This window comes from Argiope bruennichi, chromosome 10, assembly GCF_947563725.1.
Source record: "Argiope bruennichi chromosome 10, qqArgBrue1.1, whole genome shotgun sequence".
In the NCBI taxonomy this organism is placed as follows: Eukaryota; Metazoa; Arthropoda; class Arachnida; order Araneae; family Araneidae; genus Argiope; species Argiope bruennichi.
In genome coordinates, this window is record NC_079160.1 from 29,743,437 (window position 1) to 29,815,525 (window position 72,089).

At 30.2% G+C, this 72,089-nt stretch overlaps 1 protein-coding gene across 1 annotated transcript; it reads left to right on the forward strand.

Annotated features, from left to right (window-relative positions):
- The first annotated feature begins 35,782 nt into the window (after positions 1–35,782).
- Positions 35,783–47,538, forward strand: LOC129988785 (uncharacterized). The gene is made up of 2 exons (XM_056097057.1): positions 35,783–37,073; positions 47,027–47,538. The coding sequence occupies exons 1-2, from the start codon at positions 36,253–36,255 to the stop codon at positions 47,475–47,477; spliced, it is 1,272 nt and encodes a 423-aa protein (XP_055953032.1). The 5' UTR covers positions 35,783–36,252; the 3' UTR covers positions 47,478–47,538.
- Positions 47,539–72,089: the final 24,551 nt, after the last annotated feature.

Genomic DNA, 72,089 nt, shown 5'->3' on the forward strand with positions numbered 1-72,089 from the left:
TATAGATTTCTGTAACTGAATTTATTAATTTCTTTTCATTCCCGCCTCCTTTCTTTTTTAAATATCTCAATTATTGTCCATTTCTTGCATATGGCTTTTAACAGATTTCGCCTCAAGTAAAAAAAATTACTAGAGTATAGTTATTCCAGTGTGAAATAACAATACATATAAATATACAAATAGGTTATATATAATGAATACTAAATATAAAGATAATATTGAATGTTAAAAAAATAAATTGAAATAAAAATTGGTTGCGAAGGGTTTGAAATGCATACTGAATTAGGTACATTTTTACTTGGAAAAAAATTATGAAAATTTAAAGTAGATACGAGCAGATATTTTATGTCCTCAGAATCGTTTTTTTTTAACTCGAATGCATGGCGTCTGTTTGATTTTGGGCTTCAGATGGCGAGGACGACATCTGAGCTGGCACCCCCACTCCAAACTTCCAAACCACACCAGCGGGAGGACGTTTGGCCCCATTAAAGTTCGTTGAGAAATAGTTGAAAACTTTAGATTCCTTTGCTTGTATTTTTATTTTTTATCATAATAATTATTTAATTAACAAAAGATTAATTTCTAATGTAAAAGATTAATTTCTAATGTTTGATTTGAATTATATCTCTCAACCAACGGACTCATTCTTACTTTATTATATTTCAGTATTTAGAATCGAATTATCATTTTCATCTTAATAACTCACTGAATATTATATTTATTTATTTGATAGTTATAATATAAGTAATTTGGTAGAAATAATGTTATTTCGGTTATATTTATATAAGATAATTGCGGATATAGATTTTGTAAATTCATCTTCTTATTTCAAAATATAATTATTAAACAAGATTAATTAAAGTAATCAAATAGATAATTAAAATAAAACAATAGAACGATTAAAATACTTCATAAAAATAATTATTACGAATCAAAATATGCAAAATTAATTTAAAACACTAAAGAGGGGCCGACATTTACACATTCATATATGCGATTCTAGTTTAGTTTAGTTTAGTTATATTAACGACCAATTTTAAAGCAACACCAGGGCTATTTCGGGACGGACCTCGTGATTTTGAACCGCGGTCAGATGACGAGGATCATCCCTCAGCTGGCAATAACTCTCTCCAAACTTCCACACAACACCAGTGGGAGAACACGACATGTCAAAGTGTATTTTGTTCCCTTTTTCGGAATCGCAGAGCATTTCGGTTCACTTCAACTGACTTTTGGCTGGTAGTGCGAGTGTCAATTTTCTGTCTTTCAGGCAAAACCGTTTAGATTTCATTATAAAGTTAATTGAAAACAAAACTGTAATAGCTGCCGGAAGTGTAACCAATTTACCATAATATCAGATGGGTCAATGATAGCAATGTAGTTATCAGAAGATTCCTTTTGTTGTTGTTTCTGTTCAAATATTTTCATGTTCTCTTGCGTATAATGTAGCCATAAAATAACTTGTCCTGTTTCGCGGCATTTGGCGGCATCTGCAGCTAAAACGAATGACCGAAATAAAACTACATTTCATATGCAGACTGTAGAAAGCATGGGCAAATGAATTCAGCAGAAAAAGAATTAGAACCAAAAGTCGGAGATAAGTGAAATATTGGCGCTGTAAGAGTACAGTTATGAATGAATTCATGAAACTCACAGAAAAAAATATTTTATTCATCAACATTAGGGTCCCCTGGACGCCGTGACACATTTTCAATATTCTGACCTTCCCTGTGTACAACGTATTGATTACGGTCCACTGCTGCACCAGTTTGGATGTTCATAACTTCATAACAGTCCATCTTATGTTCTGTTTAAGGACATCCTGTTTGCATGCGCTCATGTAGAAGATTTTTACCAGTAAAGCATGCTGATATAAGGAAGATCCCATATTAACACACATCAACAATCAATCACACACAGTCAAGAACGAGCTGCTATAGTTCGTCAACGGATTCTGAGACGATCGCTTTTCGATGACTCCATCTCATTACTGGGTGAAACGCGGAACGATGAGTGCATTTCCGGTGTTCCCTTTGACCTTGGATTTTAACTATTAGATATATATACTTTTATAGTAAATGTAAACCTGTCCTCCTTTCATCTTTCCTTTCACCCCTATATTGACGAATTAAACCCATCCTAACGCATGCGCAAAAGCGCGGAGGGTTCTACAATCCGTTGCTGAACTATAACAGGTCGTCTTCCCCTATTACAAGGAATTAATGTATGGCTCCACTGCCATGCACGCATTTGGAATTTTATATAATCCATCCCGATATGCAACTATCCTCGTTCGTACGTGACAGTAGCACCAATATTTCCCCTATCGGCAACTTTTAGTACAATTTTTTTTTTTTCTGTGGAATTCATCTTTCCATGCTTCCCTCCGTCTGTATATGAAATTTAATTACATTTTGTTCATTCGTTTCAGCTGTAGAAGCTTCTAAACGGGGAAAGTATTTTATGGCCACCCTGTATTTCAAAAGTAACATTTATAGAGACTTTTTCAGTCATTCAAATCCCTCACTATGGAGCTCTTGGTACTTATCTATAGCTTTCCCTTGTATTTCCTTACTCCACGGTTCCAAAACGGGATTTCAAAGAAGCGAATTATAAAGAAAATGAAAAAATAATTAGCCAAAAATAAAAAATTAAAAAATTATTGGGAATAAGCAAATTGAAATTTTCCTAAATTGTTTTTATCAACTCTCCAATAATTTATTTTTGCACAAATATACTATGTCTATTATGATTTTAAATTCCATTCTTTGCTTAGTTTAATTACCTTTCTGTTCTGAAACTGTAGAATTCTATTTTGGAACTGTTTGTATAATTTTGTTATTAGGTAATGATGACAGCATTTGAGTTGGAATCTCTTCTCGAAAGTTACATCAAACCAATGAGAGGATGAGTGTTCTGACTGAATTATACGTTTAGTTTAGTTTCAGTGATATTAACGTCACGTTTTAAAGCAACACTACGGCTCCTTTGAGACCGTTGTAGCAGTTCTGAACTGCAGACAGATGACACATAGGCCGGCAACCCCCTCTCCAAGTTTCCACACCACATCAGCGTGAGGGCGTTTGGTCTGACACCGTTTGCACGACGGCTCTTCGGTGGAGTCGAGTCTCGTACCTCAGGCCATACGGTTCCGAGGCCGGGACTTGACAACCAGGCCTCCGCGACACTAATAAATTATACGAACAGTCAGCCTAAATAAGAAAAGGATCATTGCTAAAAACACATTCCAAAATCAAAATTCTACCCCAATGTTCTGTCAGATGAGAAGTAACAAGTATGTTTTTTTTTTAATTTTTTATTTATTTCACATATTTTGGATTTTATTGTCTAAAATATTTCAAAAACAAACAAAATATCGCTACATTTCTTATACTTTTTGAAAACAAGATTTCGCTCATTCGCGGAAGTTTTATTAATATATTGCACTTTCAAACAATATCGTATATTAAATGAAGTTCGGTTGTCAAATTTAAATTAATAGAGCAGGAGAAAATTACGAAGGCAGAGTAAGGGCACGCAACTTTTCGCAAGATGTAGTGTTATGTGCAAAAAGCGGGGATATGAGAATGTAATATTGTAAAACCAGTACACACACACACACACACACACACACACACACACATATATATATATATATATATATATATATATATATATATATATATATATATATATATATATATATATATATATATATATATATATATATATATATATATATATATATATATATATATATATATATATATTGCATTTTCGTAGGTTTTTAATGTTATTTCCAGTTTTTTTTTTTGCATTTTAAATGGGAATACTTTCTCAGTTAGCAAAAGAGCTGAAACCGTATATGCATTTTGTACCACTTTCAGCTGACCGTTTCGACCGTTGAAAACCCAAATCTTTCAAAGAATTAAAAATGCCGCCACATCAAAAAGCAAATATACATACCAAATTTCATGAATTTGTTATAGCTGTTTGCAATTATTGTGTTTGCATGCATGCAAAAGTGTACACCAATAAAACGTCAAATCTCTAGACGGAATTTGTACCAAATTTGAAACAGGTATTCATTTTAGATGCTAAACCAGTACAAAAATTGTCATTTATCTAGATCTCTTTTTCTGGTAATTGTATTCACTTGTAATCGAACATACAAATTTCTTTCGAATGGATTTTATTTAAAATTTGATAATAAATCAAAAATTTGGTTTCAAATCCATATACATTAATCACCCCTTCTCCCAATGCCGCAACTACAATCTGGTTGAATCTAAGCTAATACTTCAGAACATTTTTGAAGTAAAAATACTTGTGCTTTCCCTCCAAAGTGTTTATTGTGCCATTTACACAGAAATATTACTATTAAAATATTTGAATATCTTTTCATGCATGTATGCTCAGATGAGATTTTAAAATACAAACTTTCTGAATTTTATGCCTCATAAAAAAGGTTAAATTGTTTTGAATACTGCATTAAACAGCGAGGAAAAATTTCTCTACTCGTCCATCAGCAAAATTAATCTTTGTAAATCTTCATTTGATTTTTATATTTATAAATCAATTTCGTATGACTGACATTAAACTAAAATCAATTTAAATTCCACTCCAAGCCTCCACACCAAAGAAGTGTGTGGGGGGGGGATGTTTGCGCCCGACGAATTTAACTTGCAGCAGGTCCGTTTACACGACGGTTTTTCGGTGGAATCGGGTCTCGAAAATGAAACCTTAACCACCAGGACATCGCGACTTTAAAGAGTGAGAGAATATACTTATTCGATATTGTAAAATTTCTTAAGTAATTTTTAAACACAAACTATTGCGTCTTTCTAGATATTATTAGAATGATAATATTTCATACCCACATGTAAATATTAGGAAAAATTAATATATAGCGCTTATGAGATTCTTTTTAATATTAAAGCCGCCTGTCAAGTCATGATACTATGTGTTTTATAAATATATATATATGTGTGTGTGTGTGTATGTGTGTGTGTGTGTGTATGTGTGTGTGTGTGTGTGTGTGTGTGTGTGTGTGTGTGTGTGTGTGTGTGTGTGTGTGTGTGTGTGTGTGTGTGTGTGTGTGTGTGTGTGTGTGTGTATAAGTATACGACACAAGAGCAGAAGAAACTGAAATTCTTCCCTTCAGTGGTTTTACTATGAGATTTTGATAAGGATTTCTTTGCCACTTCTCTACTTAGGAAAGGAAATCGGTATCTCTAAAAGAATGTTGTAAGCATTCGGGATTTTTATCTCTTCACTGGAAGCATGAATAAATGCTGAGGTCCGCAGTTTTATAGAGCAAGTGTAGAATTAATTAAACCAAAAAAAATAGGAATTGGGTCAGGAAATACGGAAACATTTTAGAATGAAGTTAATATTGGCTAATTGAAGATAAAAATTAAGAATTTAATTATGATCTAAATTAGACTTTAATATTTCATTACATATATATCGATTTTCTATTCCTTATCTAAAAAAAGAATTTTAAAAAACATTTTCATTTTTTGTTTCCATGAAGAGGAGAATTCCTAATATAAGATTTCATCAAAAAAAAAAAAAAAAAGAAAGAAAGAAAGCTTTTTTAACTGAAAATTCGATTTCTTTAATGCTTTTCAAAAACGTTTGGCATAATCTACAAAAAATCTAAGTATAGTTCACACAAGAGTCTTTCTGACAGTTATAATCTAAGGAAATATGACAGAAAAGTTTGCTACTTCGAAACTACTGTGGTTGAATTTATAATAAAAATAATTTTTATAGTTAATTTAAAGAGTTCATAAAAAATAATTGATTAAATTTCAAAAAATAGTTATAAAGTCATAAATGGTGGGGGGAGGGGAGATAGGTACAACAAGAATTTAAGATCCATTAAAAATTTCAAAAGCAAGCACTTAAAAAAATGGAAGTAGTTGCTAAATGTGAAGATTTTGTTTGGCCTTCTGATCTGACCTTGAGAATATTGGTGAAGTTTGAGTGATTGTCCACTTCCCTTTCCTTGCTTTTATTTGAGCTCCGAATCCCCCTGAGCCCTGAAGAGGGGGGACGCAGGTGTCTGAGTACCCAAATAATAGGAACATACCATTTCCTTCTGAAAGAAGAGAATTAGAATTATTGCTTCTCCATGTGATCAACATTTTTTCCCCTATTCTTCTGAAATACCTAAAATTTCTTGAAGTGACCGTAACTGATAAAAGATCTCTGTAATATCAAGAATCTTATTTTACTACACGTGTTCATGCAAGATGGTTGTTAATAATGTATCTTCTGCAAAGTTCAGCATATAATACTATTCTTCATGACGTCGATAATTATCTAATAGGTTTACTGATTGTATCGAAGATTCTTTAGTTATTATTCAGTAATAAGTCTGACTTGAGGAAGTTAGTGCGTAGATACATCTGAAGCACCCAAAAACTGCAAATTCTATACTTTTTGTCTTGTTTAAAGGATATCTAAAGGATTTGGTCTGCTTAAAGAATCTATGAAGGCTTTGGTAAGTGCTTAAAGAATATATGAAGGATTTGTTGCATATAAAGAAAGTTTATTTCGCAGTGCCTTTTATTGGATTTTCATTTTTGCAACCATTTAAGTTCTGAACTAATATTAATAACAAAAATTCTCTCAAATATCTTATAACGTATTATCTTATATTATCGTATATTATATTGTATTCTCTTAAATATCTTATATTCATCTTATATTATCTAATGAAAACCAAGATTCGTTACAAAATTTCATATACATGTGTCCTGTAAATTAAAATGAGTGTCTATAAAGCTGATTTCACATGATTATTAAATTATATCATAAAATAATTGACCAAAATAATTATTTAAATCAGCCCTATAGTAAGGCAAGTGCAATATAATTCCATTAAAGTTCTCTTTCTCCCACATATAATTAAAATATTCTTTCTTTACTAATAATTTGATCATAAAAAATAAAGAAAATAATTATTCTAATTCCATGATGTTAGAGCTTTATGTGCTAGTCTAAATTAGAACAATGAAATTTAATCTTTTCCTTAAGTTTACAAATTATAATTGTTATTCCAAATTATGATGTGGATTCGTTCGTGACCATTTTCTCACACTGTGGATATCCGAAACATCACGACATTGTCGTTGCCTTCTATCATGAGAGCCACAAAAATTCAAATATGTAATATTTTTGTCTTAAATAAATTTTATTATTTAATCAAATATTGGATTAAACTGTTTTTATTTATCGTTTTTCATGCACATCTGAGTTCTACATTTAATGTTTTCTCTAACGAAATAGTTACTTTCATTTTATTGAAACATTTTTAATTGTTCAGATAATTCTTTCTATATTAGTCCTAACCTTATCCATTCACAATTATGAAAAAATAATCGTTCCTAATTTTATTTGCTTTCAAAATTTTGATGCGGGGACTTTTTAATTATATTCTACTATATGAAAAAATTAATTATTGGGAAATAACGGATCGAATTTTGAAAGCGAAATAAATATTAATTAAATGTATTGGTCTACAAAGAAAATAGTTATTGAAAATTGTTATTTCTGATAACTGATTTTATAATTATTTTCAAATAAATAAATATTTATTTATTTCAATTTTTTTATTTTATAATTATTTTTTATTATTTTCATATTATTTTCAATTTTCAGTACTGATTCAAAAAATGAGATATATTTTTTGCCCTCACTTAATGCTTTTTCCCCCATTAAAAACAGTAGACTTCATAGAGAAAATTCTCAAATTAAAATATTTTGACATTTTTATTTGTTTCTCTCCCTTAATCAATATTTTATACTTATATTCTTGCTCTGCCATGTTTTAAATGATGTATGAGTTGAACGATGCAAACTTTTACAATCGCATTTTCTGTTTAATTCAAAAAAAATATATATATAATGCTTTCTGAAGCATGCGTACAATCGCGGAAGGTTCGAGAATCTGAATGAACGGTGAAATGTTAAGGCCTTTATGCTAATGTCTAATGCTAATGCTAATGTCTTTATGCCTCTAAATATTAGAGGCATAAATAGATGTCCTAAAATTGCTGATTATATGAATATCCTTGTAAATTTTAACAATATTAGTTCAAAGTTTTTGCACAGTTAATATCAGCATTCACAATAATAGGTCATAAATAACAGTAGATAATGGATGATTTTTTTTTGTGTGTGTGTAGTGCGTATTTAAAGTATAGAGTAACTATTTCTACTCTATGAAGTATAGAATTGATAACAAACCAGAATTTAAGGTGTACGTACACACTTGAAGATTTTTTTTTAAATTTTAACTTTAAAAATCCAGTTTTTTTACAGTAGGTTATTAATATATGTTTAAACTCATTTCAGTGAGAAAAAACCATATTACACAAATTATTAATTAATTAAATAATATTTAATGAGATAATTAGCCTATTTTTTGAAACATGATATCTTAAATTCTAATTTGTACAGACACACAATTCTAGTTGGAAATGATGCCTAATATTAGTCTTCATGTTGCCTGCCTCAAACAAGTTATAAACATGTATAGTTTTTTTAAACAATTTTTTCATCAACTATGAATAGAAAAAGCTAGATTTTTCTGTAATTTTAACTTTTAAACAGCTATTAAAAATTTATTTCTATAAATATAACTTTGATTGAGGCACTATTTCATACAGATCCGCTATTTCATACAGATTATTTTGATATATAAATAACTGTATTTAGTGAATTTCTTGTTGAGTTTTAATTGTTTGAATGAAGCAACATAGTGGTAAAAAATCATCCTTCATAAAATGAGTTTTGAAAACACCGTAACTAGAGATTTTAATGAAAGCACCTCAAGAAAAATAATTATAACTCGAGAAATATTTCTAAAATTAACAACATCTTGGTATCGTTTGAAAGCTAAAGGATCAGAGAACATTATTAAGCAATTAAAAAAAAATAAATTCGATACTTTGAACGATTTTCAAAGTTTCAAGTGTGTACATACACCGTAACATAAATCAATGAGAACTCTGTTTAGCAAGTGGACCAAATAGATTCGTAATTTTACGTAATGGCAGCAACTCTGAATTAATTTAGTTATAACTGTTTCCATGACATTTCATCATAAAACGTATTTAATAATTTCTCTGGCTTTAAAATCTTTTTAACAAAAAAAAAAAAAAAAAAAATAGCTCAGTCATTATGCACCCAATTCTTTTTTATGAGATTCAAAAGTGATTAGAGGGAAACAAAACAAAAGTCTTTGGTCTCTTACATTGAACCATCCCTCCAATATATCAAACGTGCTGGCATTTCAGCTTAAAGAAAATTATATGAGTGTTTTGTGCCTTTCCTTCAAATAAATATGTATTCGATAACATAAAAATCATAAAAGTACTTTCTTAAGATTGTTTTCTTGATTTTTGAAATTATGGATCTTTTTTCCTCCTATTTTTTATTTCTCGTCAAAAAATTATTCAGAATTCTGCATTCTCTCTCTCTCTCTCTCTCTCTCTCTCTCTCTCTCTCTCTCTCTCTCTCTCTCTCTCTCTCTCTCTCTCTCTCTCTCTCTCTCTCTCTCTCTCTCTCTCTCTCTCTTTTTCCTTCACCACTATTTCCCCACCTGTCATTATTTTCCACTTCCCTGAGGAAAATAGTAAAACAATTTAAAAATATTTTTACTTTCACGTGTACATAGTAATGAGAAAGTAATCGTCAAAAAATTCGAACTCCAGAATTTGATAAATCTCCACACTTTAAACCACCATGAATTCAAGAAATACATTTTTAGAAAATATGCCTCACTTTCTGTGACAAAGATAACTCAAAAACATTTCGAGCTATGCGGGTGAAATTTGGTATACGGTCTTTATGCTAAATTTGTAGATTTTTTTTTTTTTTCAAATTTTGAACGAAATTCGTTCAGATGAAATCTGTCCCGTTATTCGAATATAATTTACCATGGTAACTACAAAACGAAGAGAGCAAGATGGATAGGACTCAGTGCACAGATTTAACATCTTTAATATAGGCGCCTACCAAAATTTAAGCGAAATCCAACGACAAACCATTGTCTGTCGGTCTGTACTTTCAGAAATATGTAAATATAATAACTCAAAAACGTAGTGACAAATATATGAAATTTGGTGTGCGGCTTTAAATGCATTTTTATATCAAATTTTTGTTTTAGTCGATTGGAAAGAATTGGTCTGAAATCCGAATTCGATTTTTTGGGATACTTTTGACCTCATGCCAAGAATTAATCGCCTAAAGACACGCTAAGGGGGACATGATAGATTTAGTAATTATGTTAAATTCAAGCCAAAGGTTAATATTTCGCATATATTATATGCGATGGGGCGTTTTGTACACCAATGGTGTGCAAATCTTTTACTGAGATAACATCTTTGTTACAGTTCATGCGAGAAATTTTTGGGAAGAATACACCCACTGGTTCTTTATTATATTAACATTTCATTTTATTTTCTGAGGATACCGAATTATTGCTCATCTTGTTTTCTCTCCTTAGGAAGACGAGCACAGGAACGTGCACGGTGACTCATGGCTCAAGATGTATCAATTATTATTGTGAGAAAAATTTTCTGTTTGGCGATTGGATAGTAAGATTACAATGATATCTTCGGCACTCCCCTAAGCGAATAGTTTCTATTGAACTCAAAATTTTCCAGCCTTCTTCCCCCAAATTTTTCAAGGTCAACCTTTAAGGGTTCATCTTGACAGAAAACTTTACATCATTTTAACCAGTGCGGCCAAAGCAAAAGGTTGTTATTGAATTTCTCGGAAATTTGAGAGTGAAACATTGTCATTTTTGTTTTGAACTCATTTCCAAATATTTCTATGCGATGGATCGTTTTGTAGCAACGTTAGAATACAGATCAGTGCTACTCACCAGTGTAGCCGACATTGTACAGTTCAGCAATATTGTTCAAAAGTCTATTTCGCATTTAGATTTGAAATTATATCAGCACTGTGCAGTTGAAGATAGTACGCGAACTCTCAGCTATAGTTGCATGAGGAGCTCTGTAAATGACTTTATAAGTACAGAAGAAAAATACAGGAAAATTCTAACTCCAAGTAGAAGTCTTCTCTATACTTTGCATCTTGACTTACCTAAAGGAAGAGAGCATTACTTGAAGGAGGCTGCAGGTTCGTTCAGCACTAATTTCCGTATCCCTCATATAGGCAAAATACACTTCGGCAGTGGATTTTATTTTGGAATAATATCTGGTTTGATCTATCATGCCGTGAACTTCGCAGGTCAAAGATGTAAAACTTTCAACTGGTTGTCGAAGTTCAAAGTAATTAAAGAATCCGAATTCCATCGACTGCATCCTATCATAGTAAATGATTTTTTAAACGACTTGCCTTTTTTCAATATGGATCCCACAGAGTTAAAGGAATTTTTTACAAAGTTTTGTTTTAAACCTTGGATGTTCCAGTATGAAAACGCAGTGGTCTTGGAATATTTTTTGCATCATGCTTCCTTTTTTGGAAGAGATTTCGAAAAAGATCGCCCGTCTAATTATGACTTGACAGATGCTTGCATCAGTAAAGGCTTTTTCTTAAATATTGCTCCTATATTGAAATGTATTGATACGCCAAGGCTTTCGAGTTCATATGGTGCATATCTGTTTATACCTGAGTATATAAGGTAAGCGAGAATTCATTTTCTATATTGCTGTGATTTATATTACATTATGGTTTTATATATTAACGACATTTTAAATTTTCTTAGATTCATTTGATTTTGAGAAATATAAATCTTTGATAATTAATAATATATGATAAAACAATTGATAAATGAAAGAATTTAATCAATCACTGGTTCAGTATCCTATATTCACAATATATATATATATATATATATATATATATATATATATATATATATATATATATATATATATATATATATATATATATATATAATTGCTCTTATTTTCCATTAAAACGTTGATAACATATTGTGTAATTACATTTTCTTGAAATCAAAAGTAACAAAATCAAAGTTGTAAAAAAACAGTTCTTATCTTATAAGTGAAATAGTCCAGATTCTGTATCCAAAATGCCTGTTTTATTCAAGTGGCAATTAAACCAATTAAGTGTAAATTAAATAAATTAATTTCAAAAAAGGTTTTCTCAAAAAACTTTGAATGTATTAAATGTAAATTGTACAGATAGTTAAATTTTTATTTAGATTAATGGAAGAATATAATCAATTGCTGTTTCAGCATCCTATATTCACAAAAACAATATGACTATTTTAAAATGTTTAACTTCTTGTTATCTTACGCTTTTCTTTTCCAATCACTTTAAAACTTTTCTCTTAGTTCCTATAATTTTCTAATAAAATAATGCTAACATATGTCTGCAATTACATTTTCACAAAATCAAAAGTAAAGAAATCAAAGTTGTAAAAAAGAATTGCTTAATCTTATTAATGAAATAGTCCAGATTTTGTATCCAAAATGCCTGTTTCATTCAAGGGGCAATTGAATGAATTAATTAGAGATTAAATTAATTAATTCAAAAATATGTATATTTTTTCAAAAAACTTTCAATGTATTAAATGTAGTATCATTGGTTAAATTTTTATCTCAATGCTGGTAAATTCAACACGTTAAATACTGTTTAATAATATGAACTCTAAGCTTATTTATTAAGTTTGTTTACATGTAATGCATATAAAGAAATTTGCATGTTACCATGGCATGTAATGTTATGTGTGGCATATGAATGTGCCCAGTTTGAAATGCACTCTTTCCATTTTTTTTTTTTTTTAATTCTTATATTCTGTTTTAAACTTTTCTCATTATTTGATATATGAAGCAAGTAAAAAATTATACATCATATTAAAAAGTCTTTCCGACGTTATTGTTGTAATATTAAAGTGCAATTATTTTTAAAATAAATTCTGAAATCGCAATCCATTTTTTACATGTTTTATTTAACTTGACCTGTTTCTTGTTTGTTAAAATTGAGCTGTTTTAATGACTTTTTGGCACGCCACTTGATATGCAAATCGTTTTGTAATTATTAATGTATTGTGTATCGCTCTATACACGTTTATCATTTTGAAAAATTATAATTTAATCTAACATCATTATAATTCATTTAAGAAAATTTATGTTCTATTTTTGCTAATATACAACATGTCTAGTCTTTTCGTGTCCAGTTGTTAGCTTCTAAGTGTGAATGCGCATAGTTTACTCGAAAAAAAAATACTTTAGATGACATAAGGATTTATATTTTATGTTATTATAGCTAATAAAAGCATTTTCAAATAAATTATGAATTTAAAATTTTTGTACATTTTTCGTTCAATCATATTAAATAAAATACATTTGGTATTCCCAATCTTCCGCAATCAAACACGCAATCATCTGCAACCAAAACTGATTGAATTATGAGGTTTGAATTTGATCATTTTAAACAATTAATCCCTTGAGGAAAGATAATCCATTATTTGATACTTAGAAATTATTTGTTGGACTACAATTATAGTCTGTGTATTTTCTGTAGGCGGTTCAAGTGCTAGAAGAAATTATTTTATGGCTTCTAGTCTATTTCAAAAGCATGATACATTAAACATGTTTTTTATTTAAATAATTATTTTAATATGATACGGTTTATAGCTTACATATCTACAAATTTCATGATGCAAGTATCGTTCAAACAGTTTATAGGAAAGGACATCAATTTAGCATGTAGTTGAATTATATTGTGACGAGTGCTAACCATATTTTTTTTCTCATTTGATCAATCAGATTAAAAATTAATTTTGATTTAATTTTTTTTCTCACAATTATTTTAGAATGTATTATTGAGCAAATGCTTTTTTTACATCAATATAATTTATTTTTTTTAATTTTCAGTTATATGAATTTTATTTTGATATTTTAATAAACTTTTTAACTTTATCCCTTTTAACTAGATATAATCTGTAAATTGCATGATACAAATATCGTTCAAAAAATCCATATCAAAGGACCTAGAGTTATCAATTTTGGCATGCAGTTTAATTGTAACGGGTGCTTATGATATTTTTTTCTTTGTTTAATCAGGTTAAAAATTTATTTTAATTTCAGTGTTTTTTCTCTCAATTGTTTTATAGTATATTATTTTGCAAAGGCTGTTTTTACACCACTATATATATATTTTTTAATTTTCAGTGATATAAATTTTATTTTATTATTTTAATAAATTTCTAAACTATTTCAAATATATTTTAGACTAATACCTTCATTATTTTAATTTATTTATTTATATGTGCTCATACTGTAACAATGTGAATCCATTTTTTATTTGCACGTCATCTTTGACGTAATTAATATGAAATCTAATATATAAAAGTGAATTTTTGTTCGTATTTTACATGCTGTCGTACCATTCGTCCGATTTTGATAGAACTTTGCCAACTTATTGCTTGCACTTAGACAAAGGCTATAGGCATAGTGCAATTATAATATCTAATATATAAAAATGAATTTTTGTTTAATCTATTTTATGTACTGCCACACTATAATTCATCCGATGCCGATAAAACTTTGACAACTTATTCCTTGCACTTGCGCAAAGGCTATAGGCATAGTACAATTATAATATCTAATAAATAAAAATGAATTTTTGTTTGTTCGTGTTTCATACGCTGCCATACTATTATTCGTCCGATGCCGATAAAACTTTGCCAATCTATTGCTTTGAACCAAGAAAATCCATGTTTTTCATATGGTCAGTTACCTGGTCTAGGCTCATGAGTTTGGGCAGCCAAGAAGTTTATTTGATTTTGCTGAAGACAGAAAAACAAATAAAACATTGTCTACCATAAAATATACTTGAATAATAAAGTAAAAATAATAGAATAAATATTATTTATACTACTCCTTTATATATCATTCAATTTCAATGAATGTATTCATTGTCGACAAGAAAATAAATGTCATTCTCTCTATCTTTCCTTATTAAACAAAATAACTATTTCAAATTTCAAACGATATTTCCAAAATTAGTTCTTCTGCTGCAGCAACGCGCCGAGTACCAGCTAGATTTTTTTTTTTTAATAAAATTATGTTATGAGAAGTATTCAAATGAAATATTTTCATGCTGTAATATTTCAGAGTAGAGGTTGGCATTTTCTTTAATTTTTTTTTCTTTTCTTTTTTAGACGAGGTTTAACTGAAGAAGCGTTGACTCAAGCAGGAAGCTGGATGACCAAAGAGAGAAAGAAACTGATACTACAACTTCTTGTGATCTATCTTAAAGCCTTATCGGATGGCAGATGCGTCGCATCCGCATTTCAAGCCCTGCATCTACTCTGGAATTCCCTTCCAGCTCCTTTCATATCTTACAATGAAATCTCTATGATTTTCGGTGAATTGCTCGATCCTGTGGAAATTCAGGATATGTATTGGTTTTATTCACAAGCTGTTGGTGAATTCAATGAATCTCTTCAACCACGATCCCTCAAACATTCATGTAGAACTATCATACGCAAAGCAATATATAATCAAAGACAGTGGATTGCATACGGAGTTGATAAATTGTTGATTCCAAGAGAACTTAAATCGTTTTTAAAACTTGATATGAGATTTTGAACCAAATATTTACATGATGTATCATAAATCAATTCACTACCGGTGAAAAGACTTATATGAACTATTTTCAAATATTTATATAATGTATGCGCAAAAAAGACATGATATCCAAGCACACTTGGGTACCATGGCAAGAAAGAAATTCTTGTGGCAATACTAATACGATGTTAGATTTAAGCGAGCATATTTTCATTATATATTTTTTATCAGTTTATATCATCTCCTTATATAAACTCTTATTGGAAGTTTCGTCATATCAATAAATATCAGCTTTTGTGAAAATCTCTCTCTCTTTTTTTCCCCCAATCATTTTTTAAATCCTTATTTGCAAATTTTGAAAAACTGTATTTTATTACAAACATGCCCATGGCATACCCTCCAATAGCTACGGAATTTCTGTAATTGCTACGGAAATTGGATGAAAACGACGGAGTTATTTAGGGAAAAATTACGGAAAACGCCAAACATACCATCTTCTCGAATCCTCGCTCACAGCAATGCTGAGGGTCAGTTTTTTAAAAAATGGAATCTTGTTCCTGTATGAATGCAAAGCATTGGAGTCGCCCTCATTACGAAGTGCATTATGGGAGTTTGCTATGATGTTAAATTGAGCAATGGTGACTTTAAAAAAGTACAAATGCTTGCTATTTAATAGAAAACATTGTAATTGTCTAACAGATAGTGTTAATTTATTTGATCAACAAAATCATGGTCTGTTTTTTTTAAGTAAAATTATTTCACTTATATATATAGTCAACAATAAATGTCTGTAAAATAAATTTGAGTAATATTTTAATTAATTAAAATTCTTTGGAAACATCTATTATTCAATGAGTTGTGGATATTCGTTGCATGTAATATATCTGTAAGAAGTTCTATGAAAGATTGCATAACCGATGTTGTAGGGTATGCCATGAAAAATTTATTCTTATCTTTTTTTTACCCTTTATACGCAAATTTGACAAATGTGTATTCTATCAGTAATGTCACTATGACAAGACTAAAGATGGGTTCAAACGATGCTAACAATTGCGCGCAATTGTTGTCTCTCTGCTGTTGTTCCTGTATTGTCCCCGTGTGAACAGTTGAGAAAACGTCGATGGGACAACAGGACAAATGGTTGTCCCGACAGGACAACCATTTTCCATTGTCCAGTTGCAGTTTTCCTGAAATAGGTGTGACCTTCTACTGCGCGCAATAGTTGGCCCCTTGTGAACCCACATTTTTTCTATTCATTTTTAATCCTCCGAGCTTCTAATTATTCTGCGTATGACTTCTCAAAAGTTTATTTCTCTTCGTCAAAAGATTACCTCAAAAATATCAGCTTCACATGAGAAAGTGTTCGAAAAAGTAACGGCAATAACGAGCATTTTTTAGTCCCCTTTCTTCCCAGCCGCGGGAATTCAATTACCCAAGTGGGGAGACTGAATTGTAATCTATTGGGCTATCTTATCTTACTGATTGACGACTTTCATCTCCAACTTTTTTTTTCCCGTATTAGCAATATGTAGTTTCAAACTAAACTGTGATCCAAATTCGTTTTTTGAAAAACTACCACATCTTGGAAAGAGAAAAAATATTTTCCATTAGAGGTCTTAAATTTTTTCTATAATTAAATTGATTATTACATATCCTTCTTTATTCCGACATATGCTACAAGTTGACTTTTCACTAAAATTATTATATGGAAGCGAAGAAAAGTATTTAGAAATATATAGTCGCTAAAATCATACTGCACATTTACACTTTTTATGTAAATAATAAAAATAATATTTAATGCAAATAATAATTTTTTTTTCGAACGCATATCAATTTTCAAAATCTGTGCATCGTACACTTCATTTTTTTTCTACAGACTTAATTTAAGATATCTTTTACACTGAAAGGTGAAAATTTTACATCCTAATTATGACACCTCATCAATTAATGTCGTTGATATTTTGTAGGGGAGTAATTCGATCATTCTTTCAACACTTTTTAAAGCTGTATATCTAAACTTTCGGAATAAAAACATTTATATAAAAGCTTGAAAATATCATTTAAGGACGTTCCTACATTTAATAACAGTAGGGTCTTTCAATTTTGAGTTCAAAATTGAAAGGAATTTTTCACTAAGTTTTTTGAAAATTTCAAACTGATAAAATCAGTTATTGAGATATGAAGCGATATTAACTGTATTTCGCCCACAGCAATTTTCGTTATCAATTTTATATTATAGGGCCTAAGTCAGCTAAATATTGCCAGGAAATAAAGCAAAATGCTTTTGCAAAAATAATACATTCTCTCTCTCTCTCTCTCTCTTTTTAATATAGTTTTGTTTTTTCAAAGATTTTGTCTTAATATCTTTATGTCTGTTTTGAATCAAAAAGTGATTTGTCACTTTTATTATAGTTTAGTTTTTGAATCAAAAGTCATTTTTGTCAAGAAAACATTTTTCAGTGCTTGAACAGAATCTATCTTTGTAAATATCAGAGTTAACAGACAGGTACATTTTTTTATTTAAATTATGAAAGCCAAAAAGTGTAAGTGCATGAATCGAATGTTCCAAATTAAACGGTTTCATATTTGCCATATTTCCCAATGAAACCAAGGTGAAACAGGATATAAATCGAAATGAATGCTATTGGGAAAGATAACAAGAACATGTTTGTATCAACTAAGCAACCTTCAAAATTGATTTTACTAACTTTCATCCAAAATTTTTGAGTTGATTCTTTATAAAAAATTTTTTAGTGGTTTCCTAATTCAAAGAAACTTATCTTGAAGAAGTTGAGCCTAAGTTGAAGAAGTTGAAGTACCTATTTTAGAATAATTTCCTTATATTTAAATACTATTTGTTCAATTTATATTTTGTTAAAAATACTACAGTTTATTTATTATTACAGTTAATCTACAGTGACTCATTAATCATGTACTGAATACAAAATTAGTACAATAATTAATGTATAGAATATAATACATTAATCACGAACAGAATCTGGTATAAATCCGAAATTAAATTTAAAAAAGTAGTCAACATGGAATTTGCGTTTAGCATTTTGTTCCAATTTGCAAGACAGTATTCATTTTATTATAAACATTACGCTCACGATCCCTATTTTATCATGTTCCTTGAGACTCAGTCGCTAAAACGTAAGACATTTTTTTCTTTTTCAAATTTAATTTTCACAACTATTTTGAAGCTGTTAGTATGGCACCACTTAAAATTGTAGAAATATTTTTAAAAAATCGATTTGTGTTTCTTTTCTCGCATTCCTACTCATAAAAAAGTATTTAAAGCCATTTTTCGATACCTTTGTTTTTTTATTCCGAACAGTTTCAGAAAATAATGCAAACATCTATCTAAAACTTTTACTAGTTATTTCCTTCCATATAATACGTACTTAAATGGAATTTCAAAAATTTATGTCATAGGATAAAAATGCTTTTTCCAAATTTTCATACATTACTTATTCATTTTCCATTTATTTACTCATGACCTCATTACTTTATCATTACATTTTATAGCTCAGTTTATAGGACTTTATAATACAGATTCATTTTAAAGGGCTGTTATATACTTTCCCTCTTAGCGTTAGTGTATTAGCGTTTTATTTAAATTCGAAAACAATCGTTTATGTATATTGATAAGACTCATTTGCCAAGAACGTTCTCACAAATGCCTGTTTGGTATCAGATACTTTATACTTTACTGTAGATGTATTTCTACAAATTTTAAACATATCTTTCACGGAACGCTAGGTTTTTCGGAACAAACTCATGTGTTGGAAAAATCTGAAATATCCTAAAAATATCCTGTATCAGCTATCGCATTTTTCAAATAACTTCGAAAACTTTTAGCCTTTTATATATTTTACGTTTGATTAATATCATTATGATTTGGTTATTATAATAAAAAGAAATTATTATCAATTAAAAGAAAGAAAATGAAATATTTTCGATGGTTCAAAATTTCACTTAATTTTATTTAAATAAAAATTTAAGTTTTGAAAAACTTTCCTCTTATCGAACATTTACTATGTAAGTAGTAACTACAAAACAAATTTGGCAGCTCCAGGTTCAAATGTCTTATAGGGAGCATTTTTCACCGATTCACTGAAAACATTCATATTTCGCTGTTCACAGAAAATATGTCAACTTCAAAACATTAAAATATTTAGGAGTTCTTAAACAAAATTTTCATCTACACATCGTTAACTTTTGTAATATGTATCAATAAAGTGCCAAATGTTTGCGAAAATTTATTTAGTGATGTTTACAAACAATACAAATATATTATGCAATGCCGTACCTTGTTACCTTGTTTTATTTCATTGAAAAGTATGCAAAAAGCTCATAAATTATTTTTTAATTATTTTATTTATTTAATTGTAATTACGAATAATCTGTTAACGCTTATATGTAATTTTTTATGGAGTAATTATAACCCCACTTCTTTAATTACAGATTCATTTATGACTTTTCTTTTATTCCTGAGTGTTTCAGAACGAATAAGTGAATCATAAGCATTATTAAAAAATAATATGAATGCTGTTCTATAAAAAAACATATAAGAATAGATTTCTACATCTCTTCCTAAAATATTGCATTGAATATTTATTATTTATTCTTCATAAAATATTATGGCTCTACAGAGAGGGGAAATAAAAAATAAACATTTTCATTTAAGGTTTATTGGAAATGAATTTCTTCTCAAATGCAATTCTGAAACGCATTGATATTTCAAAGAGTTTTAAATCTGAAACAAACCCCTATTTCTTAATTAATGAAGCAGTAATTTTTTTCAAAACTTCATTTAGCATTTGGAGAGAAAAGGATAATTTATAAATAGTGAATCTCTTGCCATCCTTATGTCAAAATATAAATATAGCAAAACTCTCTCGACATCTTCATAGATGCATATTTCTATTTTACGCAATGAAATTCCTATTCCTTTGTTTATTTTATGGATAAACTTTGCTGCAAAGTAGTGTGTGAGCATGTTTTAATGTAAAAGAGGAAAAAACATCTACGTTTCGTTGTTATTTTTATCTTGATACCAATCGACATGTTTTGCGAAAGGTTAATCGTAATTTTTATAATAAGATATTCAGAAATATTTTGTTTTACTTTTGAAAATAAGTACTTATAAAACTTTGTATCCGTAAAAATAATTTAAGAAAGATTTTCTTCCTTTCCGAAAGCAACATAATAACTTTCCCACTTAAATCGTTTTCAAGATAAGAAATTCATTAGTCAGCGCAAATTAGTTCCATACGGATTACCTGCGGTCTTTCTCGTCCATCACTGTCAAAAAGGTCATTAGTGGTGGGAGGGCGGTAAGGGCGAAAAAAAGACGTTTTCGCAGATTACAACGGCAAAAACCGTAATAGGAAGAAAACCGAAGAGGAGAAATAAGACGTTCCCTCCCATTTAGAAGCGGGTTCGATTTGTAGAAAAACACATCTCAGGCGCTTGGAGGGTTAAATCTTTACGGGTAAATTTAATTACAGTAAATCTCAAAAATGTATCTATGGCATGAGATGCCCAATCATTTATAAATTATATTATTTAATTTTAAAAATGATATGTATTAGTGTTAAAAATGTGTACCTTTTAATTTTGAAAATGTTTGTAAAAAATGTAGTTTTCAAATATATTTATCTGCTTCGCTATGATGTTTCATTCTTTGAACTGCAACACAAATCTTCAAGTATTACCAAGTATCTTCAAGTACCTGAGTATTATTGTAACGCACATTTAACTGTAACTTATCTTAAGTATTATTACAATCATTTTGAAATTCTATTTGTAATTTCGACAAAACTGCGCGATAACAAAACTGTTTGAAGATATGTATTATGTATTAATTACATTGATTACATTGAATTAATCATTAGTGGTAATTAATTGATACAATGTATTAATTACATTGAAATCACTGTACGTAACTTTGATAAACCTGTAACGTATTATAAATTATTGCATTTAAAAAAGTTTATTTTCAAATTCTACTTGTAACGTAATTGTATGTCACTTCATGGTTGTTGTTTTTTTAAGCTAGGGATATTCAAATACATTTGAATCTGAATTAAGAAGTATACTATCCACTAGATATTATCTTCTACAGTGAATAAGAGTAATATTCTATTGAAAATATAAAATTTATAAATATACATAAAATTCACTTCAATACAAACTTGCATTTTTTAAAACCTTGCTGCAATATCTTATTCATTTTATCCCTTTGTTAATTACTATGTTATTTCATTCTTATGGTTATTTTAATTAATCTTCATTAATGTCCGAATGATTTGACATCAAATACTCTAAATCTATGTCAGAAATTGAAGGATTTGTTTAATTTTAAGTATTATGTGAACAAAAAGATTCATCACACACAAAAAGTAGCTGACTTTTTTTATGATTTTACTTTCGATATACTATAGAATGCATACATAATTGTGCGGTATTCTGTAAGATGTAAAACTCGAAATGAGAATAAATTTAATTCTTAATTCTTAGAATAATAAATTCATATTATTACAAAAAATGTCTTAAAATGGGATCATTTTGCTATTCAGAAATTTACGTATTTACCGGCCAATATTTCTTTAAAGGAGTAGAATACAGTTTTCACAATACAAAACCAGCATTAATGATAGATAATTTTTTTTGATATGTAAAAACAATGGTAATAATGCATTATAACTCGGTACTGTTCTGATTCAAATTACTTTGCCAATCCATAAACAAAATAACATAGGAAATAGAATTTTTAGAAATAAAATAAGGAATCTTTTATTTTTGCTAACACTTGATATCCTTTATTAATCTAGAATACAAGTCACACTTATTCCCTTTCAACACACGCACAAAATGAAAACTAAAACGAATATATGTTAAAGATATCATTATGGAAGAGTTCCTATTGTAAAAAGAGTAAAAAAGGACTTGATTGCATCAAATTGACGCTTTAGAAGTCCTAGGCTTTACATTAAACAATTATAAATGAAGAAGGTAAATGTAAGAAATGTCATTCATCCTATTAAGAATAAGTATATATATAATTGTCCACCGCCATCTGTAATATTGAACGAAAAATATCCCTCACACATTTAGTCACTAATGTCCTGTTTTGGCTTCAAGAAAGTCTACTAAGGTTTGTTTTTCTTTTACATGTAAATTGACTGATTAATATATGTGAGAATAAAGATAAATTGACTGATTTATATATGTGAGAATAAAGATAATTGACTGATTTATATATGTGAGAATAAAGATAAATTGACTGATTTATATATGTGAGAATAAAGATAAATTGACTGATTTATATATGTGAGAATAAACTTTGTGTACCGGACTCAAAAGGAAAATAAACTAGAGACAGGCTTGAAAATCTCTTAAATTTGCAACATGTTAAAATTCTTAAAAATCAGAAAGATTTGAATTACAACTATTAGAAAAGAAATATCAGGAATTTCAAAATTTTAAAATATATTATGGGTTTAAAATTTTATTTTTACCATTTGCAATAGGACAATCTCCCTAAAATTGTAAGTGCAGTCAGTAAAGATTAATTCCAAATGCTCTACTAATACTTAAAAGAAATTGAATGGCGGTATCAAGAATGATATCAGCATGATAATCAATTACTGTTGACATTTAAAAAAAGGTTGGATGGTTATGGGTTCACCTGTAGAATGTTTGATAGAAAAAGAAAATGCTAATATAAAGTTAGATATTATTTCATCATTTCATTCCTAATCATACATTGGGAGACAATCTAACGAATGTGCTGCCTCCCAAAATTCGTTGAAAATGTGAAAAAAAAAAAAAATGTAATTCGAATGGGGGTTAGAAGGCTGAATAACCAATGTCCCCAAGTGTCCATAATTCCAAACCATATGGATTCGTGTGACCTTTTCGAAGGTCGTGAAAAGGACTTGGAAAGGAAGGTTCTGACGTGAATACGAGTGACCTTGAATTCGCCGGAGAACAAATGGAAGGCGATAGGGGAGGGATATCTCATGAATGCGGAAACCCCTCTCCACTGTCTAAGAAATCGGAAGCCGGGGGAGGGGGGGGGAGTTGATGAACGATGAAAGAAATTAGACGGTTCAATGACACTTCTTATCTTCACGTTTTAGAACTCACTGGTACCGAAAAACTCATTTTATGCCTTTCTGTGAACACGACTCAAAAACGCTTGGAATTAGATGGATGAGATTTAATATATAGTTGTATAGATATTTGTCGCATTTTGAACGAAATCCATTCATAGAGTCTAGTTAACAGTTTGGCTATGGATATATAAATGAATGCGATAAGAACTAAACTAGAGAACTAGATAAGAAAAATATTTAGCATTTAAAATATTTATCAGCATCAAATTTGGAATCAAATCTGATAAGGAATTAGCCATCTGAATGTTTGTGCTTTCTCACGCATGTTTTTCAAAATGAAATAAATGAAATTAGACATCTGATCTTGCGACTGCAATTATATAATCATGCCAAATCTTGGTTTCAATCGGTCCCCCCCCCCCAAAAAAAAAAGTCGCTCAAAAAATGCTAGATTCTGTAAAATAGCTGTTTTACACCAAAGATTTTTCTTTCATAACTATTGGTCGTCAGTGGCATCGGCAATACATAAGTACCGATTTTCTTTACTGTACAACGAAGTACAAATCTCTCAAGTGCAAAAATCTTAATCTGAATCATAATGACATGTGGTACATCATTGTGAAGATCCATAATTTTATTCAAAAAGAGGGCGAGAATGTTTCGGGTGACTACTCCCGCTGATTTCATTATGTTTTCAAATGTCTGAACGAATAACAGTGGAAGGAGGTCTTAAGTTCAATATTTTGCTTTAAGTATTAAAATAGCCCGCTCGTCGCTTGAAAGCGGGGCATAAATTTACTAAACCTGAACGACTCAAACATTTAATTTATTTATTGCAGAGATAGTCTTGTGGTGAATAGCATATAAGCCAGTTAACAACTACACTGCAAGAGCAATTGCTTTTGCATAATGGTTATGTTACTGGACTGCGAACCACAAGGTCCTAGGTTCTAACCTTCGCGCATCGCAAACCGCTAAATTGTTGACCTGGACGTAATTTGAACACCGAACCCTTCTCAAACCTCTAAAGTCTTTATTCAAGAAAAGATTTATTAGGGTTTAACTACAAAGAAAATTGCTTTCTATATGAAAACTTCTAAAATCCTGTAAAAGACACTCTTATTTCTGTTTATTAAGGCAAAAAATAAGTCATACTTTCTTTTTAAAAAATTAATTTAAAAAACTTATTAGTCTAAATTTGATTTTACAGATGTTAATTTGTTCTAATTTGCTTTAAAAAAAAACTGTTCGATTTAATTAAAAATTTCATCAGCTTATTGAATTTTTGCCACCAACATTTTGATTTAATGGTGAATTTTTTTTAATGGTGGTGTTTTTAAGCCTTGGCTATAAAAAAAAATTGGAATTATCAAAATCCAATTATTTCCAATAGTAAAAATATATCTTTGTTGGTACTGTTTCATTCTGTTTCGGCGGGGTGGTCGGCTGTACACAAGAATTAAATGTATATATATTTAAATAACGGAATTTTTATTGTTTCGCATAACAAATTCCGTAGTGTCTTTTGATTTGCAACTCAATTTGTCAAAAAAAAAAAAAAAAAATATCATAAAGGGGATGGCCAAATATTTTTACCTCTACAAGTTCTAAAGTTAGAAGAATTTTTTTTTAATTCGAAATTTATCGTTATGTCCTTTTGGTTTTATTATTTGAATTCCTTGAAATTCACTTACAGAAATCAAAACAAAAGATACATTATCGCAAAAGATTTTTGACAATTGTATTCATGTACAATTGTAATTTTTTTTTTTTTTTGCACCATTTGGAAATTAAAAAAAAATTAATCCACCTCCAAACTTTGTTCTCTTTCATCTCCAAAAATAATTATTCGAGAAATTATTCTAAGACTACTGAATGAATCTGACGGTTATTTTTGAAAGAATAAACACATTTCAGTTATAAAATATATCGGATTTTGGAATAAATGTTGAATTGTCGTTACAAATGAGAATATAAAATAAGAGTTACATTTTATAAAAGATTTATTGTTACAGATAATCTTGCACGTTTTCCACTCTGCCATCATTTGTAAACAATTCGACGAATTAATTGGTGCTGCCAATGGCTTATTAATTTTAATAGCACAATTGCAATAAAATGTTTTTTTTAAATACAATATTATTATGAAGTATTTCCCTGATTACAAAATTTATTACGAAAGAATTGATAAACACAATACTGTACAATTTTTAAATATGGAATGGTTGTGGTTGTTTTTTTAAGGGTCTTAGTTTCTCAAAATTCTTTAGAACTCGTAAGGCGAATTTAAATTATCACTTTATCCCATATTCACAGAAATGCATGCATTTATTAAACAAACATACGTCACTGCTTTCATGAAATATAAAAATCTACAAAGACATAAGAATTTATTGCTGTAAATTCAAATACGAATATATTTGTAATAAAATGATTGATGGTTTTCTCTTTAACAGGAAATTGCAATGAACGACAGAAGAATAAAAATTCAAAAAATGATATAAAAGAAGAAAAGTGGGACAGCATTTAAATATTTATCTTTATAGCTATGAGGATATTTTTTTTAATATCTACATAGCTTCTACATTTTAAATATTTACATAAATATGAAATTCATGTATTTTTTTAAATACTTGAATTTCAAGAAAATTGTCGATATCAATTGAAAGAAATCTCGTATAAGCAATGCATCTTCTTATAGAACTTGATTTAACTACTAAGAATTTATAGAAACAATAGACACATTAATTTTATATAAAACATTTAATTTCAGAATTTAGAATTAATACTTTCTTCTTAATGAAAAGCTTTCTTAAAAAAAGTCTTTATAAATAAAATCATTATAAAGACTAAAAATTTTATTTCTTCCATGACCCAAAATACATGTCTGCTGTTTCCAAATGAAAATGAAATGATATATAATAAAAATTGAGTATAACTAAGTATTTAGTTCTTTACATATTTTTTTTTTTCAAAAAACGACATGGCAATTATTCTTAAGATTTAATAGGAAAAGGATGGCACAAATTGAATTCTTCTATTAAGTACAGAATATATATGGAAAGAATCTCATAATCCTTAAAGTTTCTGCACCACCGTAAATAGAATATAAAAGTGCCATTATGTCTTTAATCATAAAAATATATATATTTTTTTTCTTCCATACTCAGAGGGAAAAATCTACCAACGAGTGGAATCTTCCAAAATTTGAAAATATTCGAGATCAACCTGTGTATTTTTTGCCAACAGATTCTAAAACCCTCCGCTCTTTTGCGCATGCGTAAGGATGGGTTTAATTGGACAGAATAGAGCTGAGATGAAAGATGAAAGAAGACGTTTTTACATTTAACAATAAAGTAAATTCGGATTACTCGCAGTCTAAATTGAAATAAAATAATAAGATCAGAATCGGCACGACACTCACATACACGTGATAAAAAAAAAGAACGAAAAAGTATCTAATAGGGCGGGAATCCAGACCAATGAATGACAAAGTATTCCGGAAATGCGCTCATCCTTCCACGTCTCACCCCTTAGTGAGATAGAATCGTCGAAAAGTCCTCGTCTCAGGATACTAAAACGAACAATACTCTTTGACTTCAGTCCTCCTTTGACTACGTCCCTCAAAATATCACGGAATTCCCATCTTCACTGTCCAGTTCTTTGTCCACCTGTACTTCCAAGGTCATGGTGTCAGATCATTTTTGATAAAACACTTCTTCCAAATGTATTCATGAAAACTGAAGGAAACTGTTAAGTTTTCAGTGGGAAGTACTTATAATTTCTACATACAGATCGGATTTGAAATTGTATTTTATATAAGAGATTTTTAAGAAATCTATCTTTTTTTTTTCTTTAATTTTAAAGTTTAGTCACTTAGCTTTCCAACTCAAAGATTAAGAATATTTTTTTAAGAATTTGAATTGGCTCATTAGTAAATGAAAATAAATAGAAACGTTTAGAGCAGGTATCAATTAATTCGTTGCAAGATATAAATAGTTAAAAAACAGTGGAAAGGATCTCATTTCACTGATTAGGTGTAGAAAATCTGCACATTTCTATCATCATGGAAATGCTCCCCTCTAACCTGAAACAAAGATTAGTAAACTTGCATAGCACAAGTGACACTGCGCAATTCAGTTTCACAGTTCAAAAGTCTGTATCCTATTTGGATTTAGCTTTAAGTGAATTTTTCTCACGTCACGGATATATTTCAGGCCATTTAAGAAAACATGCATTCTATTCAGAGGAAAAGTGTCGTAAAAAATTTACGAGTGATAGGCACCGCTTGCTCTACATTCTACATTTGGATATACCTAAGGGTCCAAAGCCTAAGAATTTAGAACTTTGTCCTTATGAATTTAGTAGTGGCAAAATTTACCTTGGGAAGCATATTTATTTTTTCTTTTTATGCAACTTCCTCGAAAAGGCCTTGAAGAGTATTGATCAGACATCAAATATTATATATTGGATATTAAAATCTGGTATAATTACCCCATCACAGTTTTACCAGCTCCCAAAAAAAATCCTGGATTATATCATTGGCAACATGTACCTTGAACATAGCGATGTGGAAGATGCGAAAGAGTTTTTTAGAAATATTAATTTATTTCAATGGATTTCTGACACTCAAATGCCTGAAGTCATAGAATTTGCTCTTTACCAGGCCCATCGGAGCGGTAGAAATTTAAAAAAAGAATTTGCTGCTGATTCTTATTTCTTAGATCTTTTAATTGTGCAACGAAAATTTTTAAACGCTAGAGCACTTTTTAAATCTTTGGATGCTCCTTACATTCAAGAATCTTTTGATAAATATGAGAAGATTATTCCTTTTTCAGGGTAAGTGAGTTTGATCTTTGTCTCTTTCATATAATAATAATTTTTTTAATGTTTGCCCAAAACTCAAATTCTCGAAGAAAGTGCAAGATTACTTTCACTAATTTCCTGAGTTATTAAAGGTTTAGTAAGGTTTTTTTTTTTTTCATTTTTCGTATATGTATTATAGTTTAGTTTAATTTAGTTATATTAACGTTCCTTTGTAAAGCAACACTACGGCTATTTTGGGATGGACCTTGTAATTTTGAACCTCGCTCAGATGACGGGGACGACACCTGAGCTGGCACCCCCCTCTCCACTCCACTCCACTCCACACTACACCAGCGGGAGGACTTTTGGCATGACGGATTTAACTTACAACAGACCCTCTTACACGACGGTTCTTCGGTTGAATAGGGTCTCGAACCTGAAACCCTACAACTCACAAGCCGAGACCTTACCAACAGGCCACCGCGGCCTGCTATATGTATTATAGAGAAAGTAGAGTAATGATCAAAAAATTCAAACTCGAGATATTGACGAAACACAATGTTTTAAACTTCCCTGAGTTTGAAAACCCCATTTTTGAAAAACGTCCATCTGTCTCTCTGTAACGAAGAAAACTCAAAAGCGATTTCAGCTAGATGGTTGAACTTTGGTATATGGTCTTTACATTCAATTTGCAGATTTCTATCTAATTTTGAGTAAAATCTGTGCAGAGCTATCCGTCTATCCGAATATAAGTTAGAAAAATAACTATAAAACGAAAAGAGCTAGATAGATTAGACTTGGCACCCAGTCTTAACATCTACAATGTAAACCTCTGTCAAATTTTCAGCCAAATCCTACTACGAGTTGACTGTCTGTCGGTCTGTACTTTCAGAAATAACAAAGCGCGATAGTTCAAAAACGCAATGACTTAACTGTATCAAATTTAGTATGAAAATTTGTAACTACAAATGCGATTTTGTGTCAAGTTTTGATTTCAATAGGTCGAGAAAAACATGTATAAAACACAAATTTCATTTTCGAATATTATTAACAGCACGCCAAGCATTAATCGCCAAATATCACATGAAAGATTCAGTAAAAATACTAAATTCACGCCAAAAATATTTCGTAATTATTGTACGCCAGTATTTTGTAAGTCGTTCTCTGCCATTACAAATTTATTAAAGAGTATGCGAGAAAGTTTTGGGGAAACTACGTTGCCGGTTATTTATTTATTGTAAATAGTTATGATAAAAAGATTACTATGAGTGATTTTAGACAGCTTTTTTCAGTTATTTCTTTCAAAACACTTGAAAATGGTTGCTGTCTCTCGGTGAAATCATGGTACACAAAAGCGATAACTATAACTGGGATCACTAAAAACGTCTCGAAAAAATTGCGATTATTTATGTAATTTCCTTGTAGAATTTTTTTTTTTGGGGGGGGGAGGGTTATGTCTAACTACTAGTTTTATTATTGCCCTTTCAATAAGCAACAGAGTAAAACAAGAGAGAAGTGAGGGTCTCAGAAGCAATCTTTCACGACCTAATTTTGATTGTTTCTAACATCAACAATTTATGTTGCTACACATTGTTTGTCAATGGATTCTAAAACCCTCCACGCTTTTCCGCATACGTAAGGATGGGTTTAATTCGACAAAATAGGAGTGAGATGTTTACATTTAATAGTAAAGCAAATTCCGGAAATGTGCACATATCTTCCACGTCTTCCTCCCCCCCCCCCCCCCTTTGATGCAATAGAAGCGTAGAAAATAAACGAACTACGATACTTTTCTGTTTATGGTAGAATTATGGTTTGATGGCAGAATCTACGTACCTTTGCCTTCTAGTTTGCCAAAAAGATTTTTTTTTTGCCAAAGTTTTTTATGTTATTTTCACATTTTTTAGCATTTGGTTCATGTTTACACTTTATTTTTCAAGTTGAATAAGTTTGTTTTTCTCCACATACATCCAGTATAATGACATGGATCTTTGCGAGTCCTTCAACTTCGGGGTTTACTGTGAAGTCAATTTTTAAAAATTCGAATGTAAATGGATTAATGCAACAAATTCTTTCATTTGAATTCCACCAATACAATATGCAAAATACACTTTGTATATTAATATCATTGTTTCCTTTTTTTTTTTTTTAGATTAAGGCTGTCACATACCGCCCGAACGATGAATCGAAGAAGATATCATTTACTACTACAAATATTATTTATTCATTTTGTATCTAAAGGGCTTTGTGATCGCAAAGCGGCGTCTGAAGTCTTACGTTCCATATGGAGGTCCATTCCAGATGCTTTCATCAGTTCTGAAGAAATCAAGAACATTTGCGGAAATGGTTTCAGCTCAAAGGAAATCGATGACATCTGCAATTTTTATAGCAAAGCAATTGGTGAAATCATCACGGAACAAAGATCACTTCAACACTATTGCAGAGTAACGATAAGAAAGATTTTGCACGAAAATAATGTATGGATGCCAGACGGTATTCACAAAACTAAGCTTCCAGGTGTAATTCAATCTTATTTAAATCTTGATGTATAATTTTTCTGTTAAAAATCATCTGAAATGCATTAAAAAACTTCATTTTTTGCATTTTTGCTTCATTTTCTTTTTAATAATTTCCTTTTTTTTTAAAATTTTTATTAGATTTAAGTACAAAATTGTGTGTGTGTGTGTGTGTGTGTGTGTGTGTGTGTGTGTGTGTGTGTGTGTGTGTGTGTGTGTGTGTGTGTGTGTGTGTGTGTGTGTGTGAGTGTGTGTTTGTGAGTGTGTGTTTGTGCGTGTGTGTGTGAGTGTGAGTGTGTGTGTGTGCGTGTGTGTAGGGTCTCTACGTGATAGACTGTTTAATATACAGTTACCAAATTTAGCATATGTATGCTTTGGAGGAAAATTTCAATCATCGAAAATTAAGTGAATCTTCTACGTTTTTCTACGATAATTTCCAAAACTATTATCGCATAAAAATAATTTTTATATCAAGTTATAGTTCAAAACATTATCTTTTTAATGATACCAATATTTTAAAATTAAATTCTTTTTTTTTCAAGGGATTTCTTTAAAAAATATTTTAACCATATTTTTCTACAATTTATTCTGCACAAAAATATTACCTGCAGAAGCAAGTGAATTGAAAAAAAATAAATTGCCTTTTATCAATTGTTCCTATCACAATGATAAAAGCTTAAATATAAAAACTAATTTAACTGTTACTGGAAATTAAATGTTTAATAACCTAATTAGTTATTAACTATTGTTTTAATTGTTAAATCTCTAATTTCCTCTAAGATTCAGAAGAAACCGATTTCAGATAAATCACCTCGGTTAAGAGATCTTTTAAAATAAAGAAAATGGTAGCAGATAAGGTAGGCCAAATTTATTCCTGTTCGGTTTTTTTTTTTCTTCTTTTTTTTTCCCTAATATGTTTTAGAAACTTGAACACAATATGTGAACCTTTTTAATATTCCCTTATAAGCTTATATCCAGCTAATTTACTGAACCGGTACTAGCATTAGCTTCCTACTGTTCCTTTCAATTGATATCTTAGCTGAAAGCAAGTGTACAGTCATTGTATGACTTTTCCGTACCAATCATAAAACTGTCAATCAATGGTCATTTAAAATATGTGGTGTTACTGATAAGAATTAGTTCTTCAAGGATAGGCGGCATTTTAAATGTTATAGCGGAAGGATTGTTTTTCTATGAATTTATACAAAAATGTATGAAGAAAATCAAGGTCAAATGATTTTTCACGTAAATAATATACCTACATTAAAACAATAATTCCTACATTTTAATCATGACTTATATTTTAGATAGATATTTGAACAATCAATTCATTACATTACTGAAATGCAAAGAATTCACTAAATTTTAACCTAAAAATTAATGGTATTTTATTGAGATCACTTAAAAAAATTGTTTCTAAAGCTGGAAGTGCAGTTAATTGAGATTATAAGTGTCGAAATGATTTATAAGGAGGGAGTAATTGCTAAATGGACAATCTTGAAACGCCATAAATAATTAGAAAAAGTCCCAAGTGTGTATGTGAAGTTTTCAGGAAATAGTATTTTAAATCACCTTTAAAATATAAATTTGCAAAATAGCAGTGATATAATAAAATAAATTCTTGCTACCTGAGCAGTTGCTTTTGTATCATGTTCATGTTACTGGACTGCGAACCAGAAAGTCCCAGGTTCTATCCTCTCGCATCACAATCTTCCACAGCATTATACTTTAATTCAAATATTAATGCATTTTCTCGCCAAATATCCTTGCCAACAACAGCTAATATGTTTAGCAAAGTTTGAATAATCATTCCCTGTCCTTCTTTTGAATGAGTTACGGATAATCTATTGGACATTTATGAACCATTCTAAAATTTCAGGCAGGCAAAAATTCCAATACCTCCCTACTCTTCGCTTCAATCTCCTGAGTATCAGCTATATCACTTTTTGACGATTCTACTACGCTAAAGAGCGAGACACGAAAGGATGAGCCATTTTTGGAATTCTTCGTCATTTATTGAACTTAATTTCAACCCAATTCCTTCATTTTTCGTTTAGTTTTTTTCCACATGTATGCGAGTGTCGAGCCGTTTGTGATCATCCTGTTTTATTTTTACACAAAGTTGCGTATTGATTGTTGCCTATGTGGTTTGTTCAAATGACAAAAATGATTTCAGGAGTGGACCGAAGAATATTTTATATAATACCATTAAATGTGAAAGATATTATCTAACGTTGTTCATTTCAAAATGTTATCAAAAAGTTCAGTAACAAATTTTTAAAAAAAAAAGTGTTTTAATCTAAAAAATTCTTATTATTTTGTAAAAAATGTGAGTTAGCATATTTTAAGAACAAAAATCATTCTTTTATTCATCATAATTTCATGCTTAGACCCCTTGCAGTAAATAAAAAAAAATTCTAAAATATTTTATTGTGAATTAGAATTTTTTGTCGACACTATTATGAGTTATCTGCAATTTCCTTGCATTCTGTAAGTTCGCGAATAATACGAGTTCACTCACCGTATAGTTAAATACAAACATTTCATTTGTTTTTCATCTTTCCTCTCAACCATATTTCGACTAAATAAATACGTCCTGATACTTGCGAAAAAGCGAACAGAGTTTTCAAATCCATAAAAAAAAAAAAAAAATACAAAAAAAAACAGTATACACTTATTTTACAGATCAACTGTTCGACATCCATTCCCTCACAACTACCACTTTGGATCTTTGATATGGATCGGACAAAATGGGGGCAAAGATTTTGCTAGCATCTTAAAACCATAATGTACGAGTACATTATTAACTTAATTATTATCTGACTCAAATTAATAATTATTATCTGACTCCTCTCCTTTCCTGAGACCGTGGTGACCTGGTGGCCAGCTCTCATCCTCAGGACCAAAGGGTTCCAGGTTCGAGACCCAATTCCATCGAAGAACCGTCGTGTAAGTGGGCTAATCCTATATATACGTATATAATTGCGAGACGTATATATACGCCAGGGGCAGTTAACACATTGACTTAGGGCGACGTATATATACGCCCGAGCAGGCAAGGGGTTAAATCCGTCAGAGCCAAACGTCCTCCTGTTGGTGTGGTGTTAAAGTTTGCAGCTCAGATGTCGTCCTCGTCATTTGACCGCGGTTCATAATTAAGAGGTCCATTTCCAATAGCCCTTTAAAAACGGGGCGTTAATATAACTAAACTGAACTTAAATAATTAAATTAATCCTAAATCGGAAAGAAGATTGAAGGCAGTTTCCTCCGATCTCTTCTTATAAATATTCCATTCACTTACAATTTTATGTGTATAGATTTCTTTAACTGAATTTATTAATTTCTTTTCATTCCCGCCTCCTTTCTTTTTTAAATATCTCAATTATTGTCCATTTCTTGTATATGGCTTTTAACAGATTTCGCCTCAAGTAAAAACAATTACTAGAGTATAGTTATTCCAGTGTGAAATAAAAATACATATAAATAAACAAATAGGTTATATATTATGAATACTAAATATAAAGATAATATTGAATGTTAAAAAAAAAAAAAAATTGAAACAAAAATTGGTTGCGAAAGGTTTGAAATGCATACTGAATTAGGTACAATTTTATTTGAAAAAAAAATATGAAAATTTAAAATAGATACGAGCAGATATTTTATGTTCTCAGAATCGTTCTTTTATAACTCGAATACTTGGCGTCTGTTTGAGTTTGGGCTTCAGATGACGAGGACGACATCTGAGCTGGCACCCCCCCCCCCCCCATTCCAAACGTCCACACCACACCAGCGGGAGGAGGTTTGGCCCCATGAAAGTTCATTAAGAAATGTTTGAAAACTTCAGATTCCTTTACTTGTATTTTTATTTTTTATCACTTTAATATTTTATCATAATAATTATTTAATTAACAATTAACAAAAGATTAATTTCTAATGTTTGATTTCAATTATATCTCACAAACAACGGACTCATTCTTACTTTATTGTATTTCAGTATTTAGAATTGAATTGTCATTTTCATCTTAAGAATTCACGGAATATAATATTTATTTATTTGGCAGTTATAATCAAAGTAATTTGGTTGAAGTAATGTTAATTCGGTTATATTTATATAAGATAATTGAAGATATATATTTAGTAAATTCATCCTCTTATTTCAGAATATAATTATCAAACAAGATTAATAAAAGTAATCAAATAGATAATTAAAATAAAACAATCGAGCGATTAAAATGTTTGATAAAAATAGTTATTACGAATTAAAATATGTAAAATTAATTTAAAACACTAAAGAGGGGCCGTCATTTACACATTCATATATACGATTCTTCCAGAGTTTAGTTTAGTTATATTAACGACCAATTTTAAAGCAACACCAGGGTATTTTGGGGCGGACCTCGTGATTTTGAACCACGGTCAGATGACGAGGACGTCACGATTCTTCCAGAGACCTCCTCAAGAACGTAAGCGCCAGGCGTCTCCAAGATATTTAATCCGCTCTTGCATAATATTTTAACCTTCTGGCTGCGCAATTTTTAAAAATCACTATTTAGATGCGACTTTTGCAAATAAGTTGGCATATTTGTCAAACAAAGAAAACTGATACTATATGTTACACAATAATAATATGATATAATAAAAATCTGTAATCTTAAAAATAAATACTCTAAACTGCGAAAAACGTTGAATGCAATAGAAAATAGACTGACTGCCAACCTGTGGAAAACGCGGGATAAGCAGCTGGAGGATTAATTCCATGAGTGTGGCGCAGCTTAGCCAGAAATGGCTTTGTGCCAACTCAAACTAGCCCCTTCGACGTATGCATTTCTCCCTGTCAAAGTACATAGTATCAAGTTTAGTAGCTATTGGTCAACCGTCAACACACTCAAAAATAAGGATATATATTCTTGTTTATTATAAGCATAAATCAAAAACGTTTCATGAAAAATCTTAAATAGACGTACAACACTACCTTTTTACTATAGTCGCTTGACCGTTACTTGGCTATTTCTTGGAAAGTTGTTTTTGCCATCTGTAATATTTTCCGTCTGCGTCTTCAATGGCTCAAGGTCACTTCTAAGCTTGCACGACCCCAATGACATTGAGAGTGAAACCATTGATTTTAGTGCGGAAGACTTCACAGTGGGAGGTGTTGGTTTCTTGAGAAATTTTTGCTTAAAACTTGTTACTGCAAATCTTTGAAGTACTTTGATAGCAATGGAAAACTTTTCAACATCGTTACTTAACAGAATAATTGTCTTAGAAAACGCTTCAGACATAGTTCGCTTCAGCTTCATCGTACAAAAATCTATTTCGTACTTGGATTTGAAACTATGCGACAAATTGATGGTTTTTAACTGTCTTAACAAAACATGCGGTTGCTGTGCCTTGAAATTTTCAAGCTATTTCATAAACACAGAAGAAAAATGTCGGAAATATTTTACTTCGAGGCGAAATCTTCTCTACACTTTACATCTGGATTTGCCGAAAAAAAGAGAATATAGCCTTAAAAAGGTACCAAAGACGTATAATTATGAAATGTGTGAAGATATACCACACTTAGCCAAAATTATTGCTATCTGTGGATTTTCCGATAAGTTATTATCTAATTTCATTCAAGACTTCATTAGGGTCAATAATCAAAAACTTAGAATTTTGAAATGGATATTAAAAATGGATTTTTTTGACAGATCCATGCTATATTATTTAGAGATAGAAACTGTGAATGAATTCATTCACTGTTTTCATCCCACCATTACAGATCCTGCACTTTTCAAGAATTTCATAATGCAAGTCGATATAGTAGAATGGATTATAACGTATGAGGACCAAGAGATAGTGGAATTCCTACTTTCTCATGCACGCCATTTTGGAAGGGAGGACTTAAGAAAAGACGCAATGACTTTTGATGCTACTGTAGATCATTGCTTAATTAATCGTTTTTTAAAAAATATTGGTCCCGTTTTGAAGTATATAGATGCCCCTACATTTCCCAAAGAAGATTACTGGCTCTACCCAAATGAAATTTTGTCAATGAGGTAAGAATGCATTTTTTTTTTATATCGTTTTCAATTTTCGCAGTTTGTAAAATAAAAGACAAATTTTACTATACTCTTCGTATACATTGACGAGTATGAACCGCGTATCTAATTATAGATTTTTTTTCACTTTAAATCTGTAATTAAGTGAAAGTATTAAGTAATGTAAAATGCAAAAATTGTTTAAAAGCTTTTCATTACCTTAAATGTCCATATATTATTACAGGAATTATAATAAGAAATGTTCTAAAGAGGATGTCATCTAATTTGGAACTTAAGAATATTCAAAGGTCAAAGGGTGTAACAGAAAATAACAGCTTTAATAATGAAAATAATCCCTGTTCTTTTTTAAAAATGAAAAAGCAACCCTAAATAAAATGCAGAATCCTTAGCTGAAAAGTGGATCCACATTTATTTAGAATTTTAAAATGCGGGTTTTTTTTTTGTCTGTTTTTTATGGTTAAGTTATAGTAGTTATTGGTTAGAAATTGAAGGCAAACAGAAAAGCTCTTTTTATTGCTGGATTTTGCAATGATTTATTTCAATGATTGCAATTACTTTTCGCTCTTTTCAAATATTTAAAATATAATAATTTCCCTAGGCCATTACTAGTGTTATTCTTGTTTTATCTAATTAATAATCAAGATATCCATCATAAAAGGTGAAGGATAGGGAAATTATTAACCCTTTGACTGTGTAATTTTTTAAATTCACTATTTAGATGCGATGTTTGCAAATAAGTTCAATTATTTTTCAAACAAAGTGAACTGATATTATATGTTACACAATACTAATATGATTTAATAAAAATCTGTAATGTAAAAATTAAACTGTAAAAAACACGGGATGCAATAGAAAATGGAGATTGCCAACCCGCAGAAATCGGGTCGGCAGGAGGGTCAAAACGATAAAGAAATTAGAGCGAAAACTGGTTATTTAAATAGAAAAATATTCTAGTTCCTATTCTAGTTGTCAGGTGTGGTTATTTTACACTTAATATTAGATAGAGAGATCTATCATATGATTTTCAAATTATATTTTTTATTGTATAATATCTTACTTTTTCATTTTTATTATTAAATCTTCGACAAATGTGGATTTAGGCATTTTACGGTCTTAGAAAAAGCACATTATGAGGTTCATCGTTTTGATTAGCTTAGTTTCACATGTCTACTTAACTTTAATCTAACATGTTTATTTATTTCATGCTGGCTTTTTTTATTTCAGTCATTTTGTAAAAATACACGTTTTTATTTATTTATTATTAGCCGCCTTTGGCAACTAGCTGTTCGTCAAAATGAATGCTCGCTCAAATTTTAATGAAACATTTTATATAATTTGGTATCTAAATAGCAACTTTATCAACATATTTAAGCTACAAATTTTAATAGGCGTATAACTTGTAATATAATAAATATCTCACGCTGTTCTGTTTATTGTACTATTTCCTTTAACCGATTAATCCAAGCTATTTTTTTTATTATTATTTTCAAAATCTTTTACTGCATCCTTTATTTATTTTTGTCAGCTTTTTGAATTACTAATTTTTGCTTGCATAGCTTGCTGTTTCATCGAATCATCTAATTTATATTCTAAAAAATTGCAAAACTTTTCCTCTTTTTTTTTTTAGTTTTTTTTTTTTATTACTTTTAGATTTTAAGAAAATATTGCACCTATTCAAGGCAGTTAAAGTCAATTGTTTTACAAAATGTCAAAATAAAGTGAAGCACGGAGTATTCAAGTTTATTTATTTAATTGAAAAGCTACTGTGTAATTATTGTAAAAATTTAAAACCTGTTGAAGAACGCTTATATCTGAAAGGCAAATACAGATTGTAGTTAGTTCGTCATATTAATAAGAAGTTCTTAATATACAAATTAAATTCGTGCTGATACGCGTAATTCTTTCTCATATCAGAAAAATTTTGAAATTAAATTATGCTCGAAAAATAATTTGATATGCTTTTAAAACTATACAAATACATTCTATTCATAAAGAATAAATAATTTCACATAGTAAACTATTCACTATGAGTCAATGAACCGAAGACTATTTGAGTAAAAGATGCTAATCATTTTTTATTTCTACCCGAATAACGCCAGAACATGTTTTTGTTAATGCAATTGAATAACAATGAAGTTAAATTTGTAGTTACAATGCTTTTTGTTAACTTACTACACAGACAATTATATAAAGATATTTTTAAAAAAATTAACAATAAAATAAAGATTGTAACATTTTTAGCATATTGTACGATATTTTGAAACTTAAGATTTATTTTTAAATATTATTTACGTTAACCTTTTGCAATTGGATGGTGACACTCACTGACCCTTCAAGATGATGCTTTTGACTTTTTATTTATTTTTGATTGTTAAAAATACCTGCTGAGTAGTAAGAAGATTCAAATTAATTAAACGAGAGAATTCAACTTAAAACAATTATATATATTTATTTTTTGGAACAATAAATAAGTATGTGTTAGGTCACTAATTATACATCGAATCATTTTTCCGAGTGTAAAGCGTTAACTTTAGAAAAGTGGGAAATATACGGAATTACCGTTTTTAACTCTTTAAAGGAGATGCTAACAGTTATGTGATCAGGGAACAACGCATTTAACGTTGTCTCGCATATAACATTTGAATTTTTTTACAAAATTTGTACAAAGCATGGGTAAAAGTTTTACGAAAGAAAATATTTTAACATAAAATCGAAAGAGTTTTTATTTGTCTAATTTCATATTTTTAATATGTGTATGTGAATTTTTCTGCTTGGAATTCTCTTTGAAAAAATGAAACAATTTCAATAAAAATGGCATGTAGAAATTGATCAGTTGAATACGCACTCTTCGACTAGCAATCGAATTCACCATTTTCTCCTTCTAGCTTTCACTCCCCACCCACGAGCAATCGTTTATACTGGAAATTAAGCAATTTTCTTCATTTTAGATGCAAACTATTTAAATAGGAATTATCTATATTTTCTTCAAAAAGTTTTTGCGTAAATTTTAACGATTTTAAAGAATTATATTTCCAAATCGGTGAAAAATAAAGAAATAATAATTCTATTGCATACTTCAGATTAGAAAAAAATGTGTTATAAAAATTTTCAATTATTTTCTTTCGGTTATGAAAGGTCTTAAATAACACATCGCGTTTACTGAAAATTTAGTTAAAATAATATACTTAAATGTAAATTTTTTTTTTCTGTGGAAAAAACAAATCTTGCAAACAAAAAAAATGATAAAGAGGTGTTTTTTTCAACATATTAGGGATCATTACTTTATTACTGATGAAATGTTAACTATATATATAATATTGTTTTATATTTTATCCATTGGTATTTTTCAATTCTTGTATTTTATTTATATAATATTGACTGAAAAAGTAACAGCTTATATAATTAAAGGATTTGAGATGCCACATGAGCATTCCAGCTCCCTTCCATCAAACCCCAAATGGCCATTGCAAGACATCCTTGCATTGTTGAATTTTATCCAAAAGCAGCTGCTCTGCACCTGAAATTTCTTTAGGGGATGGGACGATTATATTGTGCCCTTCCACGAAAAAATTACTTAGGGTTTTGAGACATTGAAATTTTTTACTTTAACTGAGTTTAAAAAATAAAATAAAATTGAAGTCGCTTCATATGATCGCAGTTAATGTTATGATTTGTTTTTTATTACCAAAATCATTTGGCCTCGAATCGACATATTCAAATGTGCACAAAATTACCACATCGTTGAACATTATCATCTTTGAAATTAAGAACAGACCGATCAGCAGCAGAAAAGTGCAGAATGTTAATGCCGTACACTGGATTCCGGCCGAGGGCTTCAACAGTCCCTCTTGGAATGGTAAGTTGTAGATTGTTCTCTTTGTAGAATAAAAGAGAATCGACCGATCCTTCACTTTCAACCAGCGTTAACGACCGACGTTCGTGGAATTTCTCAAGAGTAAGGAAACAGCTGGGGGGACATCTTTCCCATAGAATGGATCCACATTCTTCTGTCTGGGAAAATGAACTATTCAGCTGCCAGCTGGTTTGAAAGCCGTTCAACTGTCAGTTGTGAATGAATTATGGTAAATAGAGAGATAAAATAAGAATCGATTTGTGTTTTAAAGACAAAATTTGACATTCTTGACAAGCATAAGTTACTAAAATGAATCGATGAAACTTTTGAGGAGCAGTTGAAAATTTCACTTCTGTGTGTGTTTTCTTAGAAAAATTTCAAAGTGTGCGAGGTTTTTATGAGAAAGTTCATTTAATAAATACGATTTCGATTGGTTCGAATGAATGTCTTTAAAAAAAATCAACAAAAATACCGCAATAAATTAAGCACTTAATATTTTAAAACTTTCTGTGGAGCATCTTTAAACAAATTAAAAAGAAAATTTTATAAATATACGAACATTATATAAAGCATTCATTAAAAGTTAATTGTCAAAAAGCATCAATTAAAAAATATTCTTATTTCTAACTTTTGAAAAAAAAATTTAGATAGTTCTTTTTTTGATATAAAAATACAATCAATTTTATCAAAATTGGTTATTTTTATCAGTCAATTAATGCTATTAAAATTATCATGTCAAGGAAGGAACATATTAATCGACAATTGTTGTAATGTCAAAAAATTGCGAAATGTGCTTTAGCGTGCATCTTGTGAGACTAAGAATATTTTCTGTCTTTTATTATTATTATTCGATTATTACAATTTCAAAAAAAAAAAAAAAAAAACTCCGAAAATGCCAAATTTGATGCGTATTTTTATTTGTGACTTTTCAATTGTTTATGAAAAATACATGTTATGAAGTAGCTGATAAGAATGTTTCAATATGTATTACTGTCATATGTCTTATTTATTTTTATAAACTGATAAAACTCATCCGGCTGTTTGCTGGACAACGAAAATGCATATAAATTCTTTGTTTTCGGAAGAGTAATTAGATGTATAATTATTCATCTAATATGAAGACTTGCTTATCGCTCCGAAAAATATCACTTAATTTAAATCTTAATTAATTTTCTGCTTTTCGTCTTAAATTAGTCCATGTTATTTTATTCTAAAATTTTCTTTTATTTCCTAACCCAAATCCCATTTATTAAAAAACTATTTCTAGCATGCGCTCTAAAAAATCGAAGATTTTTGTACTTTCTCCAACCTGCGAGCGAAGCTGCGCACTTAACACCTGTGCATTTCTTTCAGGGATATCCGATTCTCTTTTCTAAATGGACACGGTAATCCCTAAAAGAATCTCTTTGTGAGATCCCAAATGGAAAAACTTCTTGCACTTTTCGCTGGTGTCTCGGCATGAAAGAACGCTGTTTTTTACCGGTCATTCCATTATACAAATCATACCTCTCGTGGAGGAAAAAAAATGAATTTCAAATTTACTTTTTTTTTTTTTGACCACTAATCTGAAAAATTGTGTTATATATAATTCTTTTAGGTTGAATTTCTTCGAAAAATTAATCAACATGTTACCACTCTATAGGTACTAGCAATAAAAATTTTAAGATAAATAAATAAAACATCAAAATGATGCCGAGAGCAGCATATATTAATATTCAACATATAGTAACTACCAACTCTGTGAACCAGAATGCTGTGATACCCCATTTCACAGACACGCAAAGCGACATGAATGTTATAACATTCAAATCTACACAACATTAACTTGCATGAAGTTCTGGTATCCTAATTTTCTAAATTTTTAGGTAATGAATGAATGGTTCATTAAATATTTTCCCTTCATTTAAATTCTTTTTAAAGTTTTATTTTAAAATACTCGTTCATTTCATAAATCAGAAGTATAATACTTCCATAGCATCTGCATCCAATTGGTTTAATAAATACCTGCCTTTTTTTTTTCTACTCATTAAATATATTTACTACCCATAAATATAATATGTTATACTCGCATTGCATTATACTTATTATTTGCTAACTTAACATGATTAACATAATTAATTTAACATAATCTCGATAACCACAGTTGATCTTTCATTAGGTTTTTTTTTAGTGGCGTTAGTTTTAGGTGGTGTCTAAAGCAAAGAAGTTTATCTGCATTTGCTCATTCTTATTTTTAATGTTCCCATCAAATAATCAGTATGTTTACTTCCTTTTATAAAAAATAAGTATTGAGAAACATTTTTAATAATTTAGAGCTAGAAAAAAAAATGGAGATTTTCACAGATGTTTGGGTTTTAGCAAATTTTTGGATTGTATCTGTCATTAACTTCGATAAAACAAAAACGCAACCATATAGAAAGAAGATATTTGGCACTGTACTCTTTACGCCAAAAGAGCACATTTTTACTGAAATTTGAGGGAACACTGTTCATATAAAATCTGTCTCTAATCCGTGTGCAAGGGTATGCGATAGTTAAAATAAGAAAAGGAAACAACAACAAAAAAAGAATTAAGCTTCATTTCCGATGGCCCTTGCGCAGCTTTGTTCCACGTATTTTGATCTCTTTTCCCCTCTTGTAGTTTTCCGAGATTCTTTGATGTCTGTTCATTTTACCGACAGTTTACGTGATGCTCCTTACCGACGTCCACAGGCAAGAGTGGTCCTACAATGAGTCAGATGACAAATTTGCGACTATATCCATAAAGACAAATGGCTTTCGGAACGGGGCTTTACGTGGATAAAACGCTGTGGTGTTAAGTAAGGCCTCCTCGGCTTTGGTACCGAAAGGCTCCATGTTCTCCCCTTTTGTCGTGTGTATGAATTGGCGAGTATTAAACTAGACAGCGTGAGTCAAACATCTTCCTGATGCTACAGCTAGAAAGTTTGGTGGTCGATACCAGCTGACCATCATTTGACCTTAGTACAAGATTATACATCCATCCCAAGAAAGATCTTGTATTGCTTCAAAACAAGATATTACAAAAAGGATAAAATTTGGCATACATTTTTTTTTGCTAGAATTGTGATTCAATTTTTAAAATAAAATCGATTGAAGTGTTAATTATCTGTCGCTTTGTTTTTATCAATCGTTAATGTTTAGAATTCAACTACTTAAAAAATACCAGGTGATTCAAAAGTCTGTTAACATTTAAAAAATTTAATAATTCATGGAATAATATAGATAAAGAGATAAAAATTGAGTGACGTGCTTGAAATGATACGGGATTTTATTGAACCCCCCCCCCCAAAGTGCAAATAACGGGCAATAGATGACTCTTCGTATGGTAAAAAAAAAAGCAGTAATTTTTATAATAACTGATTTTTAGCAAAGACTATGCTCTTTATAACAAATGTTCTACATGTCAGCCATCATTCGAAACAATAACTGTAGACGAGGATCAATATTGTGAACAACAATCTACGGCATATCTGTAAGTGTGGTGAAAAATTTTCATCGGATTATGTTTTTTTGCATCCCTATGAGGTCGGATGATCAAGATAGACTTCCGACTTCATGTAACCTCACAACCAACATAACGCAATGGGGTTTCCCCGACAGTTTTAAGATTTTCGGTAGCTCAAATTCTGCAGTTATGGGCGTTGACAGACCCTCTTAGTATGAAATGGTCGAGTTCACAACACATTAAACGAACAATCGTCCTCTTTCTCTATTTTATGCACTTTTTCTGTTACAACAAAAGTCATGTCCTTTCAAGCACGCGTGTCACTTTTTTCCTCTCTACATAGATTATTTCGTGAATTATTGACTTTCAAATGTTAACGGACTTTTGAATCCCCTGATACTAACCCTTATCACTCTTAGATCCAGTCTGACTGCCATTAAGCAGGATGATTCGTTTTCAAATTCTAATTACATAATGATTATTATAAAAACCGTACAATAGCAAAATTTTTCGCAATAATATTTAGGAATTATAACAAACCTATAGTTATTTTTGCTATGTCAAAGTACTAAAAGGAATTCTTATGTTTACTTATATATAAGTACCAGGAAGATCGAGCTTAGCTCGGTAGGGTTTTTTTCCCTCCCCTTCCTTTATTTTTGTAAAATCCTGTTTTTTCGGAGAAAATATTTAGATGCGAATTACATATTGATTACATATGAATATTTTTTGATCTTACCTTCGTATGAACTAGTCATTTAAATAAATAAAAAAAAAAATCAGGAATGCATTTAGTTTAAGATGTTATTCGAAACAATCTGCTATATTATAGTTTGTCTATCATTACTTATTTTTTTGAACTTGCACTCAGTTTTACCGTGGTGAAATCGGGTCCGAGATGGCGCAATGTATCATTGTCAACATGAGAGCAGATTAAAAAAAAAAGCTATAATAGTTATAAAAAAATTTTTTTTTGTATAAAATCGCATTTTTTTTTTTTTTAAGGGAAAGACACCTATATAGATAAACTTTAAAAGCAAAATCTTATCTAAATATAAAATTTGGTCCAAATCGTTAGAGGCTTTCCGAGATATACGGAATAAAAGAATTGCTCTTTTATATATAAATATATATACATATTGCTCGAGAATAGTTCGTTTGAAGTTATAAGATGTATTGCTCGTTTCAGTATCCTGAGACTACCACTTTTATGCAATTCTATCTCACTAAGAGTTGAGACCTGAAATGATGACCGCATTTCCGGAATTTTTCGTCATTCTTTGACCATGATTTTCGCCCTATGAGTAGCTTTTTCTTCATTTTTTTTTTTTTTTTTTTTTTGTATTTAACGATGCACTATTCCATAAAGGTCATTTTTATTTGCTTACGATATGACTGCATATATTCTATTTACCGCAGGTGCCATCTATTGGTAGAATATAAAACTAAAGTAAACATTTTAAAGAAATGACGTATGTTTTTAATTCAAATTTTTCAGAAAAGGGTTTACTCCAATAAAGAAATTAAATAAATTTTTTTGAAAAAAAATCAAACTTAAGAAGTAAGCTTAAATAGATAATTCACTAATTTAAGTAACGTGTGATTGAATTAATTTAAGTATTAATTACAATTAATACATTTTAAATTTAATGCTGATTAATAATTTTTAATTAATATGATTGAAGTAACAGATATTTGGAACAAATATTTAAAAATAACAATAGCAAAATTATTTGTTATTCAAAAAATCGTGGATTATGCATTTATATTATTTTGACGAGTTAAACCCATCCTAAAGCATGTGTAAAAGAGCGGAGGGTTTTCGAATCCAATGACAAACAATGCATCTCATTTATTTTCGGGGCGATAAGGATTGAATTTAGTATGCGATGTCGATATCAAAATGCAGACATATTGTCTGCCAACGGATTCTAAAACCCTCCGCGCTTTTGCGCCTGCGTTAGGATGGGTTTAATTCGACTCATTACAGTTGAGAGCAAAAATGAAAAAAAGATATGTTTACATTTAACAATGAAGTAAATTCAGGCAATGCACCTGAGGCCGCGGTGGCCTGGTGGTAAGGTTTCGGCTTGTGAGCCGTAGGGTTTCAAGTTCGAGACCCGATTCCGCCGAAGAACCGTCGTGTAAGGGAGTCTGTTGCACGTTAAATCCGTCATGCCAAACGTCCTCCTGATGGCGTGGTGTGGAGACGGAAGCGCCAGCTCAAGTGTTGTCCTCGTCATCTGACCGTGGTTCAAAATTAAGAGGTCCGTCCAAACATAGCCCTAGTGTTGCTTTACAACGGAACGTTAATATAACTAAACAGGCAATGCGCCTACCCTTCCACGTCTCATGTCTTAGTGATATAGAGTCTTTGAAAAGTAGTCATCTCAGGATATAGAAACGAATAGCACGTCAGAATTAGTGCCAAATCAATTAAAAGAAAAAATATACTCCTTTTTTTCCCACCCACTATACTACGAAGTATAATATAAGATGCGTTATATATTTCAAATTTACAAGAAAGGGACGTATGAATCCAATTAATACTCTTTAGATTTTTGCTATTATGATATATATGTAAATTATCCCTTTCTAATTTACTGATTTCAGAATCATTTTTTCTTTTTAGATCAGACTTGAATGTCAAAGAATTCCGCAAAGCAGAGAAGCAGACTGGACTAAGAAGGATGCACAAGCTAATGCAACTTATTTGGATGTACGTCTACTGCGATGTAGATTTTGATACCGAAACTGCATTAGAGACTTTGCGACTAATATGGTCCAGTATTCCTGATCCCTACATAAGTTTCGAAGAATTCGGGGGAATATTTTGGAAAGTATTCTCTGCTGAAGAGTTGGAGCGTATATACGACTTCTATGGCAGAGCTGTTGGTGAGTTTTGTGAAAAGTGTGAACCAAGATCGCTTCAACATCTGTGTAGAACTGTAATTAGAAAAACTTTGCGTAAAAATCAATACTGGATTCCGGAAGGCATTAGACAAATGGGTTTGTCGAAACCCATTCAGTCGTTTTTAAATATCGAAAAAACATTTTGCATCTCTAACGAATTTGGATTGTAACGAAAATTTCAACTTATAATAACTTAGACGCGTCTTTTTAAAAATGCTTTACAAATAAATAAATTTCCAATTCTATTATTCAAGAAATGTTTGTTTCGATTTTTTTTTTCCTTGAATAAGTTATTTGTATAAGTTATAATATTTAAATACCCTTTTAAGGCATCCGACTAATTCGAAGAAAATCCCCCCCCCCCAAAAAAATTAATTAATGTGTATATGATGTTTTTTATTAACCCTTTAAAGGGCCATTTTTTTCTAGTCATATTATGTTAAAATATTTTTAGGCTTGAAATTAGAATAAGAAAAGGGATTCATTTAGCTTATTAGATACATTTAATTTGATTCATTAATTAATTTGGTTAATTAATAATTAAGTAGCAAATCAAGACACATCATTTTGTGTGAGATAAAGAACTAAAGCATCTAAGTTTCTGTCTTTCTAAAAAAAATTTGTCAGAACTTATGCCAACCTACATAAATTCATGCAAAGATTGATAAATTTGGTGGGAAGCATATTTCCCATGGCCCTAGAAAGGGTTAATATAAGGATAAAATGATGAATAAGAGTGAAATTTATTTAAATATATATGTAGCTTTTGAAAAAATAACATATTTTGATGTAAATTTTAAGATTCACTTACAAGAAACTAGGATTGTTCTAGAGAAAAAAATTGTCATAGTTTTTCATTTTCCTTTGTAACATTACACTTGTAATATATCTTTGAGCATAACTAACTATTATCTAAGAATTATATTCAAAGATAAAATTTTTTTGTGATAAATGTAAAATTATCTATGAAATTTTGGAATTCTTTCCAACAATATTTATTTACATTTAAACAACTGCAAATCTACTTCTACAGCATTCAACATCAAATCCATAGTTCATTACATTCTACATAACATAACGAGCACTAATTACAAATTTCATCACGATATGTTGATTTTTTTTCTGAGATACGACGGTACTCGTACAATAGAATAAAAAAAAATTGTTTTTCAGAAAAGGCATTTAAAGTTTTTAAACACTTATAAATAAGCATCACTTGTATGGAAATAGTTTGCTATAACTTGGTTTCTTTTAAAATAGAGACAAAATTAAGATATCACTATAAATTTATTAAATTTATTTCAGGTATCATTCTAAAGATATCGCAACTATTTTACAATAATACCTATTTTTTAAAACTGAAAAAAAAATCTAAAATTATGCTTTTAGAAAAGTCGAATTCCTTAATTCAAACAATAGTAAATAAATATGAGGATTAATAATTCCGAATTCCGTTTCATATTATAAATTACATAATGTGCAGTAAATTAGTACAGAAAATATAGTACAGTACAGTACAGTAAATAGTAAATAATATTTAGTTTAAAACTTACATCGTTTCTTTTTAAAACTATTTAAAAGGTTAAAATATGTTTTTATGTGTGATAAAAGAAAAAGACAATCTGAAATAGAGTTTTGCCTAACAAATCGCAGTTTAAATGGAATCAAAAGTTCTAAACAGAGAGTTTGTTGTAGACAAAAATATTCCAATAATCCTTCCCAACCATGGGATTTGCAGTATGAATGTAAAACTCATCTCACTTCATGGAAACAGAAAGAAGTCAGGTTCAATTATTCTACCAAGAGGGAATACTATTTTCGCCATTAAAAAAAAGTGTGTGTTTTGAAATTCTGTAGTTCGAAATTATAGTATTGAATGCATAAAATGTTTCATTTGCCATATTAATTTCTTGCTACTCTTCTCACTATTAATAGCGGGCCGCGGTTGCCTGGTGGTAAGCTCCCTGAAGGTTTCAGGTTCGAGATCCGATTCCACCGAAGAATCGTCGTATAAGAGGGGTTAGTGCACCTTAAATCCGTCGGGCCAAACGGCCTCCTGCTGGTGTGGTGTGGAAGTTTGGAGAAGGATGCCATCTCAGATGGCGTCCTCGTCATCTGACAGCGGTTCAAAATTACGAAGTCTGTTCCAAAATAGCCCTAGTGTTGTTTTAAAACTAGATGTTAATATAACTAAATTAAACTAAGCTCTATTAATGACATTGATCATGAATAGAAGCGTTCATCGTTCTCTTTAATATTTTTTTTCTTGCAATAATCAAAAAAGGTATATTATAAATCTCAGCTCAATGACACTGATACTGTTTGTTTCAGGGCCCCGAAATTAGCACATTTCCATGATTTTGCTGCGATAAGGGGTGGTACGCAGAAAGATAAGCAGTTAGTACACCTTCAGTTCCGAAAAGAATCAGAATACTGCTAAATGTAAACATCTCTTTTCATCTTTTCTTTCACCATTTTTTTTGACGAAATGCACAAAAACGTGGAGAGCTTCCGAACCCGAGAAAGAATAGTGTCTTTACATTATTCATTTATTTGGTGGACGCCTTTAACGGTCAGTGTATTTGTTCTCCGGGATTAACAGCTTATAAAACCTTACATAACTTAGTGACTATTTCAATAAAATACATTTAAACCTTATATTTTAATAGATATATAATTGAAATTATTTTAGAAACCTTACATAGTTCTGTTCATTGTGCAATGTATCACCCTAATTTTCTGTCATTTCATTTAAAATTTTAACTTTAATGAAACAAAAGGAAGTGGTTCAGTTTAAATATACATAATCCTTCTAGCTGAAATTAAATATTTTTATTTATATAATGAATAGTTCGTACTCGGCGTGTTGCTGCCGCAGAAGAAGCAATTTTGGAAACATCTTTTGAAATCTGAAATAATGATCTTGTTTAATTAGGACTGATAGAAAGAATGATATTTATTTTCTCATCAGCAATGAATAAATTCATTGAAATTGAATGATATATAAAGGAGAAGTATAAGTAATATCCATTCTCTCTCTCTCTCTTTCTATATATATATATATGTGTGTGTGTGTGTGTGTGTGTGTGTGTGTGTGTGTGTGTGTGTGTGTGTGTGTGTGTGTGTGTGTGTGTGTGTGTAATGATATTTTAAACTTATCTTAATTTAATTATCTTAATTTTATCTTAATTTAGCCCATAGTAACTTTATTTTAAAATATTCTCTTATTTCTTGATCCAATTCCACTTTCTCTACTTAATTAATTCAAAAGAAGCTTTATAAAATTGCTGAATCGACTAAACGCCGACTCATTCTCACGGTCCGCTTGAAGAGATAGAAAAATGTCCAGCATTCTTTTTTAAAAGATCCCTGTGTTTTCCTTACTTGTGATTGACATGCGTCAGAAATCCCTATCAGAATCTTAATAATATATTAACACTATGAAGAAATATTTTCCCTATCAAAATCTCATGTTATATAAGACGAGAGATAATTTATTTCTCTTTTCTTCCCCACTTCCGCTTTTGTGCAGCGCTGTGGCGGACGCGCTATGTCCGCGTCTTTGCTTGTAAATAATTATGCTTTCCCGATGGATTAAAAAGAATTTAAAAATGTAAAAAGTCTTTTCACTGTCTTCAAAGCTGCCTCCTGCTTCACATAAAATAATACTTACATATATATAATATTACTTTATTATTCAAGTATTTTAGGATAAGCAACATATTTTTTTCCGTCTTCAGCAAAAACAAATAAATTTCTTGGCAGTCCGATTCGTGAGCATCTAATATACAAATGGCAATGTGAAAAACAGTTTTCTAAGTTCAGTCCGCACTTGAAATGATTCACCTTGCGCCTTGTTAACATTTATCGGGAATATAAGTCGAATGAGGAACTGCAGTCATTTGAAATCAAAAGGCATGTCAGTGGGAATAATGGGAAAGAGTGAAATGGTCACATCTTTTCCATTCGACTGTCCGTTATAAATAGTTGCCTCGATTCTTGCCGCATGTTGGTTTTCTGATTCTGATGCGCGTGATCGGTCAGCACATAACTTTGTCTCTCGATTCCTGCCTCATGTAGTCTTGAAGCTCTGAAACACGTGAATTTGCAATTCGTAAACGATTTGCTTCATTTCTCGTCCCCCCCCCCCAGTTTATTTGAGAAGCTTAAAATCACTTATTTCCACTTGCGGTGTTGGTAGATTGTAACGTTCCCTTTTACCTCAAATTGTAATTAGCCTTCCAGCCAGATGTAACGTCACCCGTTTACCCACACATAATTAAGTGCCCACGCATGCCAGATGGGGATAATTTTCACCAGTAGAATCATTGTGTCTAGTAATTTGTTGTATCCAGATAAAGGACCACAGATGTGTTTCGTCGTTTCAAAGAGATCCATCATATCTTCAAAGGAGAAGAACGACAAAACATCCAGATGTTACACTTTTTTTCCTATTATGAAGGGACTCCTCAAATCTTCAAGAAATGATCAATCCCCAGCAACCCGTTATCATCATGTGTCGAAGTCACGTGGACTTTAGTCGGTGTTAGCTGATAATTGATTAGAATAGCATTGTGTTCGGGAATGGTCAACTACAAAGATGGATCATTAACAGACATTCGCACGTTCGACTGCAGACTATTGAGGAAGCATTGCTGAGCAGCTGTTGGGTGATAAGGAACTCAAGTTAGCCAATGAGAAAGTCAAAGGCGGATATCTGATGCAAATAAAATGCGGGTTTTTTGTTTGGAGAAAAAGAGAGACAGGAGAGGAGAGCAGTGAGAGGCATGGAAGGGGAAGATTGGAAAGACGTCGGTGTTCCTGATCTTGTGAGATGCTCCATGTGATTCGTGTTTCTATGTTAGGATCCACCCGATAAAGATTGTGGATTTCCGACCTTCCCCCCCCCCTCTGAAGCAGCTGTTCGAGCCAACAGCCTGTTAAATTTTCTTTGGTGTTTATTCTCCAAACTGATCGATGAACTATTTTTCAAGATTAACTTTCAACTTTTGTGTGAATTTTGTAAATAATATTAACTTAGATAAGAACAAGTTGTTTTCCGTGTACATATATAAGGCTGTAAATAAAAGAATTCTTTATTATGTTACTCACTTATTTGATCGGCCGGGATAAAGATATTACAAGATCTGCAAAGTGACAAACGTTTGGGAGGCAAATTTTTTTGACGAAGTAATTAACACGATCCACGCTTGCATAACCGAAATATCATTTGTCGATTCACTGAATAAACAGAAAAATTGATGTTTGCAAGGGAAAACTTATCTTGATACAACTATATATATAACTAGCCGCCTTTGGCGACCAGCCGGTTCGCAAATCTTAATGTCCGTTAAAATTTTAATAATTAAATATTTTATGCAATTCCTACTTTAATAGCTTCTTCATCAAAATATTTTAAAACTTCAAATTTTGATTGTCATATAAATTCACTCATAATATTATAAACGCCTTCAGTCACGACGTAATATGTATCTCTCTAATTTTCTGTTAGTTCCCGTAGAATTTATACTATAAATTAGAGTGGAAAGGATTAATCTGCAATTAATATAATAATATTTTTTACTGAAACAAAGTATTTTTTTGTAATATGATTACTGAAAAGAGTCACTGAGCGTTTAAACTTTATGGGCACTAAAGAATATCTTTCCTAATTTATGTAATATTTCAAGAATTTGTCAACAAAATATTCTCAGATTCATCATGACCAGAACGATTAATTAACAATGTTTAATTTTAAATGCATCAAACATTAAGAAAATAAAACGAATCGTTTAAAATAATCGGTTGAAAACAGGTTAAAAAAAACTACTTAAAAAACGATGTGCTTAAAACTATAAGCATATACAAAAAATATATAACTAACATAAATACAATTTACTTACAAAAGCATGCAACTAACCCAAAAATAATTTAAATCATCCATTGATAACGTTGTCATGGCAACAATCAGAACAGAATGCGCATGCGTGAATTTTCTTCGCCGGTTACGTAACGCAAATACGTGATTTTTTCTACGCCAGTTGGGGTAACGCTATGCGGATTAGAAATTTTTAATTTCCTTTATTCTGTTTTATTTTAATTCAAAAGTACTTAAGAATGAATCTGAAAGATTGATTCATTAACAATGTTTAATTTTAAATGCATCAAACATTAAGAAAATAAATAGAATCGTTTCAAATAATCAGCCGAAAAATCTTAAGCCTAGCCTCATGACTGTTGGGAAAAAAAAAACTGAAGCCGTACTCATTTGGCGGCGGGAAAAATGAAAAGATTTTTTTGGCGGGAAAGTTAGTTTTTAATTAATAATTAAAATTCTAATTAAAAATTAAAAAAAAGATCTATCCTATCTTTTAAGTTAGATCAAACTGCACAAGGTGTGCAAATTTGATTAAAATCGGTTAAGTAGTTTAGGAGTCCATCGCCGACAAACAACGTGACACGTAATTTATATATATTAAGATTTACCTTGATTGACGTCTATAATAATGATTCTATTTTTGTATGTATGAAATAAATTCTGAATAATATGTACGGTTCAACTCAACCAAAATATTATGCCAGTTGAATATCAATATCTTGTGTAGATGATTATTCATTAATGAAAGATGATATCATTAACGAAGAAAAAAAATTAACGCTTGTACTAAATATTTTCGATTTCATTTCACTCACGTTGATTGGCATCGATGATCATAATTTTATTTTGATTGACATGGGTGCGATTAACTGCAAATGACATGGGCCGTTTACTGTTTGTCTTTTGTCAATTTTAAAATAACGTTGAATAAAAGAAACTTATGAAAGAATTTGTTTGTAAATTTTATTTTGTTCAAAATAAATGTTAATAATTCTACTATGAATATAACCTTTGCGCAAGTGCAAACAATAAATTGTCAAAGTTTTATAGCAATCGGATGAACGGTACGGCAGCGCATAAAATACGAACAAACAAAAATTCATTTTTATATATTACTAGCTGACCCGGTAAACGTTGTTCTGTCTTATAAATTATTTCTATTGAATATTTTGGTTGTTAACGAATGCATTGTAAGTGTGTAGGGATGGGATCGATGACAGAAAGAGGAATGGAGCACTGTAGACGATGATCGGCGATAAAAAACTAAATAACACCAACCATTCATTTTCTCAATGCAATATATTTCATTAACGTAACAAACATATACACTGTTTGATCTCTTAAAAGTTAAACGTAAAATGAAAAAAGTAATATATTTTTTGTCCTAAAGTATAAAAATGAAATAAAGAAAATCAATATTCATTTCGAAGAGCAATGGAGTGTACGATATTTTTTCTCAGTCCGTCTTTAGCCAACACAAATAAGCTCGATGATTTGCCCACGCGAGAACAAGCCAGGCGTGAAAAACATGGTGTGCCCAAATCTAAGCCGCAAATAGACATCGTTTGGCCTTGCGACTTATTGATTGTCATTACGAATACCAATCTAATAGGAAATTGAACGCATTTGAATTCAGTTGGCACGTCTGTGAGAATCATTGGAATTCGTGGCAGCAAAACATTTTCGGCTCGGAATTTACCATTCAAAATGATGGCTTCGATAATGTTTTTCATCAATCTTTTAATGACCAATCGCGTGCCATTGCACAGCCGGGGTGGGTTCAAATTCCGAAGTAAAATAACCGGAGAACCAACTTTCAGTCATAGAAGGTGTGGTGACCTGCCTGGCAAATCCAGTGAGTTCAAAAATTCTGTTGGATAATTTACAGCTCCGTTTCATCGCAAATTGTATCGATCAATTTGTATGATACCAAGTCGCCTGGCAACGAATGCTGTATCTTGAAGTTTAAATCGTCGACGTCCAAATCTTTTGCTGCCAAAATGGCTCTTTCTGCCAGCCACGCATGATTTATGTATTATGTGCGTACATCGGGAAATATGCGGTCAATGAGAGCATTTTGCGAATCAACGATAGTGCAGAAATGAGTGAGCAATTTTATGCATCCAGTATTTTCATAGACAGCAACTTTTCCATCACCGATATCTAACAATTGGTCAGAGAATGTGTCAGCAGATGGATCTTGTAGCATTTGGACGCGAGGTATTTATTTTTAGCTGGACTTTTTCACCATTACGTCACAGTGGCGATTATTTCAAGCAAGCGTTGATCTCCTCAGCGTACGGTGAACGTGAATAGGAACACCCTAATTACCTAGCGTTGTGAAATATACTTTACGACCTATTCTCATACCTACCAAATACACATAAAAAATTTCATGAAAATCGGTCGAGCTGTTTCGGAGGAATACGAACACAAACACCGTGACATGAGATTTTTATATATTAGATATAACAGAAATTTGAATCATTCAGCATTGAATTTGTATGTGCATGACAGAATATTTTCCGGTAAAAGATAAGTTTAGTGTGCCCCTTGCTGCGCCAAGGATGCCAAGTCGCCAGTAAAGATGGCGGAAAAAGTAAAACACTTCTGCGGAGCAGTTACAGTTACCACATTCCGGAATATAATTATGATTTTTTAATGATAAGTATCGTTTTCTTCAGGCCGGCTGAGCCGGTTTGTTGGGTACAAAGCAAAGTTAGTTTAAAATTTAGTTAAAATACCAATACATTTTCACGCCAAATAATCTTGGCAGCAGATGACATATTTTTTAGCAAACTTAGACGAATCACTCCTTACCCCCTTTTTTTTCAAAATGTTACGCGTGATTTATTAGACTTTTATGACCGGTGCGTATATGTCCGTACGGATGAGTCCCACTACCAATAAATCATGCGTAGCTCTTTGTAAAGAAAGGGGTAGGGAGTGATTCATCTAGGCTTGCTAAAAACATGTTATCTGTTGGCAAGATTATTTGGCGGGAAAATGTATTGGTATTTTAACTAAATTTTGATGCTTAAACGAAAGAAAAAAGCTTATGTCTATTTGTTTCAGTGTGTACTGGCTCTGTGTATGTGTTGGATCTGTACAAACCAGACTGTCTGACTTACGCCTATCAAATTTGGCAAATATATACTTTGAAAGGTAAAAAAGTGATTTTCGGAGAGATTTTCAAAAAATTATCTTTTTAATGATACCAAATTTTTTACCGTATAATTTTTCTTTCTATATTTAATAATTTTTTTTGAAATATTTTAAACATATTTTGCAACAATTACTTCAATTATTTACTTAATTGAAACGAATTCTGAAAAGAAATTGAAAACCCCTCGCACAAATATTTCCTCTTGTCTCTTTTGTCTTGTTGTTATGAATATTCCATCTTTTTTTTTTTGTTTTCTATTGTTGTGACCAGAATAAGAAGATTAGGTTATTTTTCCATGATGAGTAGGTTTCAATATTAGGTACGCTTATAATAATTTGTTTGATATTTTTTTGTATTTACGAATGAGATTTAACTTCAAAATGAAGCAATGTTGGACATTTTTTTAATGCTAACATTTTCAAATATTGCTGATTTTACCTGTGATATAATTGAAAAAATAAATATTGCCGCATTGAAAAGAGGTAGTCGACTCTCCATGGCCGAATGGTCATAGCACTTATCTCATAATCAAGAGATCGTAAGTTCGAATCCCACTGGAGACCATGCGATTCACAGTTTGTTTAAATAATTAATTCCTTGATTTTTTTGTTTTCCTTTATTTCATGTCTCAGCAGATTCTGAACCTTTCTTTAGATTACCCGATAAGTGTTCTGGACTTTTCTTACTGTCTCCAGAAAAGTATTCTGGAACTTTCCCTGTTAGTATAAAAGCAGAAGACCTGTCAATCACTGTGTTCTGAGTTCAGAGTTGAGTTAATAAATTGGTTTAGCTCTACTTCATGTGTGTGTCATTGCGTTCCTCACTAGAGTACCTACGTGACAACAAAATATAGACAGAAAATTGTACAAGTGCAAAGCGCAATGGAATTAAAAACAGTGTAAGGCTATTTCTCAAGTATATATTATGCAAATTAAAAGTCACTGGTGTACCATATGTTTCATGAACTATCAACATTGAATAAAAATTAGTCCATATTAAAAGAAATACATTAAATACTAAATAATCTTGGCATATAATTGCTACTATATGTGCTACAAACTGGGTTTATTTTACCTACTTCATTTTGTATCCCTAATCTTCATTTTTTTTTTTTTTTTTTGTATTAAGAGAAAATGGGAAGCATTTCTTTACGTAAATGATATTTAATGTTAGTAATATATGAATTTCATTATAAATTAATGCTAAATAATGGTAAGAATATTTTTATACTTTTAAGTATTTTGAACATTCCTTGTGAGAGGCTAATTTGACAGTAATTTTAAAATATAGATGTTATTTAAGAAATAGTTTAAATTATTTTTTTGTGGATTATAGAATAAACATCCTGTTAAATATTCCTTCAAATTTAATACAAAATCACCTAAATTTTAGCCTATTTTGAGAAAAAAAATTACAGCTGTTACAAAAGTATTATAATGCATTTTTTTTTTTATTTAACACTATATTACTAGAAAATGATTAATTTCATGTCAATAGCACGATTACGAATTCCTATAACGAAAATATACTGAAGATTTAATCAAGGTTTCATGTATTATGGTTAAAAGTAAATTACAGAAATAAAAGTAAATGTTCACTCATAAAATTATGAAGAAATAAAGCATCTTTTTATAAAACTTCTTTAATGTTAAAGCAAGAGTTTTTTCTCTTGCAATGTAATAACAGAAGTCTGACTTTATTCCTTTTAATAAAGAAATTAATGTTCTAAATTCATTTTCTCTTGAAATCTTATATTGATTTCGACTGCACTTCTGCACACTATGGGCTCATTGTGAGATAACCAGACTTTTTTCATAACAAAATGTCTGCAACATGCATATTGTTTTCACGGGGGAAAAAAATTACTTTAAAACGACTGAATCAATGGCCACATCTAAACGTGCTTTTAAAACCATTTCTAATAAATATAATCCTCAAGAGATTTGAATCTGCAATAAGGGAACTATAATGTCAACAGTCCAAAGAGATTATCTAAATAATTCTAATGAAGGGGGAAATAAGGGTAGGATTATTAAATAGGCAAAATTGGCAATTGCCAAGGAGCCCCTCAGCTCCTGAAAATTTTTAGCAGTTTTAGACAGTTTAGTTTTATACTTCATTTAATGACAGAGAGCCGTGCAGTCAAATTTATTCAAGACAAAATCAAGTATTCATCGAATTAATTTTGGAACTTTATTCTAGTAATATTCTTAATTACAATTTACAAGTTATTCATTATTATTAATTATTAATTATCTTATAATTCTAAAAAAGTTGGAGCTTTTCAGTTTCAAAAAATGTTCCCTTCTTTTACAATATTATTTAGAGTGTATTAAAGAAAATTTTCTTTTGTTTTTTAATATTTTATTTAAAGTTAATTTTATATTTTAAATGTGCACTTTTTTTATACGTGAAATATTGAAATGAACTTTTTTAGAAAGGGACTTGTAACATCAGTTTTTCAAAACTTGCGACTTAAAACTACTGAATAAAAATTAAAAATCAAAATCGATAAAAAATATGGAGGAGAAAAGGGCTTTGAGATTTGCATTTTCTCAGGGTCCCTAGAAGGTTTTAAGCGGTCCTAAATTCTTTTGAAATTGGATATAATTACATTGTTTGAAATATGAAAAAAAAAGCATAGTTAATCAGTAAAAATTTACAATAAAAGTATAGATGAGTATAAAAGTATGATGCTGAAGAGCGTATTACAAGAACTTCATTCATCAAGATAGTTAATGACTTTTTGTACATATAAGAACGATCTTTAAAAAAATTAATTTTTCTGAAGAATATATACTATATATATTAATGTAAAAATCATTTTTTAATTGTTTTATTTTTCAGCAGTAGATTTGTGTTATGGTTTAATAAATAGGGCAACTAGAAGAAACTATAAATTTTAATACACTATAAATTTGAATTCAGCTAACATTTCCTTCACAAATTTTCTCAGACACAAATGATCAGTTAGCAAAATATTAATATACTTCTGTTCTAGTAAACTGTTTATTTTATGCACTGTGTACTTACAATATTTCATATACAAAATGAAAAGTTATATAATGAACAAATAATTTATCTTTATCAGAGTATAGATTTTAAAAAAAAATGCAACAACACTGAAATTAAATCTACGATGATTAACAGAAAAGTTTAAATTTGTAATGGCGCTTCTACGCTGGAAACTTATTTTTTTTGAAGGAAACTTAACATCCGTAGTTGGAGGCTTTTCTTACTATTTACAGCATTTCAAGAATTGTTTTTGCAACTATTCCCTCCTTACAAATCATTCCAATGCCACTAACCTCATTTAATTATACTTTAAACTTAAGAAACAACTTTTTTAGTGTTTATATTTAAATAACATATATTCAATGTTCGAACTTATTGAATTAAACAAACGAATCAAGAATAAAGTAAAAACGAATGAAACCAAAATCTTTTCATTTAATGCAAATCGTTATATTTATGTAAAGTAATGAATTTATCATCTAAAATCTAGAAGAAATGATTATTGTTTCGGAGTGAATATAGTGTTTATATGAGAAGAAATATCATTCGTCGTTGATTTTTATCAAACATTTTTGAATAAGTTCCCTTAAAAGCAATTCATCTTTCAGAAAAGGCAAAGTGGAAAGTAGTCAGATTGTATTAAAACGCATGAAATTGTATTAAAAACATGCATTAAGTATTCAAAATTGCGTTAAACATCATGTTAACTTCACCAAATCTGACAATTTTAGCTAACATTTAAAATGTTGTAACTTCTTCTAGAACTGATGCTTATCAGTAACATAACCGCCTTGTAAACGACATCATTGATTGACAGTTTTATCCCTGTAAATAAAAATCAAACAACCCTGTCCGTACGGATCTCTTCCACTACTCTCTGTACGGTGGTGTGGCTACAGCGGACGTGGCTATAGCGGACACATAAGATTTCGTGGACAGAGTGGACACTTTCAAACTCATCGTGGTTAGAGCGGACACATTTTCCCCCCATCTTAGAACAGATAAATAAGTAAATAAATACTTTTAAAAATCACAAATATAATTTAAAACAGTATTTTAAGTGGCAAATCTCTTTCACATGGGATAACGTTTTTTTTTTTTTTTTTTTTTTTTTTTTTTTCCCGTTAACCGAAATTTTCTGTTTTTGCACTCGATTATCGAATTACAAGGATAAATACATTTTTATTATTACAAGGATAAATCAAATTTAATTATTTATATTATATTATAGTGCGAATGCATTTTAAACATAGCGAAATGTAATAAAAATAAAAACTTTCAGAGAAATATTTAAAAATTAATAGTAACAGTATAATGAAGGGTATGAGTGAATTTCAGGGATTTTGTGGAAAACTATATTTTAGAGTCAAATAAATATTAGAACAGGTGCAATTGCCATAAAATTAATTAGTTTCATTAATGTAAGTAAAAATAAATACTAGAAGTAAAATATATAAAACAGATACAAGTAAATAAAAGAAAAATAAACACAAGTAAATAAATATTAACTAACCTTTATTATAAAGGCATAAATATCATTTACCATAGAATTTAGTCCAATCTAGTTACAAAACTTAAAGATTTTAGACATTTTTCTAAATTGTTTGATGCTTCGAATTCTTTTAGGATGTTTTCAATTCTTTCACCCAATTTTACATATGCTTTTTTCCTTTTTATTCTAGGGTCGCCTAACTCTCTAGATTTCAAATTAAAAGACACTTTTCGTGTTTCCTCTTTTAGTATTTTAACTAATAAGTGAACATTAGGCTGGTTTCTGCTAGTGATTGCATTTAATGTGGAATTCCACCCTTCAACAGAATTATTTGTCCTATGACGCTGTCCATATACATTCCATACTTTAATGGGCATATTTGGAGAAAGGCCTTCTCTCTCAAAAATATCGGCTTATCTCTACAGAAGGTGCAAAGCTCGGAACTACACAATAGATAACATACGACTGATTAGGGAAACATCACAATAGGTGCAAAAATGTCCGCTCTGCCCACCCAGCTTCTCTCACGTGTCCGCTGTTGCCACTGTCTGCTCTGCCCACGTCCGCTCTGGCCACATAACCCTCTGTACACACCCTGATTTGAGAGAGTCGATGAAATGTTTCAAATTTAATTTTGAATGCACAACTCATTTTCTAACATAGGGTTTTTAAGAAGAAAAAAGAAAATTAGAAATAGATTTTATTTAAAAGAAAAAAAAAAAAAACATCCTACGCAATAACCTATAATTTTAATAAATTCCTCTTAACAGATCAAGTGAATTAAATTCTGCCAAAATAAAAAGGATTTTCTTTTAATATATTTGAACTGGTGAACTTTTATTTATTACTCAAGATAAATTCTTATTTCAATGTACACTATTTTTTAATGCAAAAGCTGTCAAGAGGATTAAAAGTTTTTTGAGTATTAACTCAATATTTTACATCCAGGTAATTAATTATTAATTATTTCCACCAGTTATATATAAATTACAAATAAAACTACTTGAGAGTGAAATAACCAGCAATTCCTTTCCTTTTCTATGAAATACTAGCCTTCTTTGTCGACCAGGTGGTGCCATTATTAATGGCTGTAAGAAATTTCTCTTAAATATTTATTATTATTACTCACGCTTTCCCACGCTTCCTCAGGAAAAATCATTAAACACTGATACATCATTTTTTTTAATAATTTAGAAACATTACATCGCTCAATTCATTATGTTATGCATTTCCTTAATTTTCTACCCATGAATTTATACATTCAGTTTTATGACATGAATGCCGCCATTATTTAATTCTGAAGTTAAAACTTTAATTATAAGAAAGAAAAATTTCATTAAAACCATATTTCATATTGGAAACTATTCAACATGGGAAAAGTATCCAAATCCTCCTATTTTGTTCAGAAATAATGGGAGAAAGGATGAAATATTAAGAGCAACGATGAAAACGATTTGAATTTTACTTCAACGATGAAATTTAATGCTAAAAAACAGGCTTATGATATTTTTTAAATTGATTTAGAATAGAAAAAAATTATATTAAAAAGATAATGTTTCAAATTTTAACATTATCTTTTTATGTTAATGTAAAAATTATCATTGTGTTATTGTCATGTGTGTGTCATTATCATTGTTTCAGGAGTAGTAGCGGAAAAATGCCGACATTTCATTTACTTTTAATTAATTAAAACTCTAATCAAAATATCAAAAAAAAATCTTCCTGAAGTGCGCATTTCTCTCCTCTAAAGTACATATTAAGTTAAATAGCTATAACTTTAATGGCCTGGCCTGTAGATTGTCGTCAAATGACACAAAAATCATTTGTTGAGATAAAGACAGAAGATCTCAAAATTTTAGTAAAATGATGTAGCATCTAAATGAGGACCTTCAAATTTTTACAAATGTTATTTATGAGAAGTGTTATGAAAATCATTCTCAAAGAACTATTACTTTTTTTGGCAGAATAGTTATTATTTTAATCCTACTATTATATCTATAGCTTTTAATTTATTATCTTTATTGAAATTAATCTCAACAAAGAATTCAATAAACCTTATAAATATTAAAGTAGCTAAAAGACATTACGCATAATTCACTAATTACTATGAAGATCATCAATGAATAGTTTTCTTAAAATTTCTGTTTTTTTCAAAAACTTAAATTTGAAAATCAAGAGCTGCGGGATATGCAGTTTGATAACTCGGGCAAATTTATTTGGAACGAAATTATTTTCATTTGACTACAACTTTTCATCATTCGAAATCATTTTTTATTGTGACAATAACTTTTTATCCATTTTCTGAAGTAATGATGATTGGAGAATGTACTATTAGACAAATAGTTGCATATGATATTTTTTCTGTATCGAGTAAATTTCCATTTCTACGTTTTACCATTTTAAATTTCCATTTCTAAACTTTTTATTTTTGAGTGAATCGCCACACAAAAAAATATGTTTATACCAACTTAAAAATGAAAAAAAAAAAAAAAAAAAAAAAAAAAAAAAAAAAAAAAAAACGCTAACTTTATAGTGATATCATTTCCACTTTCAATCGAATTTTCTCTCATTTTTAATCACTTTTCAATGTTAATTTAAACAAAATTTGTGCGATGATATCGAAATGTTAAAAGTAGTTTACTCTATAATCACGTAGATCAATGGCGCATTTCTGCCAATGTTAATATTAAATTGCTTTCTAAAGATACTTTTATTTTTAATACATAAAATAAAAGAAAAAATATGCACATGCAGAAATAAATTAAACACTGTCTTTTAAAACTATTGCAATCTCTTCAACTGTTTGATTAAAAAATTGTAACGTGTTCACTTAGCATATCATCTCTCCTTGCCAGGCATCACACCATCCACGAAATGCTTTTGCAAACTTCTATCAAATAGATTTTTCTCCACTCCCCCTCTTTACTTTTTACAATTTATTTTATTCTCTTCGCTTATACAAATCTTAACTTTTTATTAAGTAGTTTGAAGTTTCAATTTTTCTCTGCAATCACAACTTTCATGTAATCACACATGTTCTGTATTTTTTTCAAGCATTATTAAAAACGGAGGTTGAGAACTTCGAGTTCAAATACTCCGCGATCAATCCCTGAAGTCAGCAATTATCATATCTCTTTATTATTATTTTTTTTTTCAGGTTGAGGTCATAAAATAAAATTTTATTTTACTTAATAATTTTGTCAGTTTTAATTGCATTGCTATGTGCCATAAGGCAAAACTAAACTTTCGTTTATCCTAAATCTTTAGCGTAGTAATAACCTAATTACTACGCAAACGTAGAATCTGTTAAACGTAGAATACGTTTTTTTGCTTTATTTTCAAACAAACAAAACGAATGAATGATGATGGGGCCACGCGTACTGCGGCTAGTATAATGTAATATAAAAATCATGTTTATATGAAATATTATAATACGCATAATTCTCTTATAGTCTGATGCTTTACGTTTCTTAAATGAGAATATCAGTTTTACTAAATAATTTTGAAATCTCGTAAAAGCAGTATTCAAATGTACACAAAAATACGCTATCCACTCTCCAAACTTCTTAATATTTTGAACATTAAAGACTAAAATCATTATTCTATGTGAATTATAATAAATGAAGCGATGAATGATTGGAAATTTCCATGAGTTCAAACTGAACTTTCCAACTTCTCATCATGTACATAGAGTGAAAACAATGGGGCTGGTATATAATATCGGCTCTTTAGGTGTTATGGCCAAACAGTAAAAATTTAAAAGCTGTTTCCAATTTAAAAATTTTTAAGTAGAGTGATTCATCAAAATACATACATAATCATTTCTATAAGCGGGAAAGAAACGATTTTGGGACTGTATTGACGGATTTTAAAAATTCTTAAATGAATGAAGAAATCATTAGATAATCCATATTGAAAGAGAGAGGGGGGGGGGAGATGGATTTTAATTAAAATCGAGGAAGATGCTCATAAAATTGAAATATGACTATAGAGCTACTTTTACTGAAATCACTTAGTCAATTTGTATTCTTAGATAACAGAACCAAATTATACAAAATAATTCCAAGAAAAAAGTAAAATAGCTTTAAAATAATAATAATAAATAGATAAAAAAAATCATAAAAATTTTGAAGTTTGAGGAAAGGCTAAAAGGGCAAAATTTATTTTAAAATCTACAATATGTCTCCTGAGCGACCAAACTCATAATGAATGAGGGAATATATATATATATAGTCTGACTCCATGTTAGCAAAGTTATGAAATAACCATATTGGTTAAATTTTAATCGAAGCTTGTTTACCTTTTAACTATGAAATTCATATACTAACAAAACTAATGAGAAGTATGAAGGTTTAAGGTAACGAAGTAAATACAACGGTTAAATATGAAAGGAAAGACATTCAACAAAATAAAATGAAACTTCAGAGCTAATTTAAAACATCTTAAAATCTTTGAGTATCGTACAGAATGAGCTTATTTATCTCAGTCGAAGCGCAAACAGGGAAGCGGCATAAAATGCATTCATAAAAATTATGAATCCGATTATGACCTTTAAAAAAAAATTCTTTTTAAAATAGTAGTTCCAACGAAACAGTTTTTGACGGTAATAAAAATTTTGTTGCATCTAATTCTTAGAAGGAAAAATTAAACGATGTAGTTTTTTGAATTAGCTTTCTGTTGTATAGAAATCAGTAAAATGCATAATAAACATGAATAACAGGATGTACATCTCGTTTACTTAGGCCGTTTCACTGTTTACTTTGATGTTTGAGTAGGTTTTTGATCACATTTTAAATGCAATAGAGGCTCAGAGTACCGTACGTCGGGAAGAAACTTATCCTCAAAAAAATAAGGGGGCGAAATAGAAATAAAGCTTATTCTCAACTTTCTGAAGCAGTACGCACGTGTCTTTTCTCTTCCTTCTTTGGCTTTGATCGAGAAATGAAAAGTAACAAACTTTCCTAAATTTCGGACAGCGTCTCCTCACGACCTTCTGTAGGTCATGGGACAACCGTGACCTTCAAAATATAAGAAATATCTCGAACGACCAGCTTAATGATAGACAACCGCGAAATGTCTTGCTCTTTTGTAAGAAAACAGATGGAATTCCTTTTCCCGTGGTATGGGGATAGAGCTGATGGGGTTCACATTTTCCAGCAGGAGATAACAATTGACGTTCCTGGAATGCATTGCTCTATTTCTCAGGAAACACATGTTAGTCATTCTTCTCATGGACACTCTGGCTGATAACATTAAATGACGCTAACATAACAAAGGCAGATTCCTAGAGATACGAATATATTGAAAAGACCCCTCCGAAAAACGTCAAGAACATAAGAAGAAAGAACAAACCCCTTGGCACATGGCGTTTCTGAAGCCCCCTCTTCTCTTTCAAAATAGGCAGAAGTTCCTGCATTCACAAAATACCATTATCTCTTCCTTCGTTAAAAGGAACATTGTTCACTTACGAATCTTCGAGAAGGTTCTACATCGTTCAGATTTATGGATATTCAGACCAATTTATTTTGTATTCGGAAGCAAGCCCTCCCCTCCCCTTCTCATATGCCATGCCCGTTCGAAAGAAAAAAATCAATGTCTTATCCAATTCATTAGACATTGATTGCGACATTAGAAAAAGTGACATCAAAACACATTGTTTGTTTGGGATTTACCTACTCAAAGCCATATTTCGTTATGCTGCGTGAAACGTATTTTCTCTAAGTTCAATATGAAATGTCTGAGAGAGATTTACTAAATGTGAATTCAAAAATTTGTATTTGTAATGAAACAAATCTATTTGTTATTGAAAAGATCAGAAATCTTAATTCAGATAACAGGGAAAAATAGGGGAATGCCAGTTAAATTTAGAGCCTTAAGTTCTGAAAAATTGTGCTCTTTCTTTTTTTCAATTCTTTTTTCCCTATCAATGGATATTTAATTGTGCTTTATGGAATTTATATTTCACATGCTATTTTGAGTGTAGTAAGGTTGATTAGTTTTGCTAATTTAATGGAAGAAGCCTGATGTTATCTTATCCAGGAAAAGTTTTATTATATTTAATTCGATAGTTTTCAAGATGATATTCAGGAATATGTCTATAGTATGAATGAAAAATGAATTTTGGAGTGCTGCTTTTCAAAAATCAGTCATCATCTAAACATCAATCTTAATAAACTTCAATATATAATATCTTTGATTTAGATTTCCTGAATATTTTTTTCTTCTTTTTAGTAATTATTATATTTTTTAATAAAATTGGAAGAGGAAAAATTATTCCCTGGACAAATTTTTTGGTTCCTCCCTGGATTTCGCTTTCTATTCAGTATATATTTGATGGAGTGTTCTTGAACACGAAGAACAAAGAAATTAGTTAATTCATCAAAAACTTCCAACTTGAGATTTAGATCTAATTTCCACGCTTCAGACCTTCTTGAGACAAAAAAAAAACAAAAAAAAAAAAAAAAAAAACATGATTTTACATGTGTTTGTACTACCGTTTGTATCTCTAAAATACAAAATAATTCACAAATATTTTGAGCTAGATGGGTAGAATTTGGTCTACATCTACATATACAAATACATATATAAATACATGCATCTGCAAAATACATATCTGATTTTGAACGTAATTCATTAAGAGGAAGTCTGTCTGGTTGGTTGTTCGAGTATAATTTACATTTGATAGTTATAAAAAATAGAAAGCTAATTAAATAAATATAATTTGGTGAGGAAAATCAGTACCTGAAATGCAGATTCTTACTGAGTCCGTCAAGACGTTCGTCGGTCTGTATTTCCATATTCATGAAAATGCAGTAATTGAAATCAATGAAATTTGGTACATAATCTTGTTACCACAACTGTGGTTCCGTTTCAAATTTTGATTCAATTCGTCAAAAAAAAAAAAAAAAAAAAAAAAATCCAAATACAATTTGCAAGGAAAATTTACTAAATAAAATATAGATTCTCGCTAAAACTCAAAAGTTGTATATTTCTTAATATTGTTCAGCAATTCCATGCTGTTGGAAAGCGGATAATATCTTTATTAAAGAGAATGCGAGTAAGGTTCCGGGGGGGGGGGCACTCCCGATGTGCTTGGCATTGGAAATGTTAAATTATTCCAAAAGTATTGCTTTGGTAGCTCCTAAATGGCTTGTTTCCGATATAAATATACTCAGTTTAAAACCTTCGGAAATATTTGTATACCCGCTGATATGGTACAAAAGATTAAAGAGCGAATACTAGTTAGAATGTCGGTCTCTACATCTGAATGCGGTTAAAAAGATTATTAAATTGCTCCCGTAAAGTGAGTGCTGGTGCACAACAAATCATCTTTTTCTTATGTTCCTAGTTGAACCTGTGCAGATTTAATTTGCAGTGTCATCTCATCTTGAATAGAATGTCCTGTTATCTAGGACAAGAGTTCCCACCGCCTTCCGGCGGCATGCCACAGCACTACTGCTGCCATTTTTTTTTATTGATTAATATGTTAATTAAAAGAAAAAAACTGAAAACTGTTAAAGTGGAATTATATATTTTTAAATCAAAGATCTAACACGAGTAAGCAAATCATATCGTTTCGTTCAGAGCGCCGTTAGTGATGGAGACACTTTCTTCATCTGGCCACGAAACATTTCATAATAGCCTTAATATTGCTTTCAAATGATACATATATATATATATATATATATATATATATATATATATATATATATATATATATATATATATATATATATATATATATATATATATATATATATATATATATATATATATATAACTAAACTAAATTAAACTGCTCCAAGAAAATTAAATGTGTTGTGGAGAGTCAGAATCAAAGCATTTCACATTAGCCCTTGTTTTTTTTCCCCAATCCCTCGTTCGAGCACATTTCCATTGATCTCTAATCACAGGCACGAGTTTCTTGTGATTAACGCACAATTCATTATTTCTTGGGGTATTTGAAAACCATATCCAACTATCATCACTGTCTTTATTTTATTTTCATTCTCCTCAAATCACAAGAACAAGGGCCTTGCGATAACACTCACTTTATTCATTCTTGAGATATTTGAAAAACATATCCTATCCCATGTATTATTAGATTAAGTAAAGATAAAACATTAAACATCAATTGAATTGACCCCTCCCCTGCTCTATACAACCTTCCATTTCATCGGAAAGAAGCAGGAATCACTGAGAAAATTCCATCAAGGTCGAATGCCTTTCTTTTGTCGAATGTATTGTCACCCCTCCGACCCCCACTTGTTTCTCACCCTTTCTAATGTACATTATCTAGTCTTTCGTGGAAATCGACATTTCAGAAAGGGGACATTTCATTGGGTCGGTTCGCTCTTTTAGAAGATCCGTTCGTTTCGAACCGTTCATTCGCTAACGGTTCATCCCTATAGCCAACCTAGGACGTTCCTTTTCCTTCATTTATTCCTCGGACCAGCTTCGAAACGCATGAGAACATAGTTGTGTCCATTTTTGTAAGACCAGCCACGTTTTCTTTCTTATTCATACTGTATGGAATATAAACGAGCCGGTAGAACCTGAAATAATCGTTTGAAAATTGTTGCTGTTTTTATCTTTTAAAATTTTTGTATTCTTGAATACTATATATTTCATAAAAATTCATTGGTTGGAAAGAAAACAAAAAATGTTTTCTCCTGGTTTAGCTTACCAAAAGAAGGAACTCTTTACTGCTGCTGATATCGTGCAGCACAGCTTCATTGTGCAGGATTCAATATCATATTTAGATTTAGGAATCAGCCGGAGCCACAAACTCGGCAATTTTGTGTGGACCGGAAAATATTTTCCTTCCTACTCGTATTCTAAAGACGTTATAATCACCGAAGAAAAATGTAGAAAAATCCATGGGGACCGGAGAATTTTGTATGATCTACATTTAGATTTACCAGCTTCAAAAGAATTCAGTTTGAAAAATAGTTTTCATCCTAATAACTTTAGGGATTGGTACATACCAGCCTTGCCAATTGGTGAAATATGCGTTGAAAACGGCTTTTATGTTTGTAAACTGTTTGACTTCGTCGAATATGCCTGTAAGAGGAAACATAACAAATCAAAAATTTTAAAATGGCTGATAAACTTGGATGCAAAAATTAATTTTAGCTTTCATACATATTTTCCTTTGCCTGAATTCATCATCAGTTGTATTGCTGACTGCAGTCTTCCAGGATTAATTGACTCAGCATTGTTCACTAAATGTTTGAGGACGTTGGACTTCGGGAAATGGATGCGTTCTAATAATAAGCCTGAAAGATTCGTCAATATACTCTATCAAGTTCATCAGACTGGAAGGAAACAAGAAACGATGTCCTGGTGTTGTGAATTCATCGTGTATGGCTTTTTCGATGCATCATTCAGATACGTAAGGGAAGTTATGAAGTACCTGGACGGCCCTAAATTTTGTGATCCTTGGCAGCGGCTTTGGCAACTTGCAATTACTTATGAATTCAGGTAAGCATATTATATTCTTTTATTTTTAATACTATATCTGTAATATCTAGATATCTAAAAAGGATATTTGAAATTTTTTGAATGAAAAGTTAATTTTTATGTATGCATATATATAAGAAAGATATTGATTATAATTTAAAAATTAGATTAAAATGTATGTTCATTAATTATTTTATGTGAATATCAAAATTGAAGCAATATTTTTCTTTGAGGATAGTAAAGAACTTATCAGAAACTTCATATAAACTTAGGCATTAAATGATTTTTTTTTTCAACCGAAAGTTACATTTTCTTAAAACCTAAATCAAAGGTAGTTTCAAATTTATAATTTGTAGTTGTAATGTCAAGCACAAACATAAAAATGTTACTTTTTAATTTTCAAATTTTGAACTCAATGTCGTGAAATAAAACATTAAAATCTACCTATAAATAATATACGACATATAGTGATGTTTTTTTCTTAAATTATTTTATGATTGGATAGCAAAAATTTTAATTGCCAAATCAAATGTTGCTGCATGTTCTGAAATTTAATTTAGTACCTTACATTTTCTTCATGTTATGTGGTTGCAAATGAATTGTAAAATCTACTTTTATAATTTATTAATATAAAAAATGCATTGTTTATATATTTTTTTATATGCTAAGAATGTTCTCTTTAACATGAATGTTTTATAAGTGGTGCATTTCTTTCGTTGTCTGTGCGTAATATTCTACACATAGATATCAGCAATTATTACAACAATGCGCTTTAAGAATTTGTATCTTGCAGCTTAATTAAACGACTTTAAAAATAATTTCACTTTATTTATCCAAATTATTTTTAGCTCAATACTTTAATTATTCTCATTTTAATTCAAATTATTCATTATGTAAAGAAATAAAAATACTGTTATAGCTTCCCCGGATAAAGAAGACTTCTGACTTTTACAGTTAAATATAAGGTACTAACTAACAAAACTTTCAATCCATTTTAAAGCATTAAGTACATTCCCGATTTCAGTAATTATAAAATTCAGTTCTATTATTAAATTATGGTCAACAGGGATTTGCTGTAATACTTTTCTAAGAACAGTTTTCTTTTGTGTTTTTACGTGTATTTCTTTTTATCTGTTTTAGACAAATAAATTTTAAATGGTGAACATTTTTATATCAAATGCCTTATTCTATGAATACTTCAAAGTAATGATTGTAAGTGTAAGTGATAGTGTAATATCAGAAGCGATCCTGTAAGTGCCTAGTATATTATATAAAATCAATATTTCTTTGATCAAATGGCCTATTGTGAAAAATTTTAATTTTTAAATTGTCGTTTAATATTGTTTAGCAATAAATGAAATTGCACCAAAGATAGAAATTTGGAGCAATATTGGGTTATTCGTTGTAGTCTTGGTATTCATTGCCCTAAAACGAAAGGGCAATCTCATATTCTTTATCTTTTTTTCCCCAAATTATCAGATCCTCACATATGAAAATATAAAATGTTTCTTTTATCTCACTCTAGATGTATATAATTCTAGTATTCGAAAAAAAGTAGGCACTTTTGCCATGCTTCAGGATTCGTTTATTTATTTAAAGCAAGAACGAAGGAAAGAGATTTTTACATATAATAATAAGGTGGACTTGGATTACACGGGGTCTTAAAAGAGGCGCAAAAAATGCGGGTACCTCATACTAATGTGGAAAAAGTATTTTATTCTATAGTGAAGTACTTTTAAGCAATTTTTATTTACTGTAAAGAGCCTAAA

Coding starts and splice junctions, on each gene's coding strand:
- LOC129988785 (XM_056097057.1), top strand. CDS start 36,253: ATGGAAAACTTTTCAACATCGTTACTTAACAGAATAATTGTCTTAGAA. Junction 37,074..47,026: donor AATGAAATTTTGTCAATGAG/GTAAGAATGCAT, acceptor TTTTCTTTTTAG/ATCAGACTTGAATGTCAAAG.